Source organism: Pempheris klunzingeri, chromosome 7, assembly GCF_042242105.1.
Source record: "Pempheris klunzingeri isolate RE-2024b chromosome 7, fPemKlu1.hap1, whole genome shotgun sequence".
In the NCBI taxonomy this organism is placed as follows: domain Eukaryota; kingdom Metazoa; phylum Chordata; class Actinopteri; order Acropomatiformes; family Pempheridae; genus Pempheris; species Pempheris klunzingeri.
The window spans coordinates 24,782,360-24,838,790 of NC_092018.1; the positions used below are offsets into that span (position 1 = coordinate 24,782,360).

Consider the following 56,431-nt stretch of genomic DNA (forward strand, 5'->3'; position numbering starts at 1 on the left):
TTTTTTTTTTTCTGTGATCGCTATCACTCCTTTCTAACATTCGCTCTGTTTTTTTTTCTTTTTTTCTTTCTGCATACATGATGTTAATGCCCCCTCAACTGCCCCCTCCCCCATTCTCCCTCCCTCTTCAAACATATACACTCATGCACAAATGTACACATAGACACAAACACACACAGCCTGCCGGAGAGACGTCACGCTAGAGATAGCACACAAAGGCGGTCCGTCCACCAATCAGAGGCCAGGATGGGCTCTGCTGCTAGGGTGAAACTGAAGGAGAGCGAGTGAGGATGGCGAGAGAGGGAGAGAGAGAGAAAGAGAGAGAGAGAGAGAGAGAAAGAGAACATGGAGCTAGTAGAAAGGAGGTTATAATAAAAAGGGAATGGGTAGGTGAGTGTGATGAGAGAAGCTGACATAAAGAGACAGAGTGAGGGTGGATGGGAAGTGTGTGTGTGTGTGTCTGTGTGCGTGTGTGTGTGAGGGGGGGGGGGGTCCCTCTCTATGCCTGTCAATTATCTCCACAAACTCGCCTTCCCTAAACAATGCCTCTGGTATGTGGTATCGCTGAGCACCATCTGTGTCAGGGCTGCCTGCAATAACTGGACTGGACTGCACTGTGCACAAACACACACACACACACACACACTAACACACACACACTCATTCACACACAGACCCTCTCAAACAGCCACACAACCCCCCACCTGACAGGCAAAATGCACAATTACACAGCAAACCCCAACTTGCTGACTCAAAGCAAGTGAAGAAAAGAAAGACCACGCTGCCACTGATACTTTGTGCATTTATAAGAGAAGCGCAACATAACTGCTATAAGCAAAGTTGGGATAAGATCACAAATCACCAGCTGTGATTGTGTTCATGCATATAAATGAGTGATCTGCAAAGCATCCACATGCAAACACTACCTCGGCTGCCAGGATCTTGCCTTTCCTTTACACACAGCAGCGCGAGAATGGCATACCAAGCATATTTTGGAAGCCTGTGTTCATAATGTTTACGTTCTGAGTGTGAATGATCATCTCCAGCTTGTACCCTTTTAAACCAGACATGATAACAAACATGCAAACATAAGCATAACTACAAAAACCAAAGGGAAATGGTTTTGTCCAAATCGGTAACTGGGTGCTGCTGCCTGAAAGCATTTGTCTTTTTTTTAACGAAGCCCTCTTTAAAAAAAAAAAAAAGTCCCAGATCAGCTTTAGAAATGGAAAGTTTGAAAAAAAAATGTGGCAAAGCGGTCTGATCATATATGAAAAACAGCAAAGACGTGCGAGAGTGAGAAGGGCTGCTAAATTAGTAACCACCGGAAGACGAGACAAAGTCAGCGAAAGTTCAAGCAGGCTGACGAAGACGCGGGCGGATCGAGGCGAAACGGACTGCCAAGAGAGATCCAGACAGAGACACAGAAACAGAGAGGGAACCGAAAAGGAGAGAGGGAGCTGAAGTGCGGCGTGGCGAGGAGAGGCAGCCACACAGTGACACAGCATTTGTAGTGTCTGTCTGACGCTCTCATATGGCATGGGAAATCCCCTCTGCTGACGTCAGGCAGGCCACGTGTGTGTCTGAATGAGTGTGTGTGTTTTTGTGTGTGTGTGTGTGTGTGTGTGTTTGTGGGAGATGAGGTGTGTTTGTGGTAAGCTGGACAGCGAGACCGGCTGCTCGGCTTCAGCGTGCTTCAATACAGGTGGCTGGGGTGGTTGAAGTATCTGAACGAGTAGTCGTCCTAATGGTGTAGTCGCAAGCCTTTTAGTAACAGTAGCAGTGTAGTTATGATGTTAGCACTTCTGACACATTTTATAATAATAATAATACTAAATTGTGATAGTGGAGGAAGTGATATATCCTCTATTATGCATTTATCGTACTGCTTTAAATGCTAGGCATTCCATGTCAAGGGAGGCTTGTCAGAAGTATGTACAGTGTCTTAGTGAGAGAAACTAACGCAGACTGAAGAGGAAGGAACGTAATCTGTGTCGTCTCTCAGTGATCAAACCTTCAGACTTTCTCAGCCTTTAAATGGACATCCGGCAAACGCAATCACACACACACACACACACACTCAACAGTCAGATCTACTCCTCGACCGCGTCATAATCCTGCCGTACTTGTGCCTCCATTCAACCTCCGTTCATTCACAAACAGCCCGCCTGTTGCTGTTGTCTGATGACCCGCAAACTTGTAACCAACCCTTCCTACTGCTCACCTGCTCACTCGCTCTCCCCCAGGACACAGGGGAGGGAGCCGCTCTGAGAGCATGTCGTGAACGGGCGCTTTTGGTTTGCAGGACAGTTAGACTAATTCGTCTAATTAATGGTATTGATTAAGACAATGTGTTGTATTCTTTATTCTAAGAGTATTACTGACTGTGTGGAATCTCAGCCAGCTTATGAATGAAAAGGCTTTCAGCAAAACACACATTTCATGGTTATATTTAGTTTGATGAACTCTATGTTTAATAAAGAGCATGAAGTTGGATAGTAGTGCATATTTTGAGCAGCCAGAGGTTAAAGCTGCTGCCCATGTTCTCACTGCACAACAGTGAGCTGCAGAGCGGTTGTGACAGAAGAAAATGGAGGATGTGGTTGCCAGGCAATAAGGAACTCAGCTGCTGCATCCATTCGGAGGTCAGAAGGCAAAGATGGGATTGTGGGGGGAGGGATATTGACGGATGGATGGACATTTGGTTTATGGACAAAAGCTACAGTTACTGCGCATGATGCTCACTGCACTCTTTGTCAGCAGAGATAGTGGACCAGTAAAGACCTCTGATGGAGGTATTTTGGAATGGAGCTGTGGACAGTTATCACTTTGAAACAGTTTGCACTATTTGATTAAATATCAGTCTTGAAAGTGTCAGAGGTAGGGTCGGGCCACAGGGAGGGTTTTTAATCCCTCCACGTTCACTCAATGTTGAGATGGATGCAGAAATGGTCCAGCTTGTGTATGTGGTCCAACCAAACCTAAACCAGCCTGAGGCCTCTACGACAAGGCAGGATTTGGCGTTAGGGAAGTTTAACCCTGGGGTGGCTGTACTCAGTGGTGGTTCACTTCTTATCAGGGCACATTGCCGTGGTAACTTACACTGCAAACCTAACGTGCTCCGGAGCAGTTTCTGTTCATGATGAGAGATCAACGCATCTAAACGCCCTGCCTACTGGCCAGTCGGTTCTCTTTGAGTTGATTACATTAGATCCTAACTGATCCTGTCTGCATGTCTGGACATTTAAATAGCCATTTCATTGTGGTTTTATATAGTGATGTCATCCTACGACTCTTTACCACTTTGAGCCATGTTTTTTTTTTAACGTACTATTTGCTCCCAATAGCACTTGTGTTGCAGCTGAAAGAATAGGCTATATTATATCATATTGTATTGTTTTGTATTATATTATATTATATTCACAATAAAAATACATCTAACCAACTCATTGATTTAATGGAATACAATCAATCAATCAATCAATCAATCAATCAATCAATCAGGATTATGTGCTTAAATTGTAATTGTAATATTATAGTTTGCACTTTGTCTAAAATGGTGCTCTGCTTCCAGTAGACTTGTCCATCCACCTGGCTGACAATCACCTTTGTGTTCATCCTGATTGCATTAGTACGTCTTAGATAACAGATGACAAAAAGAAACCCTGGTTATGACGAGTCAGCAAGAGGAGAGGTTACAGAGTGGTGAGTTGCCCACATGCCTATCCTGATGAGTAACTTGTTATGTTATCTTTGCCCAATGTTATTCACAAAAAGTACAACTACTAGCTGTACAACTGGATCGGCCGTGCTCATCCTTAGCAGGTATTATGTTTATCACGTTGATCACCAAATACACAAATCTTCCTGAGGAGGACATGAATGCTACATGTCATGACAACACCTTATGGTGGCACTAGAGGAGATGTCAGGAGATCACCAAAGTCAGTAGGATTCATCCTCTGGGCACCATGAATGTCTGTTCAAACTTTTGTGCAAATCCAGTGGGTAGATGTTGAAATATTTCAGTGGAGGTGAGAAAACTCTGACCTGCTAGTGGTCAGTAGAGTATATCCTCCATGGAAATATTGAAATACTGAAATATGAATATTATATACTATTGCAGAGTGGACACTTACTGCTCCTACAGGCAAAGCATTTTTATATGAGTTACTTTGATGTATAACTAGGACAGACAGACAAGTTCACAAATCAAAAGTTGGGGTAAATTGAGTTTTAACAAATATTCCTGTGTCCCTTGAATGTTCATGGCAGACAGTGTAGATGGCTGAAGAAGAGGTTGGGTTGAATGGGAGCAGAGTTCCCTCAGAGGTCAGGGATTTTGAAATATGGAGGCTATAAACTGCTATTATCCCTTAACAACAAGAGGGCTTGTGAAAACAACAATGGTTACAATTAGGAGACCACTTTAAACAAGCCTGCTTCCCTCTCGGCTGCTGAAGTCACATGACAAAGACATGACCCCAGAACTTCAAACAGTCATATCTATGGTTTGTAAAAGTGTCCATGAATATGTCTGACACTTCTTATCATTTCTATGTGTGTGAGTGTGAAGAGCTCTTCCATCACACAATAAAGAGGTGCATTATGTCCTCAGCCCTTTAAGCCTCCCCTTTTATGCCTCGGGCCACAAAATAGCGATAATAAGGATTTAAGACAGAGTCTTTTAGCTTCTGTAAATTCTTCCTGTTTTCCAGGAGACCTCCATGTGTTGTTGATGCCTCTTTAGGAACCTCTCAGCAGACAGGACAGGACAAGCCTCAACAATGCTGATGGAAGCCCCGATTTCCTGTTAGTGGCTAAACAAATGTTTGTTTCTTTTCCCCTTGACTTCAGCTGTACTCCACAACACAAAAATGCCATGTCCTCGTCTGTAGAGTCATCTTCACACCCCTGGGCAGAGTGAGTGGTAGGAAGGTGTTAAATATATGTTTTTATTATCTCAGATATATATATATATATATAGTATCTCTATAGTATGAATCAAAATAACTTCACAGCAAGTTCTCGTTTGGCAAAGTGAACGCACTGGCGAGTCAAGCAGTTACTGACCTCTTATTACAAACTTCTGTATAACTCAGGTAATGCTGCACTCAGCAATGGACAAGATGCAGTTCAATGACTTTACTGACCTCTGCATTTTCTTCATCATACTACTTTGACTCTGAATTGACTCTGAAATTATTCCACGCAAGTATGCCATATATCCAATTATCGCACTTTTTTTTGTTACATTGGCATCTTATTGTCTCATGCTGATCTACACTGTTGCCCATAAAGTTGGAATAAAATGTTTTTTACCTCTTCTCATGAAATGATTGTGACAATGTGATTTATTCTTGATAGATAAAGTGTATATCTTCTCAACTTTATTGATCAAACTCTTCCAAACATATCAAAGTGAAACTTAAACCACAATCAACCTTTGCAAACTGTGGATTCAGGCTTTAACAACATTGGGGGTATTGAACAATTATTCCAACTTTATGGGCAACAGTGTATATACAGGTTTTAGAATGACAGTGTTTAGCCATCATGTTGTGTGACACAGTCGGTTAGTATGGGAACAGAGACAGTGGCTGTGTGCTTGTTTTGGCATCTGCTAGCACTTGCAGAAGCAGTAAGTGTCCATTCCTTGGTCGCACTTTACAAGCCTAGTCTGGTTTTTCCTGCTTCTCATCCCTCAATACTGCTGACCGTTTACTGCATCTTCCTGTCCTCCTCCGTGACTTCGCGGCCCATCCCCCCATTTAAGACGCTGATGCACAAACAAACACACAAAGCCACACACACTCGTGCACTTCCATTAACACAGTGCACACTTTGAAAAAAAAAAAAAAGCCCTCTTTCTCTTTCTTCACACACACACCCACACACGCACAAATACAAAACGGCCTAGGGTTAACCCCCACCCTGATTCGAAGCCTCAGAGGTCAAAGGACAAAGCCCAGGCAACTGCAGGAATTCTCCACTGCTGCTGTTTGGTAGCCCTCACAGTCTCTCAGCCACGGAGACACACACACACACACACACACACACACACTGTCTACTCACAGTCTGTTGAACATTTGCACAGCAAGCATATATTCACACTCTCTCTATCTAATCACTACATGAATCACATCCGAGGTAGATATGAGTGGATCTGCCTTTCTGACTGTTTAAGAGAAAGTTCTGGTCTCTAGTTGAAATATATGAGAGTGTGTGAGGCAGCCTCACTGGCAGGTTTATGACACCGCCGCAGCTCAAAGCATGCATGGACTGAAAAATCTATATGTTTCTGTTTGGTGTCACGTCATCCCATCAACACATAAAAACATCCCCACAACTCTTTAAGCCATCAACTGTCCCCCCCTCATGCTTTGCAATAGTCAAGATTCAGCCTGTGGTCATCAGGATGTGTAACAGCAGTCAAAATCAGTGAGGCTGCTTTGGTCTCTGCCATCTTGTCCATGGAGGGAATTAGTAACTGAGTGCTTTTAAACCATGCTTTATAATTCAACATACTATTTGTTTTAGTAGTTATAGTATAACCAGTAACGTTAATCGTGTTTTTGAAGCACACATCATTGCATCCCTGTATGAAGTGTGCTCTATAAATTGCTAGGACATTCCCTCGCATCAGCTCTGGCTCTGTTAAACACAAGTTAATGTTCACAAGCTCAAGCTGAGACAGAAGTGAATTTGCCATGAGGAGAGTAAAATATTTAACTGTAGATTTAGAAATTTGAGTTTGAGAATTTGATTCCTGGTACAAATGGTTTGCATTAAAGTGTGTGTGTTTAGCCATTTGGGTGACACACTTTATGCACGCTTTGTATAATATGGCAACTGACTCGCCCTCCAAGCCCAGCCTGAGGAGAAGCAGGTCTAGACTTGATAGAAAAGAAATACCAATAAGAGGCACCAGCAGCCAACAAAGCTTAATGCTGTTTGTCTGCATGGACATCTCAAACAGGATGATGTTTGTAATGGTCTGTGGTGATGAAGGTGGGTGGATGGATGCCCTCCCTGCTCTCTTCTGGTCTTCTATTCAAGTGCCACGAGCATGAAACCACAATGTCACAACCAGCACTCGCTCTGGCTAAAAGCAGAACATGCGTCTACTGAGAAAAGCCCCGATGTGAGTGTGTTTCAAGTGGTGTACAAAGGTTGAAATAATATCTCACTTTGGCAGAAAACCTCCAACATCAGCTGTGCCATCACCAGCATTTGGGATTTCTCTCTACATTTATGATCACCAATAATCAGACGGACATAAGAACAAACTTTGTCTCACATTATTAGTTAATAAGCATATCTGTACCTCGCTCAGCTCCAGCTCGTTCCGTCTCTTCTTCAGCTGTTCACATTTGCGCATCTTGCAGATCTGCTTGCCCGTCTTGCGGTTCAGACAGTTTGCGCAGGTACCGCAGTTCTCTTTGCGGAGGCAGGGGGTGCAGGCACCGCATTTCTTTCTCCTCTTTTTCTGGAGATCAAGAGTGGCATCCAGGGAGGCATCAAAGGGAGACAGAGAGAAGAGCCCCGCTTGCTGGTGTTCAGTCTCGATATATTTGCTTAGAGGAGACGTTTTCTCCATGGATGTCCTATGCAAGTGGAGAGACTGAGCCTCCTCCTCATCCATGGAGAATTCATAAATGTCCTCAGGTGGCGGACCAGGCCCTGCCCCTGGCCTGGGCATGGCGAGTGCCTTGTCTTATGCCTATTCTGTCTCTTAAATAGGGAGATTAAAAACACAGATAAATAGAGTTGAGTTTAAAATCAGTTTAAAATCAACACCAGATACCATCCAAATGTAGTAGGAATATTTGGCAGGTAGCTCCGTCCTCTTGGATCAGTCTTTGCTGTTTACTTCGTCTATCTAGATATTAAACCAGCTGATGAAAGCCTCAATCCCCTTGACTCTGTGGGCTGCTGCCAGAAAAAGTTAGCTTAATGTTCATCTTGTACTGTAGTCTGAGGCTCCAGGGACAACCTGACTATTGTAGCGTGTTCTTGGTCATCTGGGTGGCCCTGGAGAATCCGGGTGCTAACCGCCAAGTATGGAGTCCATCTTTCCCAACTACCCTGAGGGATGGTTGGCGGTCCACCAAAGTCTGGGCAGCGTAGCTGAAGCCTGGGGAGTCATGGTGGTGTCTGCCCAGCCTGGGCACAGTCTGGAAGTGTGCACACACACAGCCAAGACAGGGAGGGGATAAGACAAAACATTAATGTTTATGATAGAAAGCTCAAAGTATTCATATCCATTTTCTTTCTGGGTTTGCATGTGTCTTATGACCAGTGTCTACAGATTACTCTCCTGTGAGCCACTGCATGGTTAACTACAATGTTTCAGTGTGAATTCAAAGGGAATATACTTCTTGATATCCCCAACATAAAAGATGTGAACCTGTTGTCAATATATATAATATAATAAACAGCATATAACAATTTATGGAGCCAACTATTTTCTATCCAACACTAGAGTGTGTCCATAATAGTGAAAATATTCCTTTATCAACACACAGAAACATATATGCAGGTGCTACATCGCAGTTTAGTTAAAGTCCAACTCAAACAACACTTGGCCATCCCATTTTGTAGACAAAAAATGCTAAATACACTGTTAATAGTTATAATTAAAGAAAGAAAAATGTTTTTTGGGGAAACATCATAAATGCTCTTTTTAGTCTCAGTCAGCTGGAGATGCATGTCTGATGAGAGGGAACAAGAAACAAGCTTGCTGCAGCCTGCATGCCATGTGCAGACACCATGTTGTTACTGAAGAGGAAGGACCACGCCAACGTCAAACCACACTCAAGTGACATTTACAGGTCTGTTTATATGCTCTTTAATGTGCAGCACCCATGTCTAATCAGCTGTCTATCCTGGAAACTAACATTAGCGGTGCACGTCTTCCAAGTGAATGTTAGTTCGGTCGCTCCTTCAACAAGCTGAGGCGCAGGACAAGATGCGCGTTTGTTGCAAGTTTGTAGGTCAGATAAGATGGAGACTTTTACTGGTCAGTGTGACCATCTACTCTGCCTGTGATGAATGCTGGCGTTAATACTTCATGGATTTGATTGGCTGAATCCCAATATGTCCACGTATATCTAACACCGTTCATTTGAATTCATGCAAAACTAGGGGACGCCATCATGAAAAAAAAAAAAAATACAGATGATACATTTCTCTCTTTGGTTACTGTTGGACAAGAGATTTACACAGCAGATATTGAGCTGTGGCAGACAGAAAAAACATGCCGTTTAATTTCATTTGGCTTTAAACTTCGAAGAATGTTGGCATACGATGCAAAACTGCAAAACTTCTTCATCTTGTCGACCTTTGTGGGAATGAAGAGAACCTGAGAGTCCAAAATGGGGGCAGCTATAATATTAGCCAAAGCCAGTAGTGTTTTCCTCTCCATTTCCATTTGGCCACGAACAAAACTATCCAAAACAGTAACCACCTAAAGGCATGCAAATGAATTTGCCCGTAGTGAGCCACTAGCTGGTGTCTGCCTGTTGGATTTCTAGATTATTTGCAATTTTAGATTATACCCATCACATAAATGTGGCCTCAGGATTAGAGCTCAAGCAAGTACAGGCTGAACCAGAGTCTCCACGTGACGTACGTGCACAGGCCACCAGACTGCGGATTGATATTGTGTAGATGTTCTGTAGATGATCAGATTGACCAAACGTTATCTTGTCAGATGCCACGTGTACTTTAACAGTTGGTATAACTGGCTTTGATAATACTAGATGAATACTAGATGCTTTTCCCTATATCAGAGTCCAGTCTGACACCCCTGATTGCTGTCTGGATACTGTCTGGTTTCCAAACACAGCTGTCAGTGCAGTGGATCCAGTTGGCTCACAGCCACGCAGGCCTACGTGAGCAGTTTGAGAAGATACGGTGTTTTAATGGTAGACCCCACATGGATGGGGGTGGGGGGGGTGCTTATGTCGCCCTGAATGAAAGAGGGGGGGTGATAAGTTGATGCCAGGGACAGCCCTCTTTGTCTTGTGGTCACACGCTCCAGTCAACCGTCAATAAAGTCAATTGTGCTGAGAAAACCCAATGTTTCTTTGCAATTGACCGGTTCCACAGGCTGCACTGAGCATGTCTGTAGATGTTCACAGCGATGAGATGGAGGGAAACATTTTTACCATATAAGATGTAGGACATTTTAATTGACTTTAATATACTCCATCAGGCTTGTGCATCAATATGGCTTTCAGATTAATACATATTTTTAAAAAAATTAAATCTCAAATGGCTTTCATTGCAGTAGAATCAATTGCTTCCTGGAGTGTGTGTGTGTGTGAAGTTAGACCACTTTTCCAAATTAACAGTAAACTAAAATGAAATATGTTAAGTTGTTTGCAGCTTAGCTAGCTAACGTTAGCTACGGCACAGCCTAATATTCCCTTCTAACATTTAGCGTTAGTAGAATAATTATTTTATTATTCTTTATGATTCTCTACATGTAACCTATGAGCATATTTAAGGCTAATGTTGGCCATACTTCTTAGTTAGGGACAAAAAAAACCTCACCATGGGGTAAATGTTAGCTTAAAAACTTGCAGCTGCTACACCTGCCCTCTGTGAGGCTGAGGTGTTAGCTGTTAGCTGCTAGCTGTTAGCGTACCTTAAAGGTAAAGTTAGGTGAGTGACTTAATGTCCTGGAAGGGAAAAGAAGACTAAATACAATCTGGCACCACCTTTGTAAAGACACTAACATATATTTCAAAATGAATTCATGCAGATATCTTGCTAAACCCAACCAATGTCACTGCCTACTGTTCATTACACTCTCTGCTAACTTCTTCGCGGCTTCGCGGGTCAGAGCTGCTCTCACTGTCACTGTAAGTCCACGTGGTTCCAGGCACGGAGCTGTGTGACCGTCCAATGGGGAGGCGATCAGATAAAGACTAACAGGCATCCTCAGATTTACATTGAGATAAAAGGTCATTATCTGCAGCAGGATACACAGCACACGGTGAGGCCAATGGGATAATTGCTTTAGGTGACAAAAACAGCACTTTCACCGGGCGGGAGCACACGTGTGGATCCACATCCACGCGCCAGTGTCACACTCTCCTCATCCTCAAATTAAAGTTTTAAATAATGATCCTAGTAAAAAGCAGCCATTCCTGTTCAGTACATCATCTATAGCCAAACAGGGTAAGTGACTTTAAGACAGCGACTTTAGTTACTCACAGTTCTGCTAATAAAACACATTATAAAAAAAAGAGAGAGTTAACCTGGACTCACTGCATCCAAAAACAAAAAACAAAAAACGAAGAAAGAGACACCCTTACTCACCAGAATGGGGCCGTGGGTGCCTCCAGATTCCTCTGCACTGCAGCCTTTACACGCGTGGACACTGAGCAGAAACAAGACAGGGATCTAATAAAAGTACCAAGTCAGCACAGTTAGGAAATAAAACAACAACAAAAGAATAAAAAACACTGGAGGCCACAAAAAGTTTCCCACTCAACAAAAACACTCGTGCACATTAGAGGAGAGGGAGGGAAAAGTATCCTGGTGGCACAACTGTGACTTAAAGCTGCTGTCTGGTCCCTGGTGCCGGAGGTGTAAACGAGAGGGAGAGAGAGAGAGAGGGAGAGCGAGAGGGAGGGAGAGAGAGAGAGGGAGGGAGGGAGGCAAAGGTTGTATTTTTTTTGGAAGGGTTAAAGTCATCAGTAAATTATGGAGTGGACTCCTGCCAGCTGGAGCAAAGGGAGGGGATGACGTCACAAGATGGGGAGGTGGGGGTTAAATGTGGCCCCTTGTGGTGCTGAGGTGATGGTGCCATAGGGAGACATAAACTGGAAGCTTCGATCTCCAGCGGTGGGGTTTGAACAGATTCCTGTGATGTCACCAGTGGGTTTGAAACCAGATGTTGTGACTTCATGAGGAAGGAGGGGGGTGGGGTGGGGGTGAGGATCAGGACTTGGTGGGTCTGAAGCCATCTCTCCCTCCAAAAGTAGCTTTGCTTTGTTCACATTCAGGGGAGCAGTGGCCCCAGCTGACGGAGCTCAGGAACATCACAAGAGGGCCGGTCTCATGACCCCCTTATGAAAACCCACTTGCCTATCAATACTTTCTGAAAAAAAAAAAGGAACACAACTAAACTTTCAGTGCTTGAGACTATGAGGTCGCCCCACCAATTGTACACTGGACGTACAAAGATAAGATTGTTGGGTTTAATACATTAGATTGGACGCCATGAGAGATACTGCTTCACAGGGACACCACTTATCTGAGGGCAAGTGCTACAGTTGGGAAGTCAGCTAGAAGACCTTCGCATTTACTGCTTGGAGAAGAAGTCTTTGCTCTTCTCAACGTCAGGAATGATCGTGTCACATCACACTGTCATGTTTCTAATTGTTGTATGAAGTTTCACCAAACTATAGTCTGAAATGATCATGGAAAATAAGCTAAATAAATCCTAACTGTGACTAGATTTCACAAAAGGTTGAGTATGAGCACTTCATCAGACTTCTGCATAACTACTAATAACATAAATCATATAAGAGCGAGTGAGGATGGGGGAAGAGCTGAAGTGTAACTCCATGACTCCTTACACATTTACATTAAGTACTAATACATTAGCAATCAACAGGCTCACAACATGAGCTCATCAGTCAGAAACACACATAGAAATTCAGAGTCTAAAGTAACCGAGAGCAGATATTAGAAGGAGGAATCATTTTCAAAGGACCTTTTGAGCGGCAGCACAATATTTAACTTGACAGTACGATACACATTCAGTACTCAGTTATAACACATCAAATCTTTATTTTTACACCATCAGAACGCTCCATTGGAGGCCACTTAACAAACACAGAAACAAAATGCAAACCTTCAGCATTTCCTCCGAGGTACTTGGCCTTTAAACCATCACACACAGTTTAATATATTCTTAATTCAAGTTGTTCAAGAGATATTAAGATGCACATATACAGTTTCTCTGACTGTAAGAGCTGCGATTCGCTGATCTTGTCGGACAATTTGGATTATTGTGTTTGAAACGAAACGATGAAATATCTTTTTCTCAGCCACTTTCTGTTTCTGTATGTTGAGAATAAAAACTGATGAGGAAATAGCCCACACTGTTTGGTCAGAATGTGATTAAAGAAGCTCCCGTACAGTTAAAGCTCTTGAGAATTTAATGACAGGATGCAGAAACAGGAAAAACTGAACACAAGACATTCATTTAGCAAACAGATCCTTTGTTTTGTTTAATAAATAATAATTCAAACTGAATAAAACAGGTGATCGTGTACCTGAAATTATCCCAGAAACCTCAAGCGGCTTCAGTAACTTTACATCCGTCTCGTGTGCATCAAAAGGAAACGTTAGTACCGGAAGATGTGAAAGTGCATGACTGAGGACGGCTCCAGTGTCACATTCTCATATGTCAGTGTGCTGACTCCAGTGCTGCAGGCAGAGCCATCAAATCATTGCAACGAGGAGAAGAGGAGCACAAGAGCAGAGCAAACAGAGAACAGATGAACGCTGAAAATGAACAAAACTGGACAAGAGAGGAAGGAGGAGGATGAGAAATACCACGTTCTATGAAATTTAGGAGCATGTTTTGAACAGGGAAAAAAACAGACACTGATCACCTTGACTTTAATTTAAAAAACGTACAGTGTGGCTTGTTAGAGCACATCAACATGATCAACTGCCAATAACTCCTTGACTCAGCTTGATGTGTGCTGCTTTATGTGTGAAAGCTTTACAGCTCATGCTTTTCCAATCTATCATTGGGAGAGCTCTAGTTCAATATCCAATCTCTGTTGTTAGGAGTGCTTAAACAGTCATCGGCACACATCTATCCACACAAACATGCATAAACACAGGCGTGCTGTGTGGAAAGGTGGATGACAGATCACTTTCAAACCTGATGCCTACAGCTCCAACAGCACAGCATCGGATGGCGGCCTGCTTGTTTCTTAGAGCTGGAAAAGAATGTCTGAAGTGGACGGAGCCTGAACCGACACAAACGTTTCATTAAACTATTTAGCTCAAAGTCTCCCGACTCGAGTCAAAGCTCTCTCCAGTTTTACTGGACATTTGACGCTTTAACTTTAACAGAGGTTTTTATGTGCAATGGTCCATTCTTAACTGCTACAACGAGCCTCCAATATTTGTAGGTAAATCCAGAAATGCATATACACAGGGAATGTGCCGACTCCCCTTCCCCCCACTCACATCCCCCATCAGTCTCATGGTGGTTTGGTCCGGTGGTCACAGAGCAGTAGTCTTTATGTCCGCACTTGGAACTTGCCAGCCTTCGTCATGTACTTGATGCCTTTAAAAGGTTTGTACTTCTCACCATACATGTCCAGTCGGTTCACCTTCAGCCCTGTTGGAGCAAAAATACCAATTATTTCTCAATACAGGCAGTCTGATGAGCGCTTGACTTTAGTTACTGGACAAGAACAAACACTGGTACTGACAGTGAATCAGAAACACTGATCAGAAACTATCCTAAGTCTTTTAGACTCCTTTAACCTTTAGGATGAAGACATATTCTGTCCTCTGAACAACAAAGTTCTGCCTCTTTTCGTTGGAGATGACATAATGTATGCTTGTGCTCCATTTGTCCAACATGAACCAACTGTTAATGTGCTTGTGCGAGGACATATAAATTATTTCATGCTACGTGGACAAAGAAATGTGTTCCTAAATAAGCAAACAGGCAAAGAATGCAGGTTTTCATGCAGTGGATGGAATATTTTTCCATCCAGATGGAGAGTGATAAAGACTCTTTGAGGATTCTGGAAACGCCCCCAGAACAGCAGCAGTTGTTGTTGTTAAAAGACCTTCTGCATTTTCCAAAGATCACGAGGTATATCATTTAAAGAAAATGGAATGCTTGACGCTGGGAGTCAAATGTGACGGTAATGGATGAAGGGCACAAACTGGGACTAATCACAACTGTGCTTGCCTACGTTGAAAACATTAAACACTACACACACACTAGCCGTGCTGCTTGACTTTAAAGAAAAATGTCTGCTAACCAAGCCTCATCACTCTACAGCAACAGTAAATACAGAAAGTTAACAACAGTCTAACATGAACACTTGATGTCTATCACAATGGAATGCTTTTTTTCTGCAGTCTGATGTCATGTGAGGAGGATTTGTTGCATCTGGCACCATCTAGTGGCCGCTGTGTCAGTGAGCTCACAGAGGGGGACGGTCAGGTGATTGTCAGCTGAGCAGGCTATGTGATGAAAGCTTCTCTTGTGCGAGGGGGGTTGAGTTCAAACGGTTCTCAGTTCTCAATATAAAATGGAAATGGTGATAATAAGGTAATGATAAACTATGGATCTGTCTGAGACAGCTTGATGTACGACTGTATGATATACAGTGAATGTAAATCACAGGTTTCATGGAGAATGTCAAAAACTGTGAAAAAAAAAAAAAAAGAATGAAAAGAACTCCTGCGAGGACACGGCCGTGACTGCGTGAGGATACGAGGCGACGATGGTTAGGAGCGTGTGCGTGCCGAGTACCTGAGATGGCCATCTGTTGGATCTTGAACTGGATGTTGATGGTGGGGTTCTCGTCGGGTTTGGAGGCTCCGGCCTGCAGGCTCATGGTGCCCTTCAGACTGGGAAGCTTCTGTGGGTTGATCTTCCCAACTTCCCATGACAACAACTGGCCAAAACACACAACACAAAGATGGCAATATGAGATCACTGCCGCTTGGAAATAAAGGCCACAGCAAAGCAAACGGTGGCATCTGTGATCCTTAAGAAGATTGGTGCAAATCAAGATCATTTAAGGCCTTTTGAGAGCTACAGCTTCCATATAACACAACTGTTTCATTCCTATGTTCCAAGTACACACATTAAACTTTGCGTCTTCCTTATTTGAGGTATATAAACACACTCAGGCATAATTCTTAAGTACCTTTGTGACTGGGTCGAATGTGTATGTTCCCTGGGATGGGTTGAGGTTGGCATTGAGGACGCCCCGTGGCAGCTGGCTGCTGACTAGGACCGACTCCACAGCCTTGCCCATGGTCTGTTTGGGTCCCAGGGTCAAGTCAAAACGTCCCTGGGAACTTCCCTCTCGGAAGGTGATGTTGTGCTTGACGTACACTGGGATGGCCACCAGGCTGCAGCAGGGGCAGGCCAATAGACAGCAGGAGTCAGAGAACTGATATGACTAGTTTGTGATTCTGTTGCTGTACTCTAATATTAGTACACTACTTGAGAGAGAATCCTTCAGACACAACAGATACAGAACACTGGCAGTCACTGGGTAAAGAACACATGGACAGTATGCTGAAGCGTGTTTCAGCTTCACGTGTCTTCGCCATAACGTGACAAGAACAGATCCTGAATTTAAAAAGACACTGACTTCTGAGAGCTGACGTGGTAGGAGAGCAGCCGGAAGTTTCCATCAGGAGGGATGAAAGAGAGGATCCGCTCAGCTTCCCAGCGCTTGAACCGAACACACGGATGGAAGCTGACATCATCCAGCAGCCGAGGATTCTGAGAAATTGAGGCAGAAGACCAGAAAGGCTTTGGGGTGAATACACACTAGATTTGACTTGCCGTCATGTCTGTCTCTCCACGTGGTCTCTGGGAGTCTGTGGATAGACTGTGGATCAGCTTACTAAAAAAGGCTAGCACATTTGCTGATATTACAACAAAGGCTTAAAAATATTCAGAAAAGAGTAATCTCACCATGAAGGAGAGAGTGAGGTCAGGCATGCCTGTCAGTTTGACACACGCATCGATAACTCCCTGAATTTCTGCTGTGATAGTGGAGCCTGAGGAGGAGGGTTGGGGGTTGATATGAGAAATTAACAGAAAGCAAAAATCATATTAATTAACAGCAGAGCGCAGACATGATACTGATAATTCTCCTGTCACAATAACATTGTGGCTAAATAATAGAATCCTGGCACAGTTCAGTGTTTAGCCTGCGGGCTTTTCAGAGCAATACCAGATTTATCAATGATGGCATCAATCTCCTCCACCACGTCAAAATAGGCTTCATTGTTAGTGTATTTGACTCCGGTGCGTCGCCATGGCACCACTGACAGCTGGCCTGTAGGGAGCTGTTCACCGACATTGGTGCTGCCTGGAATACAGACATTAACCAAACGTAAAACAACAAACACACGTCCTCAAGAATCAGCTGTTGTACAAATTAATGTTAACAGACTTGGTTTTTGTTGTAGGGATACACATCTAAAGGATCAATATATACATATGCACAGCACATCACCTTTACAGCACTCCATTTAAAACTTTTCCCACCAAGTCACTACACAATAAACTCATTTGCATACAAAAAGCTGATTCCTTTGCAATTTGATTTAATGTACAACAGTAATTACCTGGACCAGAAGCTCACACACACATCAGCACGCATCATACCTGACATCACTATCATGATTTGACATATTCTAAACATTTATTTGTCTTCTAAATAGTAAAAGTGTCCCATTCGGCTTGAATCTTACAGGCAGTTAACATGCAATGGATTGTACCTGTGATGGTGTTGACCATTGTGCGGAGGATGGTGGGAGGCTTAATGAGCTCTTTGAGGATGTTGGACTCCGTGGCCAGCGGAAAGCCATTGTCCAGCATCTCCTCCAGTAGTTCATAGACAACTACCACATTGTCTTTAATGGCAGCCTCTGTACACACTCCAAAATAGTCCTGAGAACAAAGACCGCATGAAGGATATGGGTGTTTAAAGTCAGACACGAGCCATTTAAACAAAACTACAAAGTGGACAGACAAACGCATGGGAGGCAGAACCTGGAACGTGTCGACGACTCTGTGCAGAAACTCGATGACAAACAGCGGCGGCACCTCGCTCTGGATGACTGCCACAAAGTAGATGCGATGTCTGAGCACACTGATAAGGTAGTGATGCGGCGTGGGGATGACTGGGGGGACGTTCTCCGGCTCAGTGGCGCGTTCCTGCGCCTCGAAGAAGTAGTCGCACACGGAGCGGCTGACCACGCTCTTCCAGTGCTTCTCCAGGAAGATGTCCCCCGAGGCGTTAACTAGGAACAGGCTGTGGATCATTTTGGCTGCAGGCTGAGAGGCTAACAATGAGGAGAGAAATCCATAATGTGGTAAATTACAAAGTTTAGACTGTGTTTTACACAATGTGTTGAAAAGATTTTAGTATACAGAGTAATAATTCAATATTTCACAGTAAATATGAGTATTTGACATATCGGTGAATGATTCATATGCAGCTTTTAACTAATTTCAGGGAGACTTAAATATGGATGTAGTCTAATGTGCAGTCTTTGAACAGGACTTGAGCTTTTAAACCTCTGATGCAGCTCAGGCGGTATTTTGTCATCACTAACTAACAGTAAGTCCATGTGGATGTGAATGACAGCCCTTCCTCCTGTCACATGACACATTCATGGCGGATGGAGGCAAGTTCTTCGCTGGTCATTAGACAAACGTCAGACAATATGTGCATGTTTATCAGATGGCTACACTGTAAATACACTACAATCCTTATACAGTCATTTATATTACAATATTATCGATTAGTGAAACTCGTGAGATGTACGAACACGAAAAACTCCGTGTAACGCGCCAATTTTTAAATGACCAAATTAAATTAGGGGTTTTTTGACTGGAGTTTGGCGCACCGCTCTCTCCACACATAGACGCCAGCAAGTATCCAGGTTTTACTTAATGCAGGTACTATTAAGTTAAGTCTTCTCTAGTTAGCATCGACTGCTGGGACACAGGACACCGGAATATTCATTAAATATGCGGCTAAGCTATCGAGTTTCGTCCGGATATAAGTCGGCGTTACCAGAACACGAACAAACTGCAGGTACACGTAATTATTACCTCGGTAAGACATTTCACCGAGTATCTACAGTTAGCTATCTGTGCTATGTACACGGCATAGCTGTTCAAGGCCTCCGTCTCCACACAAGATGCTCCATCAGTCCCTCCTGCCCCTCACAGTCTCATGACAGAGGAAAAGCCCCGTCACCCGGTGCAGAAGACATTACTGTCAAATAACGAAGCTGTGCTGACTGAAAAAATACCATTTGTTGCTTGAGCCATTTATACATTTAAGTTGACTTACCGAGGACAAACTCTGACGTTTTCGTCTCGCCTTTCGCCCTTTTTCCAAATGAAAGATTAAGCAGCCGTCGTCGCTTCCCGTTAGGTGGAGCAGATCCTGATGAGAGGAAGGATGACAGAGTACCGCTAACCAATCAGATTCCGGGGAGACTGCGATGTCCCGCCTACTTGATAGAGTCATAGGTCAACAATACGGAAGCTGGTCACTCGTGACTTGGCTGTGATTGGACCGTCGAGGGAGTGCCACAGTAAACACCAGTAAACCTGCCCGCTGATTGGCCCTCACATGTAGCTGGTCTGACATTTTGTTTCCAAGATCAGATTTCATCTTGTGGAGTTCCTCTCCATTTAAACAAATACATACAGGGACATGGCCTCTGTGGAACTGCTCTGATAGCAACACTGCAGTGGTTAAAGTCGGTGCGTTCCCCTGAGTCTGCAGCGTTTAACTCATCAGACTCTTTATTGTCTTATGCAAACAGTTAAAATAATTTAATATATTTCTCCCAAACAAGGTTATTGTGAAATAGCAAAGGCAAACATGAAGGTTGCACAGAATGCCAAAGGATGTTGATGCTGAAGTCATACTTGTTTATGCATAATACAATAACATACACAGAGCATTTTCATGGTTGTACTGCATTGAAAATTCAAGCCTGGAATTAATTCATCTTTAGGGCCTTTTAAGGCCACTTTGGCCTTTGATAAACCCAAATGTATTGGAGCGTTGCAGCCAAAATGTGGGGCAACAATTCTGAAACAAATGGCACAATAACAATAAGTGATATTACACCGTACCAAGACAAAACAGTCTGCAGTCATTGCACAATATGAACATACATTTACAAACATTCAGCTGAACATGGAAGACTGAAGGACTTCAACGACAAAAGGGGAAAAAATGAATCCATGAAATATGACAAGTAATCAAACTGAATTAAATATCAAAAAATGTAAACTAACTCTCTAAAAAATAACAGTCTGCTACGATGAAGTTGTGACCTGACATACTGAATTAGTCCTGTTGTCTCATTCCTGGTTGCCAGCATTTCTGCTCTCAACCCAGTTATGGACCCTGAGAGTCACAGCCAAGCACAAGAGGAAGCCCTGGTCCCCCTGTGGGGCAAAATAAACAAATAACATTAGAAATGTTTCTACAATGTGCCCAGTCCTCCCTCATGATCAAGAGAAATCACACTTGCATATGTACACATGTGCTCTACAAAACCACTCTTCACTTTATTGTTGCTGTCTTTTTATCATTATTATTACCACATTATGTGTATATGTATCCATATTGTAAAATGTTCGTAAATGTAAAAATTCCCCTTCCAGGGGCTGGTGGTGATGTTGCGGTCGCTCAGGATCGTTGTGTCTATCACTACTGCCTTCTTCTGTTGTTTGTCAGGTTGTTTAGCCATCACCACTTTGTCAGTCTGGATCCTCCGTCATTCTCTTTTTATCAATCTAAAGATTGCAGAGAGAGCGAACAGAAAAAAAATATAAATCAAATCAATATTTGGTGTGATCACCCTTTGCTTCTAGGTACACTTGCACACAGTAAAAGATTTTGTATTTTGTATTTTCGCCTTGTTCAGATCTCGGGCTTTGCTGTCGACAATAAAACTCTACTGCACTGAACTCTGAAGTCTCCTGGTGCCTGTTTGGAAAAACTTAGACTCAGGAAAAAACTTAGAGTCTGAGAAAAACTTTGAATTTTGAAAAACTTTGGCACTTTGGAATAACTTGGAACTTGGAAAGAACATCAGAACAGCCTGGACAGAGAGGAGTGACACTTAGTCTCTGGCCCAAGTCTGGGGGACTCTATTCCCCACACTTCGACACAGTGGAAAGAAGAACAAGGAGCCCTGATCTCAACATCATATATACATATATACATATATATATATATATATATATATATATATATGTGTGTGTGTGTGTGTGTGTGTGTGTGTGTGTATGAGAAAGATGATAGATGAAAAAGGATGAAAGAGAAGAAGGGTTGAGATGAAGTCAGTGGAAGAGAGAGGAATTTGGCGATGAAGGGTGGAGAGGGAAAAGGAAAAACTAAGGAATGGGAAAATGGTGGAGATGAAGGACAGCAAGGATGAGAGGTTGATGAGAGAGATGAGGGGGGGTGGAAGAAGATGAAATACAGGAAGGATAGTTGGTGGATGGAAGGAAAAACAAGATAGATAGGTAGATGTGAGAGGGATGAAGATGAAAGAGAGGCAGAGTGGAGGGGAGAAGAAGAAAGATGGGGAAATGATGACGGATGGGAGAGGACCCTACTTCTCCCATCCGTGAAGAGAGAGTGGAGGAAGGGTGGATGGGAGAAGGAGGAAAAGGAAAGACAGGAAGGGGTGGATAGCAGAGAGGAGGAGAGGAGGTTGAATGGAAAGAAAGAAAGAAAGAGGGAATGAAAAGGAAGGAGAGAAGAGAAGAGAGTAAATGTGAAGGAGGTGAAGGAAGAAGATGGAGAGTAGAAAAGTCGTGAATTAGAAGAAGGGCGATAAAAGAGGCAGAGGTGAAAGAGAGGAGGCACAGGGTGGAGGGGAGAGGAAGGAAAAGGGAAGACAGGAAAGCGAAGGAGGATGGGAGATGACACGGTGGAGAGGTAGAGGAAGGAGATGAACAGGAAGGGCGGAGCTGTGAAGAAGGGGAGATGAAGGATAGAAAGGTGAAAGAGTCACATGGAAAGGAAAAGACGATGAAAGAGAGGAAGAGTTGAGAAGTAAAGGACAGAAAGGACAGAACGGAGTGAGAGAGGGAGGAAGATGAGAATAGTCCTTCTGACTTAGCCACATGTGAACTGCAAAGACAAACCAGGAAGTAAAACATAAACATCGGATGACGTGAAACGAGTCGACGTTCACCTTTTACCTTTCGTCTCTTTTCATTTTCTCCTCTCTTCTTTTTAACGTCTTTTCTCTCCTTTTCTCGTCGCCTCTTCTCTTCAATTATTTACTCTCCTCTCTCTGGAAAATCAGACGAGGAAGAACATCAGTCACTCCTTAAACAGAATAAAGGTGAGCAGAGGAATTAGAATCATTCAGACACAATAAGATCAGGAAACACTGATTCTTATCAACTTTACAGAGAGGAACATTTACCTTTTGCCCTCCCACCTCCTCTCCTCTCCTCTCCTCTCCTCTCCTCATGAACCAAGTTATTTAGTTCTTTATACATGAATTGTGATAACAACAAGAAATCAAGTGATACTTACTTTTTTCTCTGTAAGGGTTGAGACTTCATACTGTCTCCCCCACCTCACCTCTTTTCTCTCTCCTCTCCTCCTCAGGTCCCCTCTTTAGTGCACTGCTCTCTCCCTTCTTGGTCTGGGGTGGGAGTCGACAGACATATGAACCCCCTCGGCAGGGGGTCTCCTGATGGTTGTCTCCATCCTATAGTTTCTCTGCACAATGGAGCTTCACACACACACACACATTCACTTTAATCTAATTCATTTAGTTAAATTCCACTAAATTAGAAATCAATTGAAAGCATTTCAATTCCATTAAGAAAGAAATCCAATTCAAATGATTCAACTACATTTAAACAAAGTCTAGCAATAGTCAAAGATATTCAGTTCAAATAAATTCTATTTAAACAAGTCAAACAAACTCAATAAAAATGGTTCAATTCAAAGAAATGTAACTGAGCTGAGGTCAAGCTGTAGTCCTGAACACCTTTCCTCAAGACCTTACCTGGAGGTTCAGCAGCTCTCCGGCGCCACCTGCTGCCCAACCTTGTTTCTCCTCATGTTCCTCACCTCCTCTGCACAGGCAGCACAGAACCCACGGGTGCAGGGGAGGACTTGAATAATAGTACAACATGTGGACTAAAGCCACAGCGGCTGTCACTCAGCCTTTCCCCCTTCCAGGTCCTGATGTTGTTCCTTTTCAGGGACACAAGAAGATGAAAAGGTAGAAGCGTGATCAGTGACTTGCTTTAATAACAGGTGTAACTGTGGACCCAGCACTCCGAGCAGCTGGTGTATCCTGCTCTGTGGGACACCATCCATCCGTCCATCCATCCATCCACCACCCATCAGCTGTAGCAGGTACGATCACACTCCAGTGTTCATGTCGGTGCTGTTGGACATGCTCAGACTCTACAGGGACATCTAGTGGCCGCAAGTGCTCAACGCAACTCCTCTCTTAACGTTCAATGGAATCTGGTCTTCTAGCTCTATACATCAGAATAAGTGATAGAATAAGTTCTTCATAACCAAACCTGAGCTAGAGGACGTGCTAATCCTCAGTAGAGGTGTGGGACGAGAATGTGGGAAATAAGCAGCATGTTAAATCCATGTTCTCGTTCATCCTCTCACCTTTTTATTCCACAGATGGAATGATGATGGTTATTTTACATGAGGGCTTCCTGTGTTCGTGAGCACCAGTCAGACCGATGACGGTGTTGATGCTGTTTGCCACCATGGTCACTGAGAACACACCCACGCAGCTCTGATGACACACATCAGCAGAGTTTTTCAGCTTTTAACTCTTAACAGATTTTTTCTCTCCACGCTTTGTTGCTCATTTGGTCATTGGCATTAATGTTGACACTGACATTTCTGAGGCATTTAAATAAATCTAAGTCCTTGACACAAGTTTCCTTGTTTCACACACACACACACGAGGGATCACGGTTCATGAGGGTGCTGAGCACAATTAAAGCATCTGTGATGTTCTGGAGGACATCAGGCTGACGGAGAGGACTACTCTTTTAAAAAGCTCAAGAAAAACATGAATGGCTCAACATAATTTATTTTCATTTTATGTTAAAATGTACAGAGTTCTTTGAAAGTACTTGCTAAGAAAGAAAGAAAAAAAAAAACAGAATAAATGGAAATACATACAGGGACAGTAGAGAGTTGAGGCCGCTGAGCGCAAATGAACCTTCACTGTGTGCCCAGCCGTCACTCCTCTCTTTTATTTTGCGCTCTTAGCATACAACGCAACATGTACAATTACAAAGGATACAAAAAGGGAAGCGATATAAACAGACAGAAATATACTGAGCTCCTTTTTACATGCCTCTTAAATGTAAGGAAGTCGTCCTATACACACACAAGTAAAAAACAAAAGAGAAAAGAATGCCAAGTGACCTTTAGATATTTGTAGTCCTTTTGTTTAAAATAGCATTAATATACTACACAAAGATAGAAAAACTCTAGAGATGAGATGGAATGGAGAGGTTAAAGGCATCTTAAAGTCACTAAAAGTGAGTGGTAATTTTTTTAAATTTTGAATTTCTTAGTAATTATTACCCAAGAGGCGAGCTAAAAAATATGTATTGTTTTTTTTTTTTTTCCTGAAACAGAAGTGAAAAAAATGACAGTACCAATATCAATGTCAGAGTTTCCTTTTATATTATAGAAAAAACATTTTCTCTACAATAGGTTTTCTAAAGTCAAAAAGAGTCAGCTTGTGTCATAAAAGAAAGCTGCCCAGTCTGATAAAATTCAGAAAGAAACACAACAAAAATAGTACAGTACAGAACAGAGCAATACACACAAAGAAAGTATGCAATGTCACGTCTGTAGGAAAAAGAAAACTCCTCTTTTGACTTTGAATACTGGTACATGGAGCAACAAGGCCAACCGTTTCACCCCTGCCAGTTGAACGCCATAACCAACAGGACCTCGAACGCTTTACTCGCCTCCGACCCTGCTTTCATACGAGTGTGCCTCTGTGTGAGGGCCAGACCGTGCACTAGATCGGGCATTTAGGCACACCTTTTAGAAAGGCCGACTGCCATGTGTCTAGCCAATGGGAGTGCAGAGTTTTGCAGAAAAGAAAATTCAATAATAATAAAAATAAAAAAAAAAAATACAGTTTAAACAGAATACACCATTCAAAAGCAGACTCCTCGACCTCTTTGGGTCACTAACACTTAAGGAGGGGAGGTCAGCTAGAGTTGACTGACTGACTGACTTACCTTAAAGCAGGTAAATGGAAAATCCCACCGTTTGTTCTGCACGTTCTAAACTGCTAAAAACAGGCTGACGTAGTACACCGTCTGTCAGTTCAGTGTGGACAAGAACTGCTGAATGTTGCACGTTCCTGAGCTAGCCACCAATTAGTGACAGCTAGCCAAAGAGTTTGTGTGTTTGTGTGTGTGTGTGTGTGCTGGATATTGGGAAGTACCAGAATATTTACATCTAAACGTTTCAGAGTGGCGGCAAAATGGAAAATAATGCTACTTGTTTCATTTATGGACATATGATAAGACAGTAACGCAATCGTCTCCTCTGTGTCTTTGCTGTTTTTGGTTCAACACCGTCCATCTGGGAAGACAGAGACTCTGGAGACAGCTCAACACCTCGGGTGCGGGGAAGGCCCCGCCCCTCCTCTCCGCTCCGCTCTGGAACTGGGTGAGCAGCCGTCGGACCGAGTGGCCACAAAGATGCTTGGGTATTTCTGAGAGCGCGAGAGGGTGCATCACCGTTTCAGAATGCCACACATATAAAGACCAAAGCATACAAGAGGTCGGACTGCACACGAGTATTTCAAAAAACAATCAACGAAAACAACGACAACAAAAATAAGGTTCAACATTATGTTTAACAAAACAAAAGTCCGCCTACATTGTTTCATTGTCTCTCTTTTCAAGGTAAGGCTTCCTATATCAATTAAAAGATTGTGTGCATGGTTGAATATATGCAGTTAACCACTGTTTTTTCATTCATTGACAAAGTAAGGTACTCCTGTATTGTCTTTCTGTGAATCTTCCTCGTCATTCTCGTCCTCCCCTAATCTCCTCCTGCACATCAAGAGGTGGAGGACACTTCTGGGCCCGTGTGAAACCACATTACGGAGGACTGTGTAGGCCTGGCCTGGCGCACCACGGCACGGCCGAGGTCCATGTACACGGCCCCAGCACGGAATCCTACCGACTTGCTCCGATGCACAGCCAGCAAGGGAGGGGAGGGGAAACGAGCCCAAAGAAAAAAGGGACGAAATGACAACATAGAAAAACAGGAAACCCAAAGACCCTCTCTGTCTGCGGTCACCTCCGCTCAGCGGTGCCTGCTGCGGCGCTGAGAGGGTGGACAGGAGTAATGGACATTTAGAGTACAGCGAGTATCAGCTCTGGCCCCATGTCTCGTTTTTCAGTTCTTGGCTGCTCATCTGCTCATATAAGGTGACTGTTTAGGGACACCAGCATAGCTGTGATGGGAGGGGCCAGTGTACATCATGTTGCCATGGTGATTGGGCTGCATAGGCTGCTGCGGGTAACCCTGCCCGCCCATCATGCCCATCTGCATCTGCATGGGGTACTGAGCTGGCTGATTCATGTACGGGGGATTGCCGTGATAACCACTGTTCATCATGGGCTGGGGCATTCGGTAGCCGGCCGACATGGCATTGAGGGGCGTCATGTTCATGGAATTGTATGGTGCCGGCGTGGGCATGAGGTTTGGCATCATACCGCGCTGCACGGCCAAGGTGCGCGGCGTGCCCTGCATGGCCACAGCCCCTGAGCTGCGGCCGTAGAGCTGCTGCTGGTGCGGGGCCGGGGCCAGCTGCTGGGTGGCTTTGGAGCGGATGGAAATATGGCCTTTGACTGTTGCCATCTGGCCCTGTAGTCGCTGTGTGTGCGGAGGGGGTCCCAGACCGATGTTGGTGGTAGGCATGTTGCATTGGAGCTGTAGTGATCCCAGGTTCATGGAGCCAGAACTAAGGTTGGGGGGTGGGGTCATGGTGGGCTGGCCTTGAGGGAGGGGAGTGTGGGGTGAAGGGGCCAGCCCGGGGTTGGAGAGAGAAACACTGGTGGCGTAGGAGGTGACGGAGGCAGAGTGAGAGTAGGGCATGGCGTGGGGGTCCATGATGGTGTTGGTGAGCTGCTGGAGTTTGGCCAGGCTGAAGGTCGCTGAGGGCTGGGCGTAGCCCCCTGTGCCAAAGTCCTGACCCATGCGCTCATACAGGGTGCGACCCCCTCCTCCACCTCCGCTATCGGGGATCTCCATGATCATGGGTGTGGAGGCGAAGCCATTGCCCATGCTACACTGGGAGAGAGCCTGCTGTTGTTGCTGTGGCGGTGGTGGGGGGGCTGATGGGGGAGGCTGAGGATTGGGGGCTTGTTGCTGCTGCTGAGGAGGCTGCTGAGGAACCTTCTTCTGGGTCTGCTGCTGCTGTTGCTGTTGCTGCTGGTTGGTGCTGGGTGGCCTCTCAATCACACCACAGCTCTGAGGAGACTTAATGCCACAGGTGGGGGTGTTGGACGGCGGCGGGGGTGGCGGGGGCTGGGGCACGGCACTGCCTACGTTACTGGCACCCGGTCCGCTGTTGGGGCCGGGGCCTGTTTGCTGGATGAGGCTACAGCTGCCCATTGCTAGTTGGGATCCTCCGGTTCCTGTGGAAGATGTGAGGCTGGGGGCTGGCACAAAGGAGCAGCTGTTCGACTGGGAGGACGACGACGGGGTGGCTGAGCTTGAAGACGACGAGGCTGATGACGAGGAAGCTGTGGATGCTCCAGCCACTACAGCAGCTGACATTCCCCCTCCATTCCCCCCATTCCCTGTTCCATTGCCCCCTCCGCCCATCGTGGAGTCATAGCTGCTGGGGTTGTCGTAGTTCTCTGTGGTGCTCTCTATGCTGCCAAGGTCACTGAAGCCGCTGTCCACCACCTGCTGCGAGTGGTCCGACACAGACGGCACGTCCATCATTGGTGACGTCTCCATGTTTTGTTGGGAGGGGGCAGACAGAGAACTGGGATGCTCAGGTGTGATCTGAGTGTACCCCCCTCCAGCACCTCCAGCACTGCCCACTGCTCCAGTGGGGCCAGGTGTCCCTCCCCTCTGCCCTGCTGGTGTTGTGTCCATGATGCCCGAGGGTAACCCCGGACTGTTCACCGAACGCACAGATTGACTGGGCAGGGGCGGCACTGGGGGATTAGGTAGGGGGCTGCTGTGCTGCGAGGCCCCACACTCCTCCACTAAGGCAAGGGCCTCCTCCTCAGCCTCCCCCGTGTGGCTGTAGCTCTGCAGGGTCCGGCAGGCAGCTAGGGTCTCCTCGCAGTCCTGGTAGGCCCCGTGGTGTGGCTGGGGTTCAGTCTCTTCGTCCTGGGCTTCCCCCTGTGTCAGGGACTGGACGGCCTGCATAGTCTCCAGGTCCAGCTCATTGGAGTGATGATGGGGGTGGTGTGGGTGATGGTGGCCCAGCTCCTCCTTAAAGTCGGGGTGCTGGTGGGGGTGGGAGTGTGGATGTGTGTGTTGGGGTTCCATCAACAGCGTGACGTCCTTGTCATCTGCGTGCAGAGGCTGGAGCTCCATGGGCTCAGAGGGAACAGACATGGCCGTAACCGTTTCCACTGCAGCGGCTGCAGCAGCAGACTCCTCCTGCTCTCTGCGCCGCCTCTCCTCCTGCTGGGGGTCGGCTGAGGAGGGCCGACACTTGGCCTCCTGCATCTCCTCCTCAGGCTCCTCCTCCTCTTCTTCCTCCTCCTGCTTGCTGACATAGTCCTGGGCCACGCTGTTCTCCATGTCTAAAAAAGCCTCTCCTCCTTGGGGTTCTTCTTTGACCGGAGGAGAGCTTGCGCGGGAGGCGGGCTCCTCCTCCTCGTCTTCATCATCATCTTCATCTTCAGAGTCCTGACTTTTTCTCTTCTTACTGCCATTGTTGCTGCTGTTGTTCTTGTCCTCCAGGTGTCCGTCACCTTCATCATCTGCATCGTGGTCTTCGCTGCGCCGGCTTCCTGGTGTGACTGCTGCTCGCCTGTTGATACCACCACTACCACTGCCCATGCTGCCACATTCCTCTTCCTCCCTCTCCTCATCCTCATCGTCTTCCTCCCTGTCACCCATATCCGTGTCCTGAGGCCGGGACTGTGGGGCCCGGGGCCCTGAGGTGGAAGAGGAGGAAGAAGGAGACAACAGAGGACGGGACGGTGGACGGCTGGGTTTGTCTTCCTCCCAGGGTCTTTCAGTCTCCTCCTCCTCGTCCTCTTCCTCCTCTGGCTCAGAGGTGGGAGGTGGTTTGGGGGCAGGCTGTGGTGGCTGTCGGAGGGCGCGGTTCTTGGGCGGCCTCCCTCGCCTTTTGGGCACCTTCTGCTCAACGGGCTTAGGGAGATAGTCATCTTCTTCATCAGAGTCTTTCTGCTTGTTGTCTCTGTCAGTGTTGGTTCTGCAGACTCTCTTGTTACGGTCATCTGTCTGAAGCAGCTGAGGATCTTTGTCCAGCTGCTGTTCCAACAGCCTCTGTCTTTCCTGCTCCTGCCTCTCTGCCTCCTCCTGGGCCCGCTGCAGGTACCAGCTCCGGGGCTTGCGGCCAGGCTTCATCTTGATTTTGGGGGGTGGAGGATCCCCACTTTGGGCTTGGCTGTCTGCGGCGCTGGGTGGTTTTCCGGGACCCCGCTTCTTCCAGTGCAGTGGTTTGCGGCTCTTTCCCTTGGGCCAGCCTTTCTTCTTCTTGACTGGGACCTCAGGGTTGGCTGCGAGGGTCTCTGATGCCGTCGATGGCAGAGCAGCCACAGGCTTCAGCACGGGTGTTAACTCTGAGGGGGGGGAGACAAGAAGATAAACCAGCGTTACATAAAGCTGTGCATAAACCAAAAATCACTATGTCATGCATCAAAAGCCTTTGTGCTCACCATCTTCCTCTGAATCTGTGAGGTGGGAGTGCCGGCCCCTTTTGGGAGCTGGGTCAGACAACCTCAGAGCAGAGCGGGCTGGGAGGTAGCGGTGCAGGGGGTGGCCCAGGGGCGTCTCCTCCTCCAGCCTGGGCATAGGCCTCTCTGAGTCTGAGTCTACAAAGGGCTCATCCAACACCTCTGTGGTCTCAGAAATTGTCTCCGTCACCACGCTGCTGTGAGGGTGGCTGCGCTGGCGAAAACGACGTTTCCTCAGTGGCTTCTGGGTAGAAACAGGGACAGGGAATTACTTATGCGTTGGAAAATTTAGTTTAAAATACTGACATAAAGACCCGGCCTGACTGATATCAGAAAGATTGTAGCAAAGTTCAAGGTGCTGCCATGAATCCAGTTCTAAATACAACTGAAGGATAATCTATTTTGATTTTTTGAGCTCTAGATGGTTTCACTGAAAGACGAAAACACTGTTAGTTTCTTACCTTGCATTTGAGCCCCATGATAGGCTTGGTGAGAATGGGTGGGGAGCATGCACTCCTCTCATCGTCATCTTCATCCTCGTCGTCCTCCTCTTCTTCACTGCTTTCACTAAAGCAGCTCTTCCTGACAGGCGGAGGCTCATTCAACCTGGAAACCACTGGAAGCTGTGCCAGTCCCTCTCCAGGCCCCTCAGTCAGTCTGGGCTTAGGGCCTCTCTTTTTCCTTGGGGGCCGCCCTCTTCGTGTGGGGGTTATGGAGGGATGCCTGGCCATGTCAAGAGGGTGAAAGGCAGTGGACTCTGCCTGTCTGTCCAGGGAGAAAAGGGAGGGGGGGCTGCTGGTGGAGCCTGTGGTTTTTCCTCCCTCTGTTCTCTCATCTTCATCGTCCTCATCCTCGACTGGGCGGATCTTAGGTGGCCGTCCCACCCGTGCGCCGTCTTTCACTTTGCCCCAAGGCCAGTTTTTGGGCGGGCGCCCCCGTGGTCTGCGTTCTCCATTTGTTGGGGGAGGGGGTCGTGGTGGTTCTGGGACAGGGGGTGGACAGCGAATGGGAGGGGAGGTTGGAGAGCTTTGGCTAATAGGAAACCCCAGATAGCCCTTTCTTTCCTCTTCTTCTTCCTCCTCCTCATCCTCATCGTCGTCCTCCTCCTCGTCCCTCTTCTTCCCTTGACGCATGTGCCACGATATCGGTGGGACCTTGTGACTTGGTTTGATCTATTTACAGATAAAGTAAAATAAAATCAATCAATCAATAAGAATTGGCAGGAACTTTGAGGTCAAGTTATCATCTCCAATTAGAACAAATACAAATTCAACAAATTTACCTCCTTGCGGTTATCTTCTTCTGGTTCTTCATCCTCCTCCTCATCGTCATCGTCTCCATCGGCGTCAGAGACGACCGTGTTGGTTACAATGACGGGAGTCCAGCGGAGACACTCGGGGTCGACATCCAGCTGCCGCGGCCGGGCCTTGAGACGAGTCATGTGGTTAAGCACCAGCTTCTCCCTTCGCACCAGGACCAGCCTGACAGGGGAGGGCAGCAAAGACGAAGAGGAGCATCATTACTCTGCATGCATGTTTATCTACATGCAAATGTACAGAATTTAGATGAACATGGGTGTGTATGCCAGTATGTGCATGAGTGCATCCACACCTTTGTGCATGTGTGATTGTATACATATGGATAACCATGTACATATACAAGACTACTGGTACGTCTATATGTACTTACAAGAGAGGGCTTGTAAATGTATGTTGTAAACGTAACCCCATCTAACCCTTTGGTGACATTTTTCCATTTCTTTCTGGTGTTACCAACTACTGTCTTTGTTCATATCACTGACAATGTTCACTATTAATCCCCATAGGGCAATATTTCTAATTTGACAAGAGTCCTGGACACAGCACATTCCATTCTGATATTCTGAATCATGCCTTATCCTGAATACAGCATTTTCTGATTAAGACGAATGGGACGTGCCGACATTACTTGAGTTTTAAGAGCATTCTTTGAACTTTGAAATGTGGGGTTTGTGACACACAGCCTCTTGCTTATGTATCTATATATGTTCAACTCTGCTATTTGTAGACAAACCAACCAGTCAACCGTTTACAGTAACAGGACTACAGTTTTTTGGAATAAGGGCAAAAATGTGAATATTTTTGCATGTAAACGTAGTCACTATGACCCAATGCCCTGTTTCATAAGGTCAGTACTGTCAGTACATTAACCACTGACATAAACTGAAACAGCTGAATAATAACTGTTGCTGAAATTTGGCTAAATATTAGCAAGTGTCAAATAGTTTGGGTGTCTGTCAGGTAGCTGCAGTCTATTATAGTCACAGTGGGCCACCTTACCAAGGTGTTGATCCAGCAAAATCCATTCTTTATTATAATTAAGAATTTTATTTAGAACAAAGTGATGAAAACAGTAGTTAACAATAACACCTACTCTTTAAAAAAAACCCTCAAGAATAATTAAGGAGTCACTTAATTACAGCAGCGGCAGTATGACTTCTACAGATGGCCTGTGGAATTTAAACACATCAGACTGCATCCCCACTCTATAAGACGATGAGAGAAACAATCCTACTGAAGTCAGGAGCCTTTTAATGCTTTGCTTTGAGTTCTCCTTCTGTCTCTCACTGCACTGTAATAAGTTTCATAGCACGCTAATCCAAGGGGAATAATGATGAACAAGTACAGCTCACTGAGAATATTGTTTAAAGCCAAGTTTCCCTCAAACTCTGTGCAGCCTGCGGGAGTTTCCAAATACATAGGTCTACGGTGTGAATCACTGATATGCGCCTTTGGCCCTTTAAATGGGGTGCTAAATATCAGGGTGTGCCAGTCCCGTCTCTGACCTGTCTCCTCGCTGCTCCAGCATGTTGAGGCTGTGCAGGGTGGTGGTGATGTCCTGCGGGCAGATCCCCGTCAGTTTGCTAAGTTGTCGTATGGTGATTTGACGGTCGCGGACCTCATGGAGACACTCCAGCACCACACTGCGCCAGTAGGCCATGTAGGACAGCCGACCCAGGTCTGACAGAGGCTTCTCAGGAGATCCTGGTTGGCCCTCACGCTTGGACAATAAGTAGCCTGCAGGGAGGGAACAAAAGACCAAGGACACAGACACATGAGCCACAAAAGAAGTACAACGTATTTTTTGTTTAGATTTATTCATTTTGTCTACAAAAACAGATATTTTTTATCATGTTGCGATCACTGTGTGTGCTCTGTTTGAGGCTGAAGCCCTTACTGAAGTCGATGAGAAAGCGTCCGTAGCCCTTGCGCTGGTACTGTGGAAGAATCATGATGCATGATACGTTGTATTTCTGTTGACAGTGTTTCTCCTGGAGATGAGGGAAAGACACAGACACAGTCCATCATTAGCAAACAAATCATGGAAACTACATCACAGGCCAGGCTTGTGTGGGTGTGCAGCAGGGTGTTGATGGGGCTGCGTCCGCACACTGACTGCTGTGTTTTGGCAGCGAGGTGGTATGTTAATGGGAGCACCTGTGACTGCAACCTCCACAGAGGGCCAGCAGAGCTCACAGCACCCAGTGTTTATCTGGAACACAGCATATGAGCATTTGTATGTTTCTATGAATGCATTAGTGTGTGGCGACGCCAATGCATTTCAATTAGATTGAATTTGAATAATTTTTTCTTTCCATTTTGTTTCATGTAGTTATTTTAGTTAGTTCTCTGCAGGATGATTTAAGTCTCCAGACGTATGTGTTCCTTGAAAATGAAGGAGTGGTGGTGGTGTGGACACTGTGGGCAAGAGGGACTGAAATCCGGCCCAGGCACGAGGTGGGGAGCATCAGGGCCATACCTTGGAGAAGTAGCCGACGAGATGGCAACCTTTGTTGTCGTTCTGGGTCAGGACGTAGAAAAGGAAGGGCTCCACATCATAGTAGAGGGTCTTGTGGTCCAGGAACAGCTTGGCCAGCAGACACAGGTTCTGACAGTAGATTGTGCTCACATTCCCATCGACCTGTAGTTGGTGAGAAAACGCATCAGTACAACACAACAATGATTCTTGTCCCAGACACACCACTGTCCAAATCACAACATTAAGTCGCTCTTAGAGGACTGTGGAACAAAGTGAAGGTGAATGGAGAAGAAGTTAGTGTCAGGCAATGATCTCAGCTGTGTCTCTGGAGACCCTGACAGACAGAGAGGGTGGAGGACAGAAACAAAGAGCTGCGAAGAGAAAGAGGGAGAGGGAGAGGGAGAGGGAGAGGGAGGTTCAGGTTGGCAGCTCGCCAGTTATCTCTGCTCTCCTCCGACTCTTCCGAGCAAAGACGGACTGCAGAGCGGGGAAACGGGAGCTGCAGTGGCCAAGGCCTGCACACAACAATTCGCTGAATTAACCTGATGCTGCGCTACGAGACCCAGAGGAACAATGTAACTGGAAATGAGGAATTATGAATTCTTCTATAATAACAGTGACTCCTCCCCTAATGACATTAACAAAACAATATCCCACTATGGTAGGTAGGGATGTCAATTAATCATCATTAGCCATTTGACTGAGCAACATACAGTTTATCCGTTACGTGGGAAAGTATCGGTACACCATGTATGTAATTCATCTCTGCCCATGTATTTTTTGAGAAGGGATTCACTGGTCTGTACTGACCATACTGAACAACTGTGTGTTGTTGGTGTAGTCTGAGGTGTTAGAACACTGGGTGATTTCTGAGGTGAGAAGAAGAAAGGGCGTACTTGGTAAAGGATGTGGTTGTAGCTGCGCTGTAAGGCCCGTCACTCTCTGTTAACACCATCGCTCACTCACATTATCAAATCTTTCTTGTGTTCTTCCAGTTCATTAACTCTCACCGTCATTAGGTCCCTCTTTCTTAACAGCTCCTCACCTCAAACACGGAGACGTCGTCCTTCCGGTAGATCTCATTAGCAGGTGGGTGGAACCAGTTGCACTTCTTCATGTGCTGATAGAGGATGCTGCGACTTTTCATGTAGCGCAGGCAGAACTCGCATAAGTAGAGCTTGGGGAGTCTGGAAAGGGACCAGAGAGGGGAGTAAGAAGGAAAAGTGCGAAATGATTATAAAAAAAAGTCACAATTAGAGCTGAAATGAATAGTCCATTAATAGATTAATTGGTCAAATGGAACATTTAACGGCAACTGCTTTGACAACTGATTAATTCCACCTTCATAGATGTGGACACTGGCAGGTGTTCCTGGTCTTCTGTGATGGTTAACTGAATATATTTGGGCTTTGGATCTTTAGTCAGACAAAACAAGTAATCGGAATGTGTCAGCTTGGACTTTGCTAATCACTCGTCTGTCCTGTGCGATGTGGAGTGAAAAAAGCTCATCACAATTTCCCAAAGAAAATAATTGTTAATTGCAGTCTTTTTCACAGCTCTTGTCTTGTTTTGTTAAGAAATAACGTTGCGATGCCAGAGCCGTGCCTGGAACCAATAGGCTTTGAACAACATCAGTAAGCTTTTACTGTATGCTAAGAGTCTATTTTCCAATTTTAGAACACCTCATGAAAGCAGATTTGGTGGGAATAGTAGGGCATATTTTATTCAATAGTTAAACACATACACAAGCATGAAATAATAAATATACCCGTAGGATTCAGAATCAAATTACCTCCCTGGATCTAGCTGGTTACCTGCCAAAGTAGGTGGTACTCTAAACAACCCAATAACTGAGCTCCATTATGCTGGTGGTAATTTGTGTGCTGACAGGCATGCTTCATTGTGGTGTGTTAACTTACCTGCTGTACTCCTGGGGGTACGGAGATGAATACCAAGTCTGGATTTCAAACTTGCCAAACTCGATGACTGAGGGGCAGCGCATCTGAGGGTCGGGTGGACCCGTCACCCCGACTTTCTGTTTGGGTGAGACGCAAAGATGCATTGATTGATCGATTTCATTAGACAACTACATTTTTTTTTTTTTAAAAAAGGGCAATTCTGCCACGGCATTGAGCGTTCACATTAAAGGAAAAGTCAGGATAGCACGATAAAGCCCAGAGGCTTATTTCCATAGTGGTCCCTTTGGGATGGTCACGTGTGCAGGGGAAGGGCCAAGACAACAGCAATGACAATGACAATATTACGACACACTAGGCAAGTTAGTCACAGCACCAACAGCAATCACACCCACAGTGGTTCTTTGGACAATGCCTGGCACGACTCTCCACTCAGTCAACAGAACTAAACAAAAAACTCTACATCAGACAAAGATACATAAAAAGTATTAATATGACTTCACTACAGCCTCAGCGAATACAAGTCTGGCTCTGTCCACAATAAGTGAAAACAAACAAAAAACACATCAATACACCCCATTAGCAGACATAATGAAATACAGAAAGACATCCTATTATCAGACATAATATCCAACTGTAAGTGCCATGTGAGCTAGTTATTTAGTGCCAGCTTGAAACCTTCCAAGCTCCTTATCTTTGTTAGATTTGCTAGCAAATCTTTAGCATGCACAAAGTTTCTTTCTCCAGGCTACTCTATAACCTCAAGGAACAAAGTGGAACTTCCCCTAATGGAATAACAGCTGTGAATATTCCTCACCTGGATAAAAAAATGTTTTTAGGTACTGAGGGACAACACCGTGGAGAAAGAGAGGGGAGGGAGAGGTTTGGAAGGCCGAGTCCAGGTTTACTACCGGAGTGATTAGCAAACAGATTACACACCAGAGATTACCACTGTGGGATCTTCCACTGTAGCGTGGCGGGTAGGGAGAACACTGGGTGCCTCACAAACACATCGGTAAAACAGGCAAACCCAGAGGGACCAGACTACCCGCTAGCATGACGACCAAGATTTAAGCAGCACTGTGAAAAAATGTGTTGCCTCCGGATTTTACAAGACCAGTTTGGACAGCCCTGCCTGTCATTTATGATGATAATGTACTCCACTGCTACTCTGCCTTCTCACACATCATTAACGCTCACTACTCCGCCTGCATCAAACGCTTTAACACGGGTGGGAATATTCCAGCCTGGATCTGAGATAGTGTTTTATATGACATGCTATGATGCTGGCCAAACAAACCACTCTGGTAAATCTACTGGTGTGCTGCATGAAAAGGGTCATTAATGTGGCTAATTCTCGCTAACTTGAGGTGCCTGACTGAGACATGGCAGAGACCTCAAGCACTCAGCCACGTGCCCACAGAGTATGAATGCTTACGGCTGAAATATGAGGCGCAGACATGACGAGTATCGTAGACAGGGCAGGACGGGGTGGGGCCTTTTTACCTGTCACACAAAGATGCCGTCTTTGTGGTGTGCGGACATGCGTCATTCGTGTTTTCTGAGATGTTAAGTTGGCTGCAGTAACTGAATTACTCATGTAAACTGGTGCTGAATTACTTCAGGGGATCATGGATGCACACTGATTTGATTGATTTATTTCAATGTGCAATTTAATGACGCCCACAAGGTTATTCTGCTGTGTTGCACTAGCAGAAAGAGTTATTTATTTTAATCATTTCTGAACAGACTGCACTCATTTTTACACTGTTCTATGTAGTTTTTATCTGTTGGAGGGCCACGTAGCCTCATGTAGAAGGAAAAAAACAACATGCCGGCTGTGTAAAAATTGAAATGAGCACGGTGATGCTCGTGCAGCTGTGTGTGGCTTCTGTAAGTCAGTGTAGCAGCCTCAGTGGGCTGTAATGGACGCGCTCCGCTGCGAGCATGCTGTGGCAGACATGTCACACCATGTCTGGGCTCTCTGTATTTTAACTGACCAGCCCTGCACATTCAAATATGGACGGGTTGGCCATCAGTCACGAGCAGAAAGTGAGATTCAGGAAAATTTCCTATGACAACTCATACTTTAATTACATGGTGGTACTGAAGCTATTATTTGCATCTACTGATCAATTAAAGACAGACCTTCGATGCTCACTCACTCCTACACTCATCACCCTGCTCTGCCCCATGTGCCCTGCATCTACGCTAATGGATGATTATACTATACATGCTGAATCTGGCAGCTGTTCCATCGCAAATTAATTTCTTTCAGTGCTGAAATATAATGGTCTCTCACAGCTCATTGACTTTTCCACCCACAAAACGTGCTTGCATCCTACGGCCCTCATCTGAGCCTGTGACTTCATCTTTTACAACCCGGGCGATGTTTACTCTGCTCTTTCTAACCACATTTTCATCACCATTGAAATCAAGCTCCCTCGCTGGGTTTGCATAATACCTCGTTCAATGACTCCAGCCGGGCAGCCTCAGACATAGACTCGCACAGCCCTCCCTGGTTCCCCTGTGGATGCCGTCTCACTCTACAATTTGGCCCCTTTTCAGCTCCTCCCGTCCCATCCCATCTCTGCTCATTCACCAGATTTTTTAAGACACTGAATATTTTGTCTGCCTACCTGTAGTGCCAGCTCCTGGATGTGTCTGAACAGTTCAATGTCTTTTTCCGTCAGGTTTTCGTGGCCTGGCAGTTTGTCATCTTCATCGCGCCAGTCGCTGCCCTCCTGATTGTCTGAGGATTGAAACACAGAGTTGGCATGAATACAAATCTAGTGTGTGGCTTACTACAGGGAGTGCCAAGATGTCTGTTGAGTGACTTTTACAATGGTACTGCTGCCACGTTGCGGCATTAATAGACTGCTTATTGAAGTAAACGCTGATAAACGGACAATATATTCTTTCTAAACTAGTTTACCGCAGGGAATGGGGTGAAAGACCAATCCGACCAATATCATGAGTGAGTCGCTGCTGCTCTGTTGTTTGAATTCTCTGCTCTGCTTTTACTAAACAGTTCAACCGGACAGAGCGCAACAATAACCTTCAAAGACACAAGGCATGAAGAGGCCAGAGAATGTGTCCCACTTCATTTGGGCTTCTATATTAACCAGTGACAGTGAACATACTCCCTGTTCATATTTGACATTACACAAGTCACAGATGTCGATATTGTACACCACAGGTGTACATGTGTTTTCAATAATAAACACTGCTTCCGATTCATCGCTTGTCTTTTGAGAACACAAATCTGGATGAACCTGCTCATCTACTGGACGACAAATCCCTGAAATTAGGTCAAAACACTGACATTTTACCAGTGAAACTTGAAGTGAATGCTGTTGATGCATCTACTCTGTTTATTATCTTCTACTGTGCTGTACTGTAAGACTCTTTGTGTGTATGTGTGCGTGTGCATGTGTGTGTGTGGCCTCAGAACACTCAGTGGAAACAGAACTGCAGGTGGCCACTTCATATTACAAGGCAGTTTGTTTTGATGCATAAGCAGCAATTTTCTGAGGCAGAAAATGGCAAATCAATTCTACACCATTTTTACTCAAGGTCTGCAATTCCCAAATAAGTAACATCAGGGCTGGACCATTTTTAAAATGAATGACAAAGAACAGTGAAGCAAAGTCTATACATCACCATAACAGCATGTAGTAAAAAGTCTGTTTGTTGCCTGAACATCTAGCTGACAACCTCAAATCAAGTCTGATGAGGACATTTGTACGGAAAGCATGAAAACGCAGTATGTTTTCTAATGCTGGCGGCTCATTGAAGAGCAACCTCAGCCGATTTATGCTGTGGAAGTTTTGAGATGTTAAAAGTCATGGCCTACTTTTCGCAGCCAACTCATTAATAATTTTGTTACTGCATAAATTAGCTTTATGCCTCTTCCACTAAACACAAAGCATACGCGTGACATTTTATGCACATCACTTATCACCTATGTTGCAATTCCAAATCTATTTGTGATATCCATGAACTGTGGCTAGAGCACCCCCCCCAACTTGCTCCTTTATCATAACTTCAGTATATGAATGTGTGTGAAAGAATAGTCTCCTCCAACTTAGATTCATCCTGTATGAATAATGTGTGAATGAGGATGTGATGTCAAAAGCACTTTGAGAAGTCAAAATGACAAGAAAGGCCATTTACAGAGCATTTTCTTAGTTTGGGTAAGTTAACAGTAACATATTATGAGCTGCCAATCTTGTAACTTTTTGTCATAAGGAAATATTTACATACTGACTTAGTTTTGACTACTGGAGCAGTAAAACTCTAATATCCTACATCAACCAGAGCGGTTTATCTGCAGACTTTAATTCATCCTGCAACAGTATTGAAGCGTGCATGAGCAGAACAAACATAGTAGGGAAGTACTGTTCAATAGTCACTTTGAACTATTCAAGAGTTATCTGAATAGTTCCCACCCCCACACACACACACACACACACCACCGCCCCCAGATGCTGGGGCGTATCTCGACCATTGTTGTTTTAATTATCGGCCAACGTTTGTGCCCTTATTACTGAAACACGTATTACTTGTGACATTACTTGTTACATGTTTGAATTGAGCGTTTGGATTAAAGCAGATGTTAATTCGATCGCTGCCACACGTCTTCCGTCCACCCGGAACAAGTCCCACAGCGGGAGGGGCGATCTCCCCGGGAGGAGGGGAGAGAGCTGGGATCAGAGCTCAGCTAACCCATCTGGTATCTACGACTGCTTCCAGCTAATGTTCAGCCGCGGGAAGATCGGCTGAAATGGGACTTGGTCTGATTTTTAATTGCTATGGCAGCTTGTTTGTCTCCACATCTTTACAGAGACCTGGCTCCATCTCAACTCCCTGCATCAATCTACTGCTCCTGACAGGCATGAAGGTGCTGGTAAAAATGGAGGAAGATATACTTCTTAAAACAAGAAGACAGCTGTATACACTATTTTTTTTTTTTTTTTTTATAATTTAACGATTATTTTCCACTATTTTAATGACTGTATTCAAAAATCACAGCCCATCCCTAAAACATAGCTAATCCTTACCGCCCCTATCGTCTCCTTCTCCTTTGCGATTGGCTTTCTTTCGGATGCGGCACTGCTGTGAGTAGTCCACCACTTCCTGCCGTGCCTTACGGCCCTCAGGAGACGGTGTGAAGAACTTTGTGAGGGCATCGATGAGGCCCTTGGTCTTGTTGTTGAAGCGCAGGCTGCTGTGTGATAAGTCATCGTCGTCCCGCAGCGAAAAAAGCAGCCGGTCGTCACCAGGGTAACCCTCGCAGGAGGAGCTGGAGGATGAGTTGGCTGAAGCCGAGCGCTTCCGCCGTCCACGCCCGCCCAGCTTTTTGAAGGGCCGCCCCGGCCTGCGGAGGAAGTGAGGAGTCTGTTTAAGGCAGTGTCAGGAGGTAATAGAGCTGGGGGGCTCCAGAGCCCTGCTTATGGGACCACATATGCACCTGGTAGACAACTACGCTTTTCTTTTTCAGAGACAGATATTGATAGAGAAGAGAAATGGCATTCAAAGGGAAAAAAAACTGATTCTGGAGAGTAGGCGTTGTAGCTGTTAGCTTGTTGGCACTGGTGAAGCAGACACATGGCATCTCGCTGTGGCTCTCCACTGAGCTGACAGTGAGGAACACGCCATTAGCTGAAGGCATCTCTTTACCTGTTCTTGGGCCGTCCCAGCGGTGCGTTGTAGCGCCGTTTGATTTGTGCTGCTTTTTCATGTAAAAGCTTCTTTCCCTTTTTCCTAGGTTGGCAGATTTGACAAATCCACATGCCTGTGAGAGGAAGAGAAAAAACACAGGTTCACATTCACTGAGGTGGATTAGACAAGACAGGCTTCAATGCACGTACCAACATACCCTTGTTATCATATTGAACACAATAGCACTTATTAGAGACACATTAGGCGCTTTATTAGAGTCAGAAGCAACAACTCAAGAAATCACTGTGCGACTATAATGACATATAGAGTAGTAATGTATGACCCTTGTATACTCAGAAGTATAACAAATGCCAGTTGAATTAATGGGGGCCTGTAAATAGGTAATGAAGAAGTAGGTGGTGAGTTCAAGGAGCAGTCCTGTTCATTTACCTTTGGGCATCCGCGTGAGGGGAGGATCACAGCACTCCATGTGGAAGCCCCGGTCACAGGAGTCACAGAACAACATGTTGTCCTGTACGGTGCGCGCACACACACACACACACACACACACGCAAAGTATTAATCATTATCAAAAGCTTTAGACACATTACAGACAAGGCGAGCCTCAGTGACTAAATTCAATAGGGAGGCAATGCATGTAATTAACATACATGGAAGCTACAACAATATAATGGGCCATCGTTGTATCTTTAATGACTCTTATATGAATCAGTGTCATCCGTGTCCACCGAGATGGATATGATGCACTTTGTGTGATGATACATTTATCACAGCTCCTGTCCTCATTCTATTGACTATGATTTTCACACATTTATGCACAAAAATGAACGGAAATACTTTTTATCTTGTTACTAAAAATTTGCACTTTTAAAGATTAAAAATACTGACTGGTTTAAGCAACTTCTTTGTATATTGATGTATTTTTTCAGTATGTTGTGCTCCCTGCAAACATTTGAATAACAATGACTGCTCGCTTGACAAGTAAGAGAAGAGAGTAAAATCATGCCGAGGCTGACTAAAATAGCTCAGGACCACAGATATGTCTATCAGCATCTCTATCTGGCACTTAAGCAGAGAAGAGAGCGTTCAGACACCATTAGGCTGCCAGTCCGCCATATTCGCTCATCCACTCACCGCATTCTTTCCTTGATCCTGACAGCTGCTGCAAGTCTTGCATTCGATGCACTGCCACCACAGAGCCTTGACTCGTGCTGTGAGCTCTGGGGAGAACTTGAGACAGGACGGGTGGCCTGCAGGTAGATAGACACGCACACACAAACGAGTGCGTCAACGTCAGGCTTTTTTTTTTTTTTTGTCTCTGCTGACTGACAGCCGTGACCCACTTGCATCATTGTAGGAAAAAAAAAGAAAAAATACGAAGCTCCTTTTGGAATTGAAAGCCATCACTGAATCAAACCTGGCTGCATAAGGAGTGTTCAAACATAAATGACAATCTGTCAGAGCGGGTGCTTTTGCTCTGTTTGAAGAGTAGCAAACAAGACGGCCTCGTCTGGGACAGAAACCCACTGAGGAAAGAGGAGGAAGACAGTCTCTCCTCTGCTTTCACTAAGCAATGTCAGGCCATAGTTAGAATACTACAACTCCTGGTAAAAAAAACGAGACGTAGAGGGAAACCAGAGTTAAATCCCCCCTTTAAAAAAAAAAAAAAAAAAAAGCACAGACCAGCCCCAGTATCTTGTATTCAACTTATTCAAGCATCCTGGTTCCAAACGGGGGCAGAGTTAAGAGAACAATAACAGCAGAACTACTATAAGACCATAAAGGCTGCGTGACCTGAAGAGGATTGTGAAAATGTGCTCACGGCTGAAAATGAGCAGTTGAACCATTTGAAATACTGAAAAATGCAGCAATCTTTTTATAGCTCCAGGGTGTGTGGTCAGCATTGTGTTTGCATTTGTTCTTAAACTGCAAATACCCTTTCTATTAAACAACATTACAAGACTACTGATTTGAGACCGCGTAATAACTGTATGTATTCTGACCATTCAGATCTATATTTTGCAGACATTAGATTCTCTTCCTCCGTAGCGGTTTCAACCACAAACTATGAAAGTTTAACCAAAACTGGTGCGGAGGCGTTTTTGACTAGTCACAAAGCGTTACTCACCACTATTGCCACAGTCGGCGCAGGAGATGAGTTCCTCCGGCCTCTTATCGCGATTCTGCTCCTTGGTCCCCAAGCAGAAGCTGCAGATGGGGATGGGCTCCGCCACCGGCTGGCAGGGGGACAGAGCAGAAGGGAGAGGGGGGGACACGGGAGAGGGGAGAGAAAGTCGGGACTGTCAGTCAACTTAACAGCTTAATTGTACAAATGACAACAACAAAGTGGCCTTGTGTGTCCTGCCACAGTGGATGACTGTTGCTGTGTGTATTAACAAGCCAGAGACAGACTGAAAACTACAATGACACCATACAGCATGTGGATCTGCGAACAGAGAGTTTAGGATAATGAAGAGCATGAGCGCTGCTGTGATGAGTAAGCTTGCATAATTTATGTGACATGTCATGTCGGAGGCTGCCATCGTGTGTCAGGGTCTCTGATGCCTCCTATGTTGTTTGATGAGAAGCTGTAACTCGGTGCCTTTGGTCGTACTGGCTGTTGACACTTATTCTGAAACATGCCATCAGACATTCAGTTCTGGGGCTGCATAAATCTTTCAGTGTGTCCCCGAAAAACACAAACCATGTCAGCAGGTGTGTACTCAGGCTCAAAACAAACACATAATCTGATATGCACACAGGCACAGACCTAAGCCAGGTTGGTGTCCAGGAAAACAAAAGGCTGGATAACATTTAATGTGTTGTTAGACATCAAATAGGACTTGTGTGTCCAATAAAGCTGAAAAATCCCGTCCCTGCAGCACTGCAGGTGCACTTCACACAGGCACAAACACAAGAGGGGGGTGGGGCGTGGGGCGAGTCTCCTTGAAAGTTTCTGGAGCCTGGAAGCCCTGAGGGGAAGTGGAGGCCTACTGCTACCTCCGACTACAACACAAGTCATTTCCAGCAACACACTCTGTTTGCTGCTGAGCAGTGTCCAACAGATATTAGGAAGCCAAATTTGTATCATAGTCACAGTTTATCCATGTAAATCTGTATGATTTGGCTTTGATACAACATGTCTTTTATATAAATTAATTTTTGTAGCATCAAATGTCTGAAGAGTTTGTTTTGTGTTTTCAGAAGTCTAATAGGGTTATACTGGAGCTTAAAGCGCCTATAAAACTCCTTTTGATCTTTTCAGAGCATGTTGTTTAACAACACTGATAAAAAAAAAAGTGGTATAATAGGGATTTTCTGACGGTGAACAAATTAAAAAACAAAACCAACTCTCTCCAAATTGATGCAATTACAAATTCAAAAAGCCAAATAATCAACAGCAAAGGTCTTATATCATCACTGGTACAGCCAGGGGTAGATGTAATGTAGTCTTTTTTTCAAGAAGACAAAACAACCTTCCAAACAAATCTGACATGAGTTTATTTTTAAAAAGTACCAATTAAGATAAGAATACAAGAAAGTCATCGAGACACTGAATATTCCAAGTACAGTATGTACAGATAAAAACATAACTGTGACACAGCCTGCTTAGGGCAAGCTGTCTTCCAAAAGAGAGAGAGAGAGTGTGTGTGTGTGTGTGTGACAAGAGCACAAGTGATGGGCACTGAAGGAGCTGCGGGTCTCCATGCTTGAAATGGGAGACAATGTGCATAACACATCTGTTGCCAGACGGCTTCCACATTCTCAGCTTTGTGGCAGAGCAGCAAAGAGAAAGTCACTGCTGAAAACAACTCACATGACATCTGAGCAGACATAAGGGGGGACCCGGAGACAAAGGAGGAGGAAGAACGTGTGATCTGATGACACCAACGTGGAGCTTTTTGGCCATCAAACTAAACCTATTTTTGGTGCGGTTGCTCTGGTAGGATCACGTTCTGGGGACGGTCCTGTGGAACATGCCACTGAAGGCAGTTCGGGAGTGACATGACTGCAGCAAAATCTGCAAGAGACCTACCACATGGCAGAAGACACATGCCCAAACATAAAGCCAAAGCTCTACAGCAAAAACATCCTGCAGACCTCAATTCTTAACTTGTGGCAGGACTTGCTCCCAGTCCTCCTGAAACTTGACAGGGTCACAGTTCTCCCAACTCAATGCTAAACGCTATTTTTTGTGTTGGATTTATGTTGAATTGAAATTAATCTGCAGAGTTTGCTTTCACTTTGACTTACTCTTTGTGTGTCCATCAGTGTCAAAACAGCCTAATTAGCACACTAATTTTTCAAAGTTAAAAAAAAAAAAGCCCGGGGCATATGAATGCTTTTATGAATGCTTCCACAGACACAGGAAAGCCAAATCTTTCATACTGTGAAACAAGATACACTTGAAACACTTACTGATAAAGCTTCTTTTGTATAAAATATCAATTTAACACATGGAGCCTCCAACGTCGCCTGGTTCAAGTATCTGAGTGAAAGAATGGTTTTCATTGTACACACTTATAGGATGTGGCTACAATATTACAAAGCAACATGACGGGCCTGCGGGTCCTACTGTGTGTACAAAGCATATGTTAACTTTTTGTAGCGGCTACGTCTGCCAGCTGCTGTTTCAATTAATCCGACTCATTTATGGAATTTACAAGTATGTTGCTGTCCTGCAAAGTTCAGTCGGCAGCACTTGTGCTCTTAGCTGAAAGCTGGCCTGTGACCTGCGATAGCGTGTGTTCTTCTACGAGGCAGATACTGTAATCATAACATGGCAAACCACCGACATAAAAATGAGGTTTATTTTTAGGAGCGCCGCAAATTACACGTTTCCTTCAACATACCCTCATACTTATATAACTTCTATCACTGTGAATTTACAGGGCAGCTGCCAAAAGAAGAATTTTTTCTCAAGCACATCCTTCATGAACACTGTGAACGCGCTGAGAATATTCTAATCTGTACATTTTAGATTGTGTTATTTGGAAATCACGAAACAATAAAGGAGGCACACACCTAAGGTCATAACATACACTTCGGCCCAAAGGGGACAATCCACCCCTTTAGTTATATAGGGAAAAACAACAGCATGCCATTCACTGAAGATTTGTACAGGACAACAGTGTAAATGCACATAGCTGCAGAGAGCTGGGTAGGCAGCAGGTCCTGGCAGGGAGGAGACAGGGACAAGAGCTTGATTTATTAGGTTCATTTCCTTGTGACTCAGACTGCTTCCAGCACCCACCCTCCCGCTATCCCTATACCCCTCTACCCACCCACCCAACAGCACAGGGACGGAGAAAGAGAAACAAAAGGTGTGGAGTGAGGGAGTGGGAGATGAAAGAGGTAAACAGAGAGAGGGGGGTTGTAAAGAATGAAAAGTGAAGAGAGAGGCTGATATGTGCAGGGGGCAAAGAGGAAGGCAGAGCCTTACTCAAAGACAACTGTAGATGCAGCAGCTCTCCATTCTCTGAAACCATTTTATTTTCTCACAATTTAAATGAGGTGTAGTAGTGATCACGTGCTGGATTCTACTGTGAGGTTCCAAAACACATCATTACCAATCACCATTTGATCTGCAAGCATGGTGAAAAAAGCTATATCACTGGTCTGTAGAACAATCCTACAAAGTCACTCAGGAGAAATGGAAGTCAGAAACACGAAGGAAGAAAAGGAAAGGAGGAGGAGTGTGAAAAAAAAAAAAAAGACAGAGCGAGGACAAAAATAAGAATCCAGAGGGCAAGAGAGTGAAGGAAATGGAAAGTGTAAAGAAAGAGAGAAAATCTGCAGCAGCAGAGCAGCCTGCGTGCGACCAACACCTCAATCATTCCCGATGTTTAACCCCTTCCCCGCTGGAGGAGGTCAACTGCTGCCTCTCGCCCTGCTGAGCGCTCGAGTAAACACGAGCGGAGGCAGAGCAAGCGAGCGTCGCCTTTCACACACACACACACACACACACAGACACCTTGTATAGAGATGCAGGTTACAGTGAGACTTCAGTTACTGGCTGCCACTGTAAATTAATCCCCAACAGATACTAAAAAAAATGAAAAACTAATCCTCCCTCCATGACAGGGATATTGGAACTGTGAAACACAATCCGCAAATTCCTCCTGAGAGCTGTTTTTCCTCCCCATTTCTGCCTTTTCTACCTCAGCCAGAGCTGGCAGCCAGGACTGGTCTCCTCCACCACAGCGTCGCTCTAGAAATTTCTCACATCAGACTGTTTGAGTTAAGTGTCACGGCCGACATTTGACTTGAGAGGTGTGTGTGTGTGTGTGTGTGCGTGCGTGTGTGGAGGCGTGCGTGTCTATTTTAAGCCTCTGTATTCATGCTTTGGCATGTGCGCTCTTCTTTATTCCAACGTAAGGAGGATTCAGGAACAAAATGTTGTTCTGAGCCAAAAAGACACGCCTTGTGGCAACTGCCAGCAACTAGCTACATCGATTGAGTGTGCTTGAAATGCTACACAAACATGTTTTACAAGTTACGGGTTCCTCTACAAATACACACCTACACACTAACAGACAGGTGGAGGTATCCTAGAGTGATCCAGCGGCACACACACCCATGCTTTATAGGTCATTTATGCACAACACTGTCAAACACACTCCATAATCCTGTAACATTGTGCTCCCGAGTTAGCCTAGTTGGTTTCAAATGGTCTAAATTAATACTCGAGGCAACATGTAGCATTGTCTGAGACCTTGTACAAGGAGACAATAGGTTATAGGAAACAACTAGTGGTGGCCCGGTTTCCCTTTTATAAACTGGCTTCTGTTATCCTAATACAGAGGACATGAGAGTGAGCCAGGAAGGAGAGAACAATGGAGGAAGGACGAAAGGAGAGGGAGAAACAGAGGAGGGGTGTGGAGAAAGGATAAAAGGCAATGGGCAAAAAGAGAAAGAGGGAAAAGCGTTGCTGTTGTCCTTGTCTTGTCTCAAGTCAAGGATCTCATTAACATGGGAGCCCAATCTCATCAACCCCCCTACCTACACTTCCCTTATGGCCACCCCCACCTCGAACACAAACTCATTGATCACTGTTACAGGACACGCTGTGCAGGCTGAGACAACACACAAACACATGCACACTTGTTCCAAAAGTCATCAGATGCACTAGAAGTCATGCCTAACGCGCTGAAACACCGTTATCATATTTTTGTCGAAGAGAGCGCGGACATGCGCGCGCGGATGTTGAGTTGAAAGGTAGAACAGGGGGGTCTTGACGTTTCAAATCCGAAATCCCTGCAGCCCCAGCTAGCCTGGAAATGATGTGAAATAAACTGGTCTACATTTCCATGTGACACCCACTACAGCCTGAGGAAGACCCTGTGTTGTGCCAAAGTGCCCTCCCTTCAGCCAAGCATCACCCTCCATTAAAATCGAGGTTAGCCAAGGAGCACAAAGCTAAATCACTGCATCAAACGGAGCGGGGCTGGCAGTGCTCCAGCCGCCACTTCCACAGCTGCTCAACACATTGGCTCTATTTGTGGGGTGGTGAGGTCAGCCATACGCAAGGCCTCACACACAGCTACGCTTTCTGCGCCAAATGCCATTCACATCACGGCCTCTGGTGAGGACGGGAGGTAACTGCTCCCCCTGGGCACAGATACTACTGCTAATGATGTTTCTATAGACTCGTGGCACTACAGTGGCAGCCCCTGTTCCTAGTCATCTTCAGCCAATAGGGTCGACTGGATCAACTTCACTGAAAAGACATGATGGCCAATGGTAAAGCTATAGGCTGCTAAAACGTTGGCACCGTGTAAGCATACTGTCCAGCGAGTATTATGCATGTGATAAGCTTGACACAGACCTCACTGAGTTTCAATCACAAGTATTTACAAAAGGGATTGTCCAGATGAAAACTGCTGATAGCGAGGAAAAACACACGGCTTGTCCGGTTTTCACTACTTTGTGCACCACATGTGAAACTCCATAACGCACAATTGTATTTAGGGAGGCAGCAGAACTCAGAGGAAAATGTCATTAAAAAATTCAATGCGTAACACAAATGAAAGATACCGCTAGAGGTGCGGAAGACAATGTGTCCATTGTGATTTGCGTGAACTGACCCTTTTAATAGATTCTGAGCAGTCGTTCCATTTCTCTGCTGGTGTGTAGTGATAAATGTCAAACAAGAACTGGGTCTGTGGTAGCAGCGCAGCGTGAGGTTAAAGCTGGAGCCATCACAGAGTGGAACAAGCCTTCTCAACATTTAGGCACTAATAATGGGTCAACTGAAGCCAGGGCTGAGGCAAAATGGAAACTGCCAGTCAAGGAAATGGAGGCATGAATTAAGAACTTCTACATGTTTCACCTCCTCCTTGAAAAGAGGATCAGTCCGAAATCTGAAATAACGGTGAAATAGTCCAGTGATTCTACTCCGTGGCATCCTTTGTCGTTTGCCCAGCATTCCTGTGGTGTAGTGCTCACCCTGAGAATGCTTCCATCCATCCAGTGAGCGCACAATATCACCTCCCGTGACTACACAACGTGATGGCGCAGCAACGGGGGATGGGAACAGGCGAGAGAGAAAAAGATGAAGAAGCAGGTTGCACCAAAGACACATAATCGATGTCTGGGGGCATTTTGTATTCACGGCCCTCTGAGTGACGATACATGATGTCTTCACCTTGAGCAAACACAAGCAGAAGTGGTGTGTGTGTGTGTGTATGTGTGCGTGTGTGTGTGTGTGATGTTACAAAGACACTTGGGGGTCGGTCCAACACTGGCGAAGTGGAATGAAATACCGTGGATTACTGTATCCATTATGGTTGATAATGAGAGTTGCCTAATGTAGCAGCCCTACAACTACTACCAGGCACAGAACCATTAGCTGCAGGACGGCAGCTTGTTAAGGAGCCGTTTTGGAGGGAAATCGCCACAACAGGAGAAAACTGGACTGAGCGTGTGTGTTGCTCACGAGTCACTGTTTTCACACGTCCTCACCGTGACACTGCACGTCGACATCGAGAACTCTGGTTCACCCCGCTCCAGCTGTTGAGGAGAGGGCAACCACAGGGCAGGGAGATTGCTCTTTGCTATTATGACGGGATGAACATCACACACACACACACACGATATACCCACATGGATATACACACACACACAAAGGCTCACCGTCAAGCCCATCCCACCTAATGGCCATAGCCTCATACCGCTAACGGGTGCTCAGGGAGGCAATGAGGTTTGCCATCTATATATCCATGACCCCTGGTTGACTTCGCTCCCCCATTCACCTCCCCCTTCATGACCTGGCAATGGTACCCTATTAGGGTGAGAGAGGGGAGACAGAAATAGGGTCTGGGATCCCGTTTGAATGGAGTGCTCTGACACAAACATCAGCGCGTTGAGTACACAAATCTCCCCGTAAATGGGGTCAAAGCCAGTGCTTAGCCATTTGTTTTGATTTTCCTCCTCCTCCTCCTCCTCCCCTCCCTCCCCTCATGCCTTCACTCACTCTCCCTCTCTCCCCCTTTCCTTGGAAAATCATAACTGTTAGCAATCATGTGGGGCAATATGGCAATGATGCCTCAGTGGAAGAGCAGAAGAGTGGAGGCGAGTGATCATGCGACACCCAACTCTGTGTTCCGTGCTTAGTTACCACGGCTTTGACGCATATGTCAATCGCACGGGCACAGACTAACGTATACACCACCATATATAACACACCATTCGCAAAGCACACAACTGAGCAGCAATACGGTTGCATCCTCCAGAGAGATGTGAAGGCAACATCACACGAGGAAGCAGGGAGGAAGAGTAAACAGGCGTGTGTGAATGCCAGACACAAATGTCAATTTCCTCACTGCAGCAGCAGCTTCTCCATGCTTTATCTGGCCTGAAGATGAGACTTACAAACACACAGCAAAACCTCCCTATTCATGTCTACTCAGAATTTTTGACAGATGAACGATTTCACTGATTTCAACAGGATGGCCTTTTTTCTGCAAAATTGCTTGTGCTAAAATTCACTTTCTGCCCGTGTTTGAGTTGACGGAATTTGATAGAGCTTACTGGTGTTGTATGAAGTTACATCAAATCAAATTCAATTATGCGCAAACATTGGTTCCACACTGAGGTATGCATTACTTTGTTGTTGTTTCTGTTTGAGTAGCAGGCCAATCAGTGGCTGAGTCAGAGAGAAAGAGGAGGTTGATCTCCGTTGGTCTTAAGAGGTGGGCCATCTGCAGCCAAGCAGGTCACTGTGTTAGGCAGACCCCATGTGACTCCAGCCTGCTCTCTAGGCTAATCCTACTTTTAGTGTGTGTGTGTGTGTGTGTGTGCGTCCTTACCAGCAGCTTCTGTAGCTGCACAGACTTGTACACGCACACCCCGAAACAGGGGCCAGATAAAGCCAGGAGCCAGTCAAAACAATGTTTAGGGTTGATCTGGTGTCCTCCAGATCAACTGGCTGTCTGAACCCCAGTGACATGTGACCCAATGATGGGCCACTAGGCTGGCACATAGTGTTGTGAAGTTCTAAGTGTGTATACATGTTGTATGCGTGCATGTACATGTGTGTGGTGTCTCATGTCAGAATATACTCAGATTGTGTTTATGCCTGTGTGTGTGCCATTCTGTGTTCTGCATACAGCTGTACCTCTCATTTCATGTGTGTTTTGGTACGTGTGTACATGTACATGGCCCTTGGAAGTTGAGGGTAGCAGCCGGCTGCTCTCTCTCTGATCAGGTTACAAAAGTGGGTGTGTTCCCTCTCTCCTCTGTCGCCTGCATGTCTGCCTCTTCCTCTCTCTAACTCATTCTGTCTCTCTCTCCCTTTCTGGTTACAGAGGCCTGTAGCTTGCGTCATCCAGGCCTCTTCCTCTGGCACCACTGCAGACCACCTCTCTCTCTCTCTCTCTCTCTCTCTCTCTCGCTTGTCTGTGTTCCTTCCCTTCCCGCTCTTCCTTTCTTCCACCCATCTCCTGACAGCTCCTGACAGGGAGTAACCCTGCAGCTGGTCCACACTCCAAGCAGGAGGCTGGCAGCCATGTGACTCTCTCCCCTGACCTCTTTGTCCACCTCCTCTGCTGAAAACTGGCCCACCAGCCGCCTGCCCAGCATCACTTAAGTACTACTTGCCTGGATACACAGACACAGGCACACACACACAGACACAAAAACTCGTGGAATTCTGTCACTCATACAGTCAACCAGGAAAGCAAAGCAAAGGAAAGGGTTCAGAGAATTTTTTCTAAATATGCATTCTGGCCTGATATGCCTGGTCTCCCAACACACACTTACAACGTCTCAAACACAATGATGCACACACACTTTGTGGAAATGTGCTCACTCTGGCATCTGCCTGACCGTACAAATGTTGCCCAACCATTCTCCGCTGCTTCTAAAATAGCTGCAATATGCTATCTAGTGTAAGCCACTCCACCATATACTGGATGAAAACTCATGACCAACATTCGCACTGTCAAAGACCTTACTGTGCTGCAGTAAATTACGGCCTTGTCGGCCATGACCAATTTGAACAAGCAGAGAGAATGCAGTGCCAGTGTCTTGAGTATTGCCAGTTCTGGACAATTCTGGGTGTGCAGCAGTAATTACACAGGTGGAATGTTATGCAAAGAAAGACCCAAAAAGAGTGTTTTCTGTTGCTTTCAAAGATCACACAAAAGTTTTAACTGAGAAGCACAATCAGGTTTCTTGATTTCTTGTCACAATTCAACTCAACAACAGTTGTTTTCAACAGGATGTCACTGATCTTATCAGACATGTGCGATGCCAAACAACCAAAGTGCTTCCCACCCATTTATCTTTTTACGTGTAATGCATCTAAACTAAAACATTTTCTATTAACAGTGATCATAACAAATGTGGCCAGATGTTTCCTATCCAATGTAATGTGTGCAAGTTAGACATGCATGCAGAGACAATACCTTGTCTTTCTCATGGGGCAACAACCGGACAGGTGGCAGAGATTCCAGAGACACCGTCCCGGTACCGTCATCCAGGGAGCTGCTGCGGCTGATGAGCTGGAACATTGGACCCTGCTTGGCCACGCGTCCGTGGGCCACCGCCCTCTTCAGGGCCACCCTCAGCTGCTGGTGGAAGAGGCCAGGCCCCATGGAGCCGCTGCCTGACAAGTAGGCCGCCACATCAGCCTGGCACTTGAGAAAGCGTTCAATGTTCTTTAAGCTGGAGCCACCAGGCTCATGAAGCCCCTCCAGTGCCCGCTTGATCAACTTGTTCCAGTCAAGTCCTGGTTTCTTCCCTGAATGGGAGTGAGAGCTACCACCGCCGCTGCTGCTGCCGCTGCCACCTCCGCCTCCTCCTCCGCCACCTCCGCCTCCTCCTCCTCCTCCTCCTCCTCCGCCACCTCCTCCGCCACCTCCTCCTCCTCCTCCTCCACCACCTCCGCCACCTCCTCCAGAGCTGCCACTACCTTTGGGCTTGGGCAGAGCCAAGCGCCCGGGGTTATCCGGGTCCTTGTAGGAGTTGAGACCTTTGTTGGTGACCTTAAGAATGGTACCATCCTTGACGCTAAGCTCCAACTGCTCTAGAACAGTTTTGCGGTCCAGACCATGGGACATGGAGACAGCATTGCAAATGCGCTCCTCTGATGGTCGCTGCTTTTGCTTCTTCACCTTCTTGATGGCCTCTAGGATCCATTGGGTGTACATTGGGTTGGCCAGTTTCACCATGGCTACGGTCTGAGTGGGTGCAGGGGCCCTGAGGCCTTACTGCAATCACCACACAATAAAAATTGGGATTATAAGCCAAGGAAACACCTGGCCTGCGCCGTAGCGCCGCCTCCTCCTCCTCCTCCTCTTTGCCCTCTGCCTGCTTACTATCCCTTGTCCTGGGGTCGTACAGAGAGTCCCTCAGAAACTGAGTATGAGCAGCACGGTAATGAGCAGCTGACCATAGCACAAACCCCCTGAGCCAACCCTCCACCCGGTAAAATGCAAGTCTACCCAACACCCCCTCCCAGCCAGGTGATGGTCCCTGGCGAGAAGCAGGGGGAGCGGAGGAAGTAGCAGATGTATTAGCAACTTAAACTCCCACAGTAAAAAAGGGCAGGGTAGAGTAGATCTTGATGATAAGAAGAGCTTTCACAAAGATGAGGCGTTTTCCACTTTGCCTGTTGCAAAACAGCTCAACACGGTCAATACAGCCAGCTTCCAAGTCAGTTTCCTGTAACTGGCGAACCAGCCCGTTCTCAGTGTGAGTTGTGAAGGATAATCATGGTCTCCAAGACATGAAATTAGTGTTTCAATGATGAAGGTGAGGGCAATACAGTGAATGTGTCTTCTGTGGATTAGAACATTACACACGATTTTTTTTTTTCTGCATCCACGCTTCCAGGTCTTCACTTGTTCTCTCTCGCTGTCTTTTACTCTTCCCGCAGTCTGGGCTTCTCAGCTCTGGGACGGAACAGATATCTCACCCCAGGGAGCAGCCAAGGCTGATCACCTTCATGCCTATTACACTTCGGTAGCAGAGGAACCCTGCACACAAAAAAGGAAATATCACACAGAGACAAAGGTTAGTGAAACCTTGCAGAAAAACATGAAACATCTTTTGATAGAGTAGGGAAATTTGTAAAGGAAGAGGAGTCTGAATGCACTGCAGATATCCTTAGAGGATCAGAGACTCACACACACAACACAGTACCATCACACAGATATAACAGATATACAGATATAAACAAAGCCATGCATGCTCTTAGAAGGCACCGTGAGATTTAGACATGCACTACTAACAAAACTAGTTAGGAAGAGAAGCAATCACTCTAGTGATGGTTACTTCTTAACAGCTTGCTGATCATTTTTGTAAACAACCATCAGTTCTCACATTGCCTGGACATTACAGCCAAAACCAGAGCCAGTATAACACGTGAACTGTCAATGACCACAACCTCTACTAACCAATAGAAATGGCACAGATGTGACATATAGTGGTGGGCATGGTTAAGAACTACAGGGGAGCACAGCATCATCCTATAAACTGCACTAACAAGTTGGGTTGCTAACGTAAACATGATGCAGTCAAAACAGAGACTGTTAGCAAACATTAGCTTGGAGGCTAGCTAAAAATCAAAGCCAAGCCATTTGCCGCATTGCCAAACTGTTACCTGCGGTGCAGTTTACTCTCACTGATATCATGTTTGGCAGTTAAGTATCTAACAACAAGGCTTCCCGCTAACAGCTGCTGTTTAACAAGCTAACGTTAGAAGCTAGCCAACGAGCTAGTGTTACGATTATGTTTCTAACGTTACTCGCTAACCCGAAACGTAAACAGCACGAAACGAGAGGTTAGCCAGCGCTCTAGCTCAAAAAGACAACACTCTCCCCCCCCTCGACGGACATTTCAGACGATACAACCTGCCACCCCGCAGCAAACACGGCGAATAATCTCAGTTTGAATGTCATTCAGATTTTAACGTGAGACCGCGGCCTTGTAAAATGCACAATGCCACTTGCAGACGGCCATCTCGGCTAGCGGGCAAGTGCAGAAACGAAGACATCACAGCCGCGGATTCTGCAGTATTACATGTTTTGCGGCCTCCTGCTCAGCCTTCGGTGTGGGCTGGAAGCCTCTGCCCGCTTAGACGCGTCCGTGCAAGCGGTCCCCACCTCGCTGACTTCCTCCCTCCACCAACCGCCCTCCCACGTAACGCTACAGCCTGCGGTGCGGTGAAGACAAGGCCGCTGGAGCGGAGTAGCTAGGCCTCGGCTCCCCCCCTCCGAACCCCCCCGCCCCCCACCCTCCTCCGCGATCACCATCCCTCCATACCCCTCTCTCCCTCTACCTCTCGCGGTTCCCCAGAAAGCCCGAGCTGGTCTGGTTCTGGTTTCCGAGGGAAGCTCGGGTAAAGCGGACCGTGTAAAAATCTCATGCCCCCTCCCCACTCATCCGGCTTCCGCTGCTACTCACCGGAATTTCGTGTCGAGCCGCCGAGGAGAACGTGCCAAAACCGTGCGAAACGGAGACAACAACAAGCCTAAAAATGCAGCCACAGACCAGGGGTTCTAGAGCCGACGCCATCTTTGAGTGAAACAGGAGCACGGCTGGTGGGGGAGGGGGGAACACTGAACCGTCAGGCAGGGCCAAGGGACCGTCTGCATGGTGCGAGGCGAAGATCCAGGGGAAGAAAAATTCACTGCAAGGCGCGGGGGGCGGCGGCGCTGTGCTGTTGCTATGAGAGGGGTGTGGATATTGCCTGAGCACATGAAATGGAAGAAAGGGACAGATGGTGGTGGTGCTGGAGGGAGAAAAAAAAAGAAAAAGCAAAGATAGGTGTTCTCGCATTCTCTGCTGTACT

General features: G+C 45.7%; 2 protein-coding genes across 3 annotated transcripts; both read right to left on the reverse strand.

Moving 5' to 3' along the window:
* Nucleotides 1–13,158: 13,158 nt before the first annotated feature.
* Nucleotides 13,159–19,207, reverse strand: ap3m2 (adaptor related protein complex 3 subunit mu 2). Of its 2 annotated transcripts, XR_011584424.1 has the most exons (10): nucleotides 19,119–19,207; nucleotides 17,807–18,099; nucleotides 17,533–17,704; nucleotides 16,983–17,120; nucleotides 16,721–16,806; nucleotides 16,392–16,525; nucleotides 15,939–16,146; nucleotides 15,539–15,683; nucleotides 14,230–14,383; nucleotides 13,159–13,546 (listed from the first exon to the last, which is right to left on the reverse strand). XR_011584424.1 is itself a non-coding variant. In XM_070834429.1 (9 exons), the coding sequence occupies exons 2-9, from the start codon at nucleotides 18,077–18,079 to the stop codon at nucleotides 14,283–14,285; spliced, it is 1,257 nt and encodes a 418-aa protein (XP_070690530.1). In that variant the 5' UTR covers nucleotides 18,080–18,099; nucleotides 19,119–19,207; the 3' UTR covers nucleotides 13,159–14,282. The 2 variants fall into 2 exon arrangements, 1 of the variants encoding a protein (XP_070690530.1); XM_070834429.1 differs by having other exon boundaries at nucleotides 13,159–14,383.
* A 4,662-nt stretch (nucleotides 19,208–23,869) lies between these two features.
* On the reverse strand, nucleotides 23,870–56,157 carry kat6a (K(lysine) acetyltransferase 6A). Its single transcript, XM_070833098.1, has 17 exons — nucleotides 56,044–56,157; nucleotides 53,043–54,614; nucleotides 43,262–43,370; nucleotides 42,268–42,383; nucleotides 41,563–41,644; nucleotides 41,131–41,245; nucleotides 40,512–40,828; nucleotides 38,088–38,200; nucleotides 35,452–35,567; nucleotides 34,578–34,719; nucleotides 33,533–33,694; nucleotides 32,951–33,044; nucleotides 32,559–32,790; nucleotides 31,017–31,215; nucleotides 30,196–30,906; nucleotides 29,717–29,978; nucleotides 23,870–29,620 (listed from the first exon to the last, which is right to left on the reverse strand). The coding sequence occupies exons 2-17, from the start codon at nucleotides 53,805–53,807 to the stop codon at nucleotides 26,253–26,255; spliced, it is 6,903 nt and encodes a 2,300-aa protein (XP_070689199.1). The 5' UTR covers nucleotides 53,808–54,614; nucleotides 56,044–56,157; the 3' UTR covers nucleotides 23,870–26,252.
* Nucleotides 56,158–56,431: the final 274 nt, after the last annotated feature.

Coding starts and splice junctions, on each gene's coding strand:
- ap3m2 (XM_070834429.1), bottom strand. CDS start 18,079: ATGATCCACAGCCTGTTCCTAGTTAACGCCTCGGGGGACATCTTCCTG. Junction 16,526..16,720: donor ACCTCACTCTCTCCTTCATG/GTGAGATTACTC, acceptor TCAATTTCTCAG/AATCCTCGGCTGCTGGATGA. Junction 15,684..15,938: donor CATTCGACCCAGTCACAAAG/GTACTTAAGAAT, acceptor TGTTTTGGCCAG/TTGTTGTCATGGGAAGTTGG.
- kat6a (XM_070833098.1), bottom strand. CDS start 53,807: ATGGTGAAACTGGCCAACCCAATGTACACCCAATGGATCCTAGAGGCC. Junction 43,371..53,042: donor TGCCCCATGAGAAAGACAAG/GTATTGTCTCTG, acceptor TCCCCCTGCCAG/CCGGTGGCGGAGCCCATCCC. Junction 29,979..30,195: donor TCATGGGGCTCAAATGCAAG/GTAAGAAACTAA, acceptor GTTTCTACCCAG/AAGCCACTGAGGAAACGTCG.